At 38.3% G+C, this 69,809-nt stretch overlaps 8 protein-coding genes, 1 non-coding gene and 1 pseudogene across 34 annotated transcripts in view; 5 read left to right on the top strand and 5 right to left on the bottom strand.

The window, feature by feature from the left end:
* Positions 1–3,731, top strand: part of LOC126615928 (putative disease resistance RPP13-like protein 1) — a 7,313-nt gene extending 3,582 nt beyond the window's left edge. Inside the window, exons 1-11 of one of the 17 annotated variants that reach the window (XR_007620941.1) lie at positions 1–260; positions 515–624; positions 779–1,027; positions 1,223–1,296; positions 1,417–1,546; positions 1,659–1,835; positions 1,930–2,058; positions 2,197–2,292; positions 2,402–2,502; positions 2,615–2,896; positions 2,968–3,731. The exon at positions 1–260 is cut by the window's left edge and continues 3,581 nt beyond it. Coding sequence is in view for 1 of the 17 variants with exons in the window: in XM_050283853.1 (XP_050139810.1) it covers positions 1–212 (212 nt within the window). In the remaining 16 variants the exon portion in view is untranslated. The other 16 variants (XR_007620937.1, XR_007620939.1, XR_007620935.1 and 13 more) reach the window with 16 other exon arrangements.
* A 344-nt stretch (positions 3,732–4,075) lies between these two features.
* LOC126615929 (constitutive photomorphogenesis protein 10) lies at positions 4,076–6,737 on the bottom strand. 2 transcript variants are annotated; one of them, XM_050283855.1, is made up of 4 exons: positions 6,428–6,737; positions 4,999–5,072; positions 4,720–4,795; positions 4,076–4,423 (listed from the first exon to the last, which is right to left on the bottom strand). In XM_050283855.1, the coding sequence occupies exons 1-4, from the start codon at positions 6,615–6,617 to the stop codon at positions 4,326–4,328; spliced, it is 438 nt and encodes a 145-aa protein (XP_050139812.1). In that variant the 5' UTR covers positions 6,618–6,737; the 3' UTR covers positions 4,076–4,325. The 2 variants fall into 2 exon arrangements, with proteins under 2 accessions (XP_050139812.1, XP_050139811.1); XM_050283854.1 differs by having other exon boundaries at positions 4,720–4,867; positions 6,428–6,731.
* Positions 6,738–6,778: 41 nt separating this feature from the next.
* On the bottom strand, positions 6,779–6,850 carry TRNAM-CAU (transfer RNA methionine (anticodon CAU)). Its single transcript has one exon. It is a non-coding gene; the product is annotated as a tRNA-Met (tRNA).
* Positions 6,851–7,638: 788 nt separating this feature from the next.
* On the bottom strand, positions 7,639–11,914 carry LOC126616481 (glucan endo-1,3-beta-glucosidase 4-like). 8 transcript variants are annotated; one of them, XM_050284547.1, is made up of 6 exons: positions 11,757–11,914; positions 11,369–11,446; positions 10,613–10,741; positions 8,773–10,020; positions 8,200–8,227; positions 7,639–8,116 (listed from the first exon to the last, which is right to left on the bottom strand). In XM_050284547.1, exons 3-6 carry the CDS (start codon positions 10,677–10,679, stop codon positions 7,975–7,977), a joined length of 1,485 nt encoding a protein of 494 aa, XP_050140504.1. In that variant the 5' UTR covers positions 10,680–10,741; positions 11,369–11,446; positions 11,757–11,914; the 3' UTR covers positions 7,639–7,974. The 8 variants fall into 8 exon arrangements, with proteins under 8 accessions (XP_050140504.1, XP_050140509.1, XP_050140507.1 ...); XM_050284552.1 differs by having other exon boundaries at positions 8,773–9,963; XM_050284550.1 differs by having other exon boundaries at positions 10,613–10,716.
* A 944-nt stretch (positions 11,915–12,858) lies between these two features.
* On the bottom strand, positions 12,859–16,545 carry LOC126616693 (serine/arginine-rich SC35-like splicing factor SCL30A). The gene is made up of 6 exons (XM_050284779.1): positions 16,377–16,545; positions 15,754–15,934; positions 15,504–15,581; positions 14,263–14,427; positions 13,662–13,799; positions 12,859–13,287 (listed from the first exon to the last, which is right to left on the bottom strand). The coding sequence occupies exons 2-6, from the start codon at positions 15,912–15,914 to the stop codon at positions 13,065–13,067; spliced, it is 765 nt and encodes a 254-aa protein (XP_050140736.1). The 5' UTR covers positions 15,915–15,934; positions 16,377–16,545; the 3' UTR covers positions 12,859–13,064.
* Positions 16,546–16,932: 387 nt separating this feature from the next.
* LOC126617298 (transcription initiation factor TFIID subunit 7-like) lies at positions 16,933–22,460 on the top strand. Its single transcript, XM_050285321.1, has 6 exons — positions 16,933–17,090; positions 17,227–17,340; positions 21,137–21,270; positions 21,359–21,478; positions 21,586–21,657; positions 22,089–22,460. Exons 2-6 carry the CDS (start codon positions 17,229–17,231, stop codon positions 22,248–22,250), a joined length of 600 nt encoding a protein of 199 aa, XP_050141278.1. The 5' UTR covers positions 16,933–17,090; positions 17,227–17,228; the 3' UTR covers positions 22,251–22,460.
* An 8,705-nt stretch (positions 22,461–31,165) lies between these two features.
* On the top strand, positions 31,166–34,951 carry LOC126617455 (IQ domain-containing protein IQM2-like; annotated as a pseudogene).
* A 533-nt stretch (positions 34,952–35,484) lies between these two features.
* On the top strand, positions 35,485–39,558 carry LOC126617456 (protochlorophyllide-dependent translocon component 52, chloroplastic-like). Its single transcript, XM_050285512.1, has 7 exons — positions 35,485–36,397; positions 37,349–37,536; positions 37,802–37,890; positions 37,979–38,163; positions 38,246–38,434; positions 38,570–38,757; positions 39,071–39,558. The coding sequence occupies exons 1-7, from the start codon at positions 35,876–35,878 to the stop codon at positions 39,324–39,326; spliced, it is 1,617 nt and encodes a 538-aa protein (XP_050141469.1). The 5' UTR covers positions 35,485–35,875; the 3' UTR covers positions 39,327–39,558.
* Positions 39,559–43,538: 3,980 nt separating this feature from the next.
* Positions 43,539–45,869, top strand: LOC126615654 (uncharacterized). The gene has a single exon (XM_050283517.1). The coding sequence runs from the start codon at positions 43,920–43,922 to the stop codon at positions 45,600–45,602; it is 1,683 nt and encodes a 560-aa protein (XP_050139474.1). The 5' UTR covers positions 43,539–43,919; the 3' UTR covers positions 45,603–45,869.
* Positions 45,870–46,046: 177 nt separating this feature from the next.
* LOC126615655 (cytokinin riboside 5'-monophosphate phosphoribohydrolase LOG8-like) lies at positions 46,047–49,508 on the bottom strand. Of its 2 annotated transcripts, none has more exons than XM_050283518.1 (7): positions 49,337–49,508; positions 49,088–49,185; positions 48,913–48,943; positions 48,696–48,795; positions 48,399–48,469; positions 46,592–46,741; positions 46,047–46,264 (listed from the first exon to the last, which is right to left on the bottom strand). In XM_050283518.1, the coding sequence occupies exons 1-7, from the start codon at positions 49,439–49,441 to the stop codon at positions 46,184–46,186; spliced, it is 636 nt and encodes a 211-aa protein (XP_050139475.1). In that variant the 5' UTR covers positions 49,442–49,508; the 3' UTR covers positions 46,047–46,183. The 2 variants fall into 2 exon arrangements, with proteins under 2 accessions (XP_050139475.1, XP_050139477.1); XM_050283520.1 differs by having other exon boundaries at positions 46,598–46,741; positions 49,337–49,505.
* Positions 49,509–69,809: the final 20,301 nt, after the last annotated feature.

Below are 69,809 nucleotides of genomic sequence, written 5' to 3'. Positions count from 1 at the left end.
TGGACGGGAAGGGACTTGAGCACCTCACTTCTCTTCAAGAGCTCCGAATTTCATGCTGCGAGAGTCTCGAATTCCTACCAAAAGAGGGTTTGCCGGCATCTCTTTCTTATCTGATCATCTGGCGTTGTCCTACACTGAAGAAGGCAAAATATTGGAGAAACATATCTCGCATTCCCTGCATAAAGATAGATGACCAAGTCATCATCCAATGAGCTTTCATTTCACTCTCTCCAACTCTCAACTCTCGAGAAAAAAGCCAGGTACTTTTTCATTTATTATTAAATTGATTGTCTTCAGCGATATTCCTACATAAATTCAAGTTTCAGAGTCCAATTCCAATGAAATTATAGGAGAATGCGAGGGGAGTGACTTCTTTCTAGTCTGATACTGTGGAACTACTTGGGGTGGATATACACACACACACACACATACACGTATTAAACCCTGGATGATGGTTTCCTCATGCTTCTCTCGGCATAACTTTCTCATTTTTCACTGTAACTGTGATCTTCAGGTAGGTTGTGTTTGCTTGAATGTGAGTACGTACATTACGTTACTAGATAAGGAGGCTGGTTGTTGTGGTATAGATTTCACCAGTGGAACATTGCGGATCAGCTGTAAATTGTAATTTACTCCCTCTCACTTTTTCTATCTTCAGTTTGCCTTATCTGTATTGCATTTATATTAACAGTCTTTTCCTTTAACAGTTCAATTCAACTATATGCTAAGTCAAGAGAATGTGATAGGACTAACTGATATATCGGTTTCATTGATGCAGCAAGCAAATAGAGTTAACCGGTAAAGACAGGATCATCAAACGTTGCTCTGGTTTTCTGGACTATCAAGTTTGAAATCTTTGGACGGAAGTGGACTTTCATCACCTCCTGGTCTCCCAATTCCTGCCAGGATAGGGACCTCTAGACCTCAGCTCTCGTCAACAGCTATATAAAGATTGAATGTATGTGGGACTTCATCGGTCCAGAGAAAAAACTATTGATAACGATGTCAGATTACATCAACAACTCAGGTACTTATGTATATATATACTGCTGTGGTTTCCATATGGCGGAATGCTTACTCATCTTTCAATGCCTGTCATCTTGAGGTAGGTGTATACACATGCTTCTTTACAAACACAATGGTTGAAGAGAGCATGGCTTATTAACATGTTTGCTAGAATGCCAGTGTTACTAGACTCAGTGGCTGGCTGCCGTGCCTACAGATTTCAGTGTAAGCAGTTGAATACTTGAGTGTTACTAGACTCGATGGCTGGCTGCCGCGCCTACAGATTTCAGTGTAAGCAGTTGAACACTTGAGTGTAAGTTATTCTTCCTTTCTGTAACAGTGTAATTCAACTATGCTATCTGTCAGGACAACAAGATGGGACTGACATATACGTTGGCTTTGTTGATGCAGATGGGACCTCTATAATTGTTAAGATAGGATCATCTACTGCCAACAATTTAAACGTGCATAAATTAGTTGTCCTTGAATGGTGCTAGCTCCGGCTGTCTGGCATGAATGTAATTCTCCTTTAGCCGAAGAGGTAACCCCTGGAACGATTTTTTTTCTAATACTGCTACGGTTTGAACTTGGAATATGAGAGGTGTGTCTTTTCATCTTCTCTTGATGTCACTCTCATCTTCAAGTGGGTGCAGATATGCTTTTGTACGGGCAAAGTGGTTGAATAGCTCAGCATGATCCTTGTAGCACTGGCCGTCATGCTCGCGCTTGTTGGAATTCCAGTAAATGATGTTACTAGAATAGGTGGTTGGCTGGTGTGCTACGGATTTCACAGGAGTGAAATTTCTTATGATGAGCGCTGCACATGAGCTGTAATTCAGCTTTCCACTCTCTTTTATTTGAAGTTCCATTTGCTTGTTTTCTAAGATAACGTAACAGTGATAATTTATTCATGTATGAATTTAGGAGTATCTTGTTGAGCTCTGGATGAAAGAGGAAAGCAATTAAGTTGGCATCCTATTGAAATGGAAATGAGAGAAACCATATCTTTCTCAGTTCGATTTAGATTGTAACAATGGTACAAAGCATGTGAAGGTAAAGCTCTGCGTTCTTTTCCTACATTTGCATCAAAACTCTGCATCCCCATACTCCTTAAAGGAAAATATCACATATTTTTATCTGAACTTGTGCCTGTTGTTGCTGGCCGCCTATGAACATCTTATCTCCTGTTAGCGAACCAAAGGAACTAAGAGATTATAGCATTCTTCTCACCATTGTGGATTTCATGAGCAATCACGAGAATATTCAAAGTTGCATCTGGACTCGGAGGTTTGTTTTCAATATATTAGCATGTGTGTGGTGTCGTGTGATACCCATGGCAAGTTAACAAAAGAAAAAATATATATATTTGAACATTGCAGATTTTCTCACTGTGTAGGCGATAATCTGATTCATTAATCGCTCCAGAGGAAAGAAGCTGTGGAGAAATAGATGATGGGGAAAGTTGGAGCAGCCCCTGAAAATTTAGAAACTTTTTTGGTAAGTAACAACTTCGACCATGATAGTGCTTCGTGTATACATTATTGCAGATAGCACCAGTAAATTCTAATCGCTAAGGGGTCCATTGATTGTTTCTCTTGATTGGTTTTAGTTTTTCTGATTGGTACCTGTTCAGCCAAGTGCGTCGGGGTTCAGTCCCCTCTACACATCGAGGCCATGGCACTACATCACGGGATGCAAATGGTGGCTGATTTGGGGGCAGCTGCTGTGGAAGTGGAGAGTGATTCCACTCTAGCTGTGGCGGCGCTGCAACAAAAGGAGCAGGATTATTGTGTGTTTGGTCTAATATATTTCATGATGGCAAGGCTACGCTCTAATGCAATTGTTCATTGTGCTTGCGAGAGACATGGGAGACCAACAAGGTTGCGCATAGGTTAGTTTCCGATATGTGTGTGTGTGTGTGTGTGTGATGACATACGCATGACTTGACTTGAATTTGTGTAGAAACACTGCAGAGTCACTCGCAGCATAGGCGATCATCTTATTCATTAACCGCTCCAGAGGAAGATTACTCAAACAAAAGCTGCTCTCCACCACTCACCATCTGGACTAACAAGTTTGAAATCTTTGGATCAACACACCTGGCACTCTCGGAATCCCTGCCCGGAGAAGGACCTCAACAACTAGGCTTTCTTCAACAGCTATGCATCATCTATTGTCTTGCATTCCTGCTAGAAGAGGATTTGCCGCCTCTCTTTCTTTTCTGAGGATCACCAAAATGTTTGTGTTGGGATTTTGGCTCGTTAAAGTTAGTGTCCTCTTTTGTTTAGGATTGTATTAGGGAAATTAAAGGTGCACCGATTCTTCTCCTAAAAGGACCAGGAAAGAATCAAAGTTTCCTTGTACAATTAGATTGGAAATCCTAGAAGATAATATAGAAAATGAAAGAGTGTAATTTCCTATTCCATATAAAGTAGGAAACTTAATCAGAAAATAGGCATGTAAACCACACCCTATACTTATAAATACGTGCAGCAAGGCTAGGGAAAGCTCGCTGGAAAGCCAGAAACAGCCACTGGCAAGTGAGAAAAGCCAGAGATAGCCAAGAGGGACAAAGAGAGATTCGTTCTAGGGTTTTGCAAAAGTATTGTAACTCTATTATTAATCAAACAAGCTGTGGTTTCTCTATCCAGAGAAATCACAACTGGACGTAGGCAAAAGTTCTGCAAAACCAGTATAAATCTTATGTATTTTCAGTTATTTTCTAATTTGCTAAGTTTAGCGTCCTTGCCAGATACATCAAAGAGCAAGATCCAAAGGAGAGTCAGAATTAAAACAGTTTGTTCTTCTTTGAACAAGAGGTGTGCAGAGAATATGAATGGAGAAGATTGAGCCAAGATAGCTCACATTCCTTGCAATTTTCATTGATGCAAATCAAAGTCGGAACTTTTCTTTGAACCACTTTTTTTTAATTTTGTACTTAAAACTGCTTCTTCTCAACGTTCCTGCATGACTTCTTCATAAGAAAGAGAGAAACAGGAGAATACGAAGGTCTTACAAGAAACTTACAATCCCGGCAGCATGCACCATGTAAACTTAGTAGAGCATCAAATCAAGCAATAGGGATATATTACATATGATATTGATCTCATATGAAGGATATATTACAAGCATTTTCCCTTGAGCATGGTTTTCGGTTATTCAATGATGGGTCCACAAAAAATTCAGCTGGTACATTCATGCTTGGTATCAAACTCGTTGGGTACATAACACGCTAGCTCATAGTATTCGGTTCATAACATAACGTCCTTCCTGACTACTTCCTTACTATTTGCAACGATATAAGAAGATCCCAGGTAAAATCACTTAGCAAATCGCAGCGTCCACTCAGAAGCAAGTTCATCATGTTTAGCTTTATCCTCCAAGTACAAACGGGCAATGCTGGGGACAAGGGGATTATCTGCTCAGATGTGAATATCCATTCAATCAGTACAAAAAATACATCATGCTGCTCAGGAGTGCAAGCTAAGTTATTGCTATGCTTGGGAAATATTTTCTCTGTTCCTACATCATTTTTCATACGAGACATGGATCCAACCTGTTATCAATTTTTTTTATTCGCGTGGAATTATGACAAAATTTCCCTTAAAAATACTTACATGATTAAGATCGACGAAGTGATATACTACTTACATAATTAAGACCGATGAAGTGATATACTGAAGGTAAAATTGGAGGAAAGATATTAGAACTTACAAGGATCAGGTCTTGTGAAGATGGATCGGATGGCTAGTAGCAACTTGGTTATTGTTAGAGCTGGACTCCAACTATCCTTTAACATTTCCATGCTTAGATTTCCGTTAGAATCAACATTGCAATGATAAATTCGAGTTGTGAATACAACCTACAAAACTGATCCTTAAAGTAAAATAAATAATGAAATAAGAGAGTAATAGCTCAAATATTTAACTATTCTCTACTCTATCAAGTTTCCAGAGGAAACAGCACTATTTGGAGATTTATAGGACACAATACCTTTGGAGGTTTAAACGGATAGTCACTTGGAAACGTAATGTCAAGGAAATATATGCCACCGTGGTACGGTGTTCCTAGGAACAAGAACATAGAAGTGTGTCAAAGCTCGCTATGGCCAAGGAGAGTTAGATCACTCAATCTACATAGTCGTTGGCAGCTTACATAACAAACATTAACTGAAAAGCCAGTCAAAATCATATCCAGTGGATAGTTTATTCAACTCCATTCAAAACATAAACCATATCAGTAATGTAATACTACCCAAAACCATTAAAGAGCAGAAAAAGACATTCTCCAGAATCCAGATACATGAAAAATGAAGAACTGATGGGTTCCCACGGCACTCAACTTTTACAATACACAAAAATTACAAATTTGGTTCTAAGATAAAACCTATTGTCCGCAAATTTAAGTTTTTCTGACATCCATGCCAAAAGACATCCAAAAATAAACCAAAGTAATCGAGCAACAAAATCACAAACCAAGGGATGGAGCTATTAGGACGTGCTCAGTATCTTTGAGGAAAAGGACTACATATCCTACCACCCACAAGCCTACGATGTTATATCACCCACAGTTAGAGATAAAAATCAGAATAAGCACCATAATCCAAAGGACATGATTTTATCACGCTAGACATGCCAATGAAAACCCCTTTGCAGCAGATGAAATAAAACTCAATCAACTACAAATCCATAATCAGTATAATGAATTGAAAAACGAATAAGCTTGCTTGACGCGCACGCCAGAAACCTAATACTGATAAAAAGACCTTGGCAGCAATCTTAAACAAAATCATGTTGCAGCCACACATCAGCTAAAGAGTTGAAAAATAAGAAAGATTGCTTAGGGAACTATATTTGCACTACGCAGCTAGCTAGTTCTGATGAAATACTCGAAAAAGGCAAAATCCATTTTCATGTGCTTCCCAAAAGTAAACCTAAAAGTATAAAAATCGATCCGCCTTAAACCCAGAAATTCGAAACCAACCCATCACCTATGAAAGTACCAAAATTATGAACTTTTAAACCTTACACCGCACTCTTGTTATAAAAAAAATTAAAAAAATTAACCACACAAGAAGCACAAAATTAAGTAAAAGTCAACATAACCAAGAAAGCAAAGCAAACAAATATCTCACAAAAGACCATCAATTTCGAACCCAGAACTCCAAACAGAAGCAAAACGCTAACAAATTAAAGCTTAATCCAGAAAGCAAAGCAAACATAATACACAAATCTCAAAAGAGAAAACTGAGCTGGGAAGCCACAAATTCATCACCGAACCATCCATTTCAAACCCAAAACTCCACACTGAAGCAAACAATCAACAAATTAAGCTTAACCCAGAAAAATAAAACAAACAAAATCCATGCGAAAATTCATATCATTTTTTTAAAAAGTGATTTGCAGGAGGGAAGTGAAAGAACCTGGGGGGCCAAAAAGGGTGGCGATCCAGTGGTAGAGATTGTCGCCCTTGGGCCCAGCGCAGCAGTCGGGAGGTGGGTCCATGTTAAGCTCCACCATTTCTCTCTGAATCCTCTTCCCTGAGGACGACACTGAGGTCGTCGACGCCCACCTCGACGACGATGCCAAGGACGGTGCTGACGGTGTCGTCATCTTCGACGCGCCTGTCTCTTCACTTTTTAGGTGAATTTAGAGGGAAGAAAGATAAATGCTGCTTCTGTCAGAAGCTGCATTGCAGAGGTTGGATGATGGAACGGCGCCGTTTTGGGTGAATTTAGAGGGAAAAGAGGAGGAAAAAAAAAAATAAGACAATTTATCAGAGCCAGGTTTCGATCCTGGGACCTGTGGGTTATGGGCCCACCACGCTTCCGCTGCGCCACTCTGATCTGTTGACAGATGAGGCCGAAATACGGTATAAATTTTTGCGTAACTCTAACATTGGGTACTTATCATTAGGCCATCTCCAACCGGCCCGGCCATAGGGCTAAAAATAATTCAGAATGACACGAAAATCGTTTCCAACCGAGGGTTAGGCCAAAGGGCTTGTGGGCACCATCGGGCCCAAACCCCCAAATCAGGCCAGTGAACTGGCCATTTCCAACCAGACCTCCAACGCTAGAATGTCAAGCTTAACATTTTGTCAGCCCTTCAGCTCAGCCCATTTGAATGCCAACAACTACCTGGCGTCAGCATGACGCCAGCTAGCTAACGTTATGATGCTGTCAAGTTACCGTTGGAATTTGAAACGAGTCGTGCTGTTTCATGCCAGGTTAACGAGTCATGCAAGAATTGTTGTGCCTAATTTCTAAATTTGGCAAATGACATCTCATCATATTCTTTTAAGGGGTGACTAGATAATGACCTAACACATTAACAGGTTCTTATAACCCAATAATGATCCAACTAGTTAACAAGTTAACTTAAAGCTCGTTATTTTCGTGTAGGGTTAACAGGTCGTGTAAGAAATTGCCGAGCCTAAACATATTATGGGGTGAAAGTCGTAGAGTTGACAATAACCTCAACTTGGGTACACCCATATTTGGTTGCGGAGTAAGAAATTATGAGTTCTTTCTAAATGATCCGGACAACATTATTTTTCCGATGATTTGGGGAGATACATAAATTAAGAAACATGTTAAATTCATGCACAGATAAAATTCGATACGATGAAAAGTACATTGGAAGGTAGAATTATTTTTCCATTGACAAGGTACAAATCAAGTTCTAGTTAAGTTGGTCCGAAAAAATCAAGGTCTATCCACTACTTCATCATAAATGCCTGTAAAACGCAAAACGAACTACACAAAACTCCCCGGAATTTGCAGAGGTGAAGGAGACAGCCTCAGAAGTGGGAAACACAAGCAAAATTGATGAAACAACGTACGGGCATTCCATTGTGTCACCAATCTTGTGCTACCGTACACTTCCCGAGTCTTCTTCAATCATTTTGCTATCTCGAATTTGGTTCTATAACTACGCTACATGGTAAAAAACTGGACGGAACCTCAAGTCAAAGCAAAAGCAGTACAAGAAATGCAGCCGGCATGAGATATTGAAGATTGGAAACTTGTAGATTCGAACTCCAGCCTCCAACGGCGCTTGAAGGTGCAATTGCTGCTGGTGTAAGTCCCGTAAATGTGCTTGAATTAGAACTGTCACAATAGGGCAAGTTTAGAACCAAACTCATAATTTATTGTACAAGTTCTATAGTTATAATTCTGAAAAAGATGCTTACCTTCCAGAAAATTTGCACGCGCCATGGCCTGTAAACGAATGACCACCAAAACGAATATTAGGAGGATAAAGAGAGAATAAATGGAAGGAATATGCTTAACTTGAGAGGTAGTAGAAATGGACAAAGTAACCATAAAAAGAAACAAAATACTTCAAAGGTTGACAAGCAGACATCAATAGTCAATATTACAATCAGAAAAATGTAGCCATTTTTCATGTTCAGATGCAACAGTAGCGCCGATTTAAAAACCACACCTTAAAAACTAGTTAAAGCTGCATTTACTAGAAGCTTATTTTCTCGGAAAGGTTATGCAACCAACTAAACTATTGTTTTGTTTAACCGGAAAACCAATATAAGAAGCATGAGGTTCATTGCAACAAAACAAGAAACAAGAAACAAAAAATCCTCCTAATGATTGTCGACATTGTAATAGGGCTGTTTCCAACTGATAAAACACCGCAGATTAATGAAAGGCAATTGAAAACTTGTCTTCAAAACTATCACAAAAATAGTGCTTCCTGAATCCAAACATACTCAAATATCGAGGGATAACAAGATGTGACAGAAACTTACTTGGATCAACAGTGGTTGTCATGGCAGTGCCATCAAAGTCACATGTTCCGCCAGCACTTTGCATCTTTTGATAATAGTCATTAAAAGCATATGAAGCATGATTTACAATAGAATCGGGGAGATAACACCGCTGCCCTTTTTGAATGGGAGTGCAGTTAGCCCCGCCTTGCCCACAAGCCCAGTTTAAGCCATCCTGCAACTTATCTGGATCTGCATCAGCTTTTGCCACACAGAAAACCCCTGAAGAATTCCCAGTAATTTGATTGGAATCATTCAAACTTAAAGGATATACAGCAGACCCATTTGTATAGAACACACCCCAGTTTTTCTCTGACACTGGCCCTGGCCTCTGATCTTCGTTGAACAACTCGTAAATGTACGTGTTGATGGGCAACTTTGGCTGGCTGGGCGGACCCGAACCATTTAACACTCGTTGAATCAAATTATTAGTGTAGGTCTGAGCATTTCCCGTGTTGGCATCAGGCTCTTTGGATCCGCCAAACCATGGCCAGCCAGTCTCGGTGACAACAACAGAGATCCCAGAGAAATTGAAATCCTCTATAGAATAATAGGTGGCGTCCACCATAGCATCAAACATGCTATTATAGTGGAAAAGAGTGTTCGGGTCAACAATCTGCTTGACAGAGGGAAGGGGTCGGAAAAGAGCATAATCAAGCGGAAAAATTCCGTCCCCACTGGTGTAACCATAATAAGGATAGGCATTTAGCATGTAATAGGAATTAGTGTTTTTAATAAACTGAAGGATTCGGTAAATGGTAGGTCCCCATGAGTAATTAAATGTGGCAGTGGACGGGGGGAAAGGCTTTGGGATTATATCCATGGATTGTGGAGTCGAAACTTTGATCTGAAAATTTAGGTTTGACGCAACTAAGGCTTTATGAAGGTAATTCATAGCAGAAACCAAAACTGGTGCGGCATTAGGGATTGTGGTAATGACCTCACTGCCAACAGCAATGGCGGTAATATTGGTTGAAGGCAAATAAGCCGCCACATTTTTGTTAATCCAGGCAGCTGCTGCCGATGCAGACTCTCCAATCCCTAGGACTTCCTCATTTGTGACACCTACCATTACTTCAATTCCGCTGTTTGAAAGGGCTTTCAGCATGTGAGCATCAGCATTGTAGAGGCGCACATGTGTAATTTGATGGGCTTTAAGGAGTGCAACCGTATCTGTCTCAGATGGAAGGTCCGAAACGTCGGTCCCAATGTTTATCCCTATGAATGAACCTATAAATTTGAAATTGTGATTTCAGTAACTTGTTAGAATGGTAACAGTACAACAATGAACATAGGCATCTCAAAATTCCAAATTGTGCGCTTCAGTTAAAGTAAAACATTAAAATATAAAAAATCCTGAAAATATTTAGAGAATCTAGATATCATGTGAACATACTCCAAAAGTTCCCCCAAGACCGCATATACCTACAATGGCAAAGCCTCAAGAACAAGGTAGGGCTGGCAACATATTGCCATATCGGAGAAGGTAAAGGGAAAACGATATTTTTTGCAAGTACAAGTGAAATACTTAAAACTATGTAGATGTATGCTTTCCAATTATAACGAGGGGCCATAAATTTGTTTCTTATTATACTCACTTATCATAAGCCGAGATAAGGATGTAGTTTAGAAAGCAAATCAACACTGTTGATACAGAGCTTAAAAGTAGTAACATAAACATGATCCAGGCAATGGAATATTGAAGAAATTGGCAAAACCAAGACCTCACGACAAGGATTTCAGGCAGACTGGAGCTCGAAGTTATACTATCAAAAATAGAAAAACGGAATCAACAGAAAACAGAACAAGGTTACAATGTTACCTAGTACATTGGTAAACATGCCAACTAGGAGGAGAATCATGCCTCCAATCCATTTTCCACGCATCATTTGTACCAACCACACTTCAATTTGGACCTCCAATGCCCTGCACTTAGCTCGTAACTCCTAAACTGAAAGAAATGAACCGTATACAAAATGCGATGAGATCGTGATGAACAAAACCAAAGTTGAGCTACAGCTTTGAGTATTATCAATGGCATTCGTAATAGAATGTGCTCTGCCAAATAATGTACAACATGAAAAGGGGATGAAAAAGTGAATAACAAAAAGAGTACGAGAGATCGCATACGTAAACACAACTCGCAACCACACAGGCTCATCACAAGCGAATTTAATTATCAAGAACAATCAGTCCTAAAACAAACTCCGAAAACCAAAAACCAAACATTCCAATTTAGACATGATATACTCTTATTCTCAACAGCTGACAGACAACAGGGAACAAAAGCAACAATTCTTAGTTTCCTCCAACAATTTCTTTCACTTCCCCCCACTTACCATTTTCGATACAAAATCGGAACTAAAACTTGTGATCTCAAGCTCCCAGCTTGAGCAAACTAAGTAGTACATAAAATTGCTCAAGCTTCGATTTTTCGCACAACCCGGCACAAGAAAATGCCTAGCCAGAGAACCCAGATATAGAAAACCAGAAGAAAAAAAAGCCAGTGCAGAAGCAAATAGACCACAAACAACACAACCAAGAACAACCCAGAAGCTGAAAATTAGAGAAAAATTACCAGAAAAGCAGCACTCGATTCAACTTCCCCAGCTGAAAACAGCCACAAAGTTTACTTCCAACGATTCAAACAAAAATCCTAGATAAGAAAACAGTAAAGCACATAAGAAACTGAAGTGCCTAGAACCAAGCAAGAATCCAAGAAAGGTTCTTCATTTGTTTAAAGTTCAAAAAAAGTAACTTGCTCAAATGTGGAAGCCAGATGAGCACTTCACAAACAATAAAACCTTTACTACAATTTACATCCCTGGAAAATAAAAAAGAAGAAATTTCTGACAAATTTTGTCCCCCCACCATCCAATCATTTTAATATTATTCATTAACAAATAAAAAATAAATATAATAATATATAAAAAATAATGGGAAGAGGAAGGTTGTAGAGATAGAACCTGTAAATGGAAAGTTGAGGAGCTACCGAGACTGAGAGTGTGAACCCAACTGAAGCCAGATATTCGAAACTCTGCTTGCTTTGTTTCTTCATTGCTTGTCTTTTTCTGCCTTTTCTTTCTTTTCTTTTTTTTTTCTTTTTTTTCACACAAGAGAAATTGACCGGAGTCATCGGGATTATCGCTACTTTTCCTTGTTAATTTATTTAATTATGTCGGTGATTTTATTCGGTTTTCCCTCCAAAAGCCAATTTTCTCAGATTGAAAGAAAGAAAAAGGTGATGGAAAGTCATGGGATAAGCCGCGTGAAAACGAACGGTTTTGTACTTCTTAACTCTTAAATTGGGTTTAACGCACTTTATCACAATAGTAGAAAAATGTTAAGCAGTTACATGGTAAGTTTAAATTCAATTGATAACTAATTTAACATCTGTGCGAGAAATAAAAAATCTTAATTCGGACTTATAATGTCATTATCGCTGCAATTATGATTGGGAGGCGTCAATTCAACTCTTAAGATCAATAACTAATCATGAACAAATTAGCTGTGTAACTCAGCTTAAATTATCGATTTGTGAAAAAACAAAAAGAATACGACTTTAGATAAAAAATTGAAAATACACTCGCATTGGATTAAGGAAAGACTGGCAAAAAATATTACGCCAAAGCCCGAATGGGAAAAGAGAAGACTCTATTGTTTGGTTCGTGGGATGGAACGGAACGAGTCATTTCGTCCCACGTTTGGTGCGCCTAAAACGAGTGGAACGCGCTCTTCCACGGGACGAATTTTGAATGAATTTTTTGTTCTACCTCACCCCCTGGAACGACTCGTTCCACATCCGTGGAACACAAAATTATAACGTCTCCGTCTCCTTCCTCCTTGTTTCCATCCAAAGGCATCTTTGCTCCCTCCCTGTTCCGTCCCGTCCTATCTCATCCCATCCCGTCTGCATACCAAACGACACCTTAACTATCCCGGTTGTGCGTCTCTACCTCCCAAGCAAAGCGAGTATCGCCGGTTCTGCGGAGAGATGCACGGGAGATGGGCTCTCACTAGCGACGAAAACTCGGCAAGACCTAGTTAATGGAACAAAATCGCAAGCGATGATAAGAAAGTTCAGAAATTCTGTCATAATACATGCCATTCAAACAAAGGCATAAACCTACATATCTTAATCCGAAAAACGACCAAAGTCACCTCATCAAACAGTAGCATCAACATCGGACTGACCAAAATACTAAACGAAATCCAACAGATGGCATAACAAGTCACTTTCCGCTAGCTTAAGAGAGCAATTATCTTTCTAGGTTTCATGGACTAGGAGATCTGTCTCCATTTGGTTCCCTTGGGTAATCTTCATTGATAGGGCTTCGGCTTCTTCTTATGCTCCGCCTTGGACTATGGCTTCTGCTTCTGCTCCGGCTTGGACCCCTAACTGGGCTCTGACTACGGCTCCTTGACCCCTCATATGGTGGAGGAGATCGAGAAAACGACTTCTCTCTGCTGTACCTTCTCTCTTGGGGTGAGACAGATCTAGAAAACAGAAGCAGGAAGCAAACATTAGAACAAATAGCAGGAAGCACTAGACAGAAGCACCTAAGTTCATACACGTAATGTGGAAGGGACTCGTATACAACAGGTCTACTATATAAAAATGTAAAAGTAGCAATTTTTTAGCAAGAATATGGAGGAAATACATGAGTAATCAATACCGGTAGGAATAATTCCACAAGAAACCCAAAACCAAAATATATATTTATCCCCTATATTCTAATGCATCTTATTTGGACTCTGGGAATGATAAACAGCAGATTGCATAACATGAGTAAGTAGTTTCCATAACCAAAACCAACAAGAAATGGCTTTACCGGAAAGAGGACACAGCAGAGAAGAAACAGAACTATTACCTGGAATAATCCCTTCGTTTTGGAGGAGAATAATAATCATGGCTGTGAGACCGAGATCTTGCACGGCGTGGAGGTGGAGAGAGTGAATAGCGAGGAGGAGACCGTCTTCGATCACGATATCGACTAGTAGTCCGGGAGCTAAGAGAAAGGATTTAAAAAGTTAGACTGATGGTGCAACTCAGAAGCAGAAAAAGTATAATACCAGTTTCTCAATTACACATTATTAATTATCATCTCAACTCAATTCACCTTGCACAATGTGTTAAGGCAAACTAGATAGCAGAACCGTTAAAATTACTAGAATGACTAATTCATATATACACACATAATACGTATATTCTAATGCAAGAACTCTACCGTTTAAATATGGGCATTTTTTACACTTCCTAAATTGATATACACAGATTGGCAATCCTTTGGTTTTTTCTTGTTGAATGACTTAGTATATGTTAAAATACATCAACTAGGAATATACAAGTGATTTCTTTGTTCTTTTAAACAAGTTCAAAACCACATGAAATAGACATCCAGAAGATATATTATTTGAATTAAACATCAACTTCACAAGCGATATGAAAAAAAGCAAGAGGCAGGTTTTTACCTTGGACGCTCCCTATGCCTCATATCAGATGGCTTCTTCCTGTTCTCCTCTGCAAACACAACAGTTATCTCCCGACCAAGAAGAAGCTGACCATCCATTTGATATTTAGCCTCTTCAGCATCGGAAGGTTCAACAAACTGGACAAAACCAAAACCACGAGGCTCCCTGCAAAAATAGATGGAAAGAGAAGAAAAACAATAGTCACAAAGGAGCTACACCGAAAAGCAAAATTATGCAAATACTTAACAGACCCAAAATCTTTCCTAATAAATTTGTCGAAATAACCACCAAAAAATATGGATGGTCACTATAAAGAAGCAAGCACTTGGCTGCTGACCTTGCAAGAGTCAGTTTTAAGATGACTTGAAATTCTTCAAGACTTGGAACATCTTCACAATGTACTCAAATCCAACTTCCTTCAAATCTTCACTACCACTAACATCATCTTCAAACTCTAATTACTTGATTCTTGTCTTCAAAACTTTAATTTCACTGTTAAACCTCACAAACTTTAATTAACACACCCAACCAATCGTAGCAATAAGAAAAGATCACGTAAAATAAGCCCCCTTCTTAAGGACAGTATCTAGAAAGAGCAGAGCAGGTCTCCTAGGTATTCCAATATTAAAATGATTCCTTAATAAATAATTAAAATAGCATTGAACATATTGCCATGAATAGTTGTTTTTGAAAGCTTTGCTTTTTTTTTTCTTTTTTTTTTTTTTGGTAAAGAAAAGTTTAGGGGGAGATTGGTTACTCTCACCACCAGCACCAAGGCATACCCACAACCTCGAGCCTAAAGGACTTATGTGCGACACCTAACTGCCAGCTGCCATCAGTATGGATTTACGTAGGAATTTATAAAGCGCGCAACCTTACCAACTAAGCCAACCCTCGTTCGCTTAAAAGCTCTGGTTTTCATTAAAATAAAATGTGGGTACAGAAGCACGCAAAAACACATCATAGCAATTACATAACAAGAGAAGTTCAACCATAGAGATCCCATCTACAAGATAGCTTATATCTAAAACTTAATTTAAATTTGCTACACCAGTGTTGCAAAAGCTTGCAAAATCATGCCATAGTTTCAGAAATCATGGAAAATAAGCAAGCAGAAAACTATAAAATTTCTACTCATAAGGTAAAATATACATACAAAAAACGAATACTTAAACATATACAGAAAAACAAAATTATTATTTCATCATGATATTCAACTAACGTTACTCTGATATGCTCACCCAGTATAGTAATCCTTTGGCAGGTAGATGTCCTTAAGCACACCAAACTGCCCAAATGGCCTGCGGAGATCTTCTGGCCTGTGATAAAACACATAATAAGACAACAGCTCATTAAGTCATAAATTCAAAATAACATGCCTTTTTGTACCTTCCCCCTTAAAACAGCCATCACACTCCCGTACACAAAATTTGCAATGCAAATCGAATGTTTCAAATAAAAAAGAGATGACGTGTGTTAACCACAACAAACCTGCAATCATGGCGAAGGTTGCGAACTAGAAGGCTTGTAGGAAGATCTCTGCTGCTACCTCGACCACCGCTATAGCGACCCCTGGGGCTAGGACTTCGTTGTCCCCTCCTACCATATCCTCCCCTCGGTGGTGGTGATGGACTGTAACTCCTTCCCCTCATTATGAACTGTCAGCAGCCTCCTGACCAATTTCAAAAATTCATTAGAAACTTCAAAAGAAAAATATTACAACATCACAAAAACTATCTGTAAGTACCCACTGAATCCAACAATCAAGAACCAAAATTTCAAGTAAAAACATTCGAGCCCGGCTCAAGTTCTGCGCAATAAAGCAAAATTACTACGTAAAAACAAGAACAACAAATCCATGGAAAAAAAAGCCCCCAAATTTATTTTGTTTTTACAACAACCTTTTACTTGGATCTTTTTTTTCAAACACTAAATTCATAAGTGAAATTGGCTACATTAATCAGGAATTATAACCATATATTTGGGAGAAAAATTACCAATTTGAAAAAATTCATTGCGAATACATAAACCCTAACAGGCATAAACTCCCGAGCTCCGAACTCTAACCCTAACAATGTGCAAACATACTGAGAGAGAGAGAGAGAGAGAGAGACCTGAAGGCGGAGAATCGGAGAGGATGGATTGAGGTTGAGGACCTGGAAGTCGACGGCGGTGGTTTGCTTTTGTTTTGGCTCTGAAAACGCCCAGACACAGCGTCGATAGATAGATGAATATCCGTAGGAGTTTATATAAAAGTGTCTTTTGTTTAGGGTTACCCGTTTTCTTATTGGAATTGGATCCTCTCCGAGGCAAACCCTCGGGATTATCTTGATCGTAGTTAGTGGGCATTAGATTTATATTTAATGGTTACAATTATTATAAATTTTAAATACTCTCTTATTTATAATCATTAGATAAAAATTCAACAGTCCACTAATACCGATCAATAGGATCCCAAGGGTTACCTCGGAGAGGATCCAATTCCTTTCTTATTACCTTTTTTTTTCTTAAAGGAAACCACGAGTGACGAGCCATTATCTACTATTTTCAGGGGCCAAAAAGATTTATTGAGGCATTTCAGCTTCCTGTCAAAAGTCTGGCGTCCACGTTAACAACAGGTTTCGGATCCAAAACCTCTAGCTTTTAGTTTTAAATAAGACTCTAATCCGACATTTACAACTAAGCTACCGTTTTTTATTCTTACTACCTTATTTTCGAAAATACCCTTCTCAAATGCTTTGTTTGATTGTCCCGTATCTCGCATCCTTAATTGGTCACACGAGCAGAGCTGTCCAATTTCTCTCCTTCTGACATTGATTTTCTCTTAGGTAATCTCTCCGGCACCGAATTTAGTTTACAATTAGGACCGAAATTCTGAATTCATTGTGCATTTGCTTCGCATCTAGGGTTTATTCTCCCTTTTTGCGCTCGTATTCAGGCTGATATGGTGCCGTTTTTTCGCAGTGATGGAGGAGCAGTTCGTGCTCAAAGTCCCACCTTCTGTTGCAGAGCGACTGGACCGCCTTCTGGGCGAAAACGCTTCTACCGACGACAAGTCGTTGGATTTGTCATTCGGAGGTCAGAAAGAAACCTCATTTTACTGGATTGAATTGCGTTTTAAGTATTTATTAATTGTAAATTAATATGTTGTATTGAATGCGTTTTGCTAATGAGGACCAATTGGGGACGTAATTATCAGTGTTTAAGGATTAATATGTTTGTTATTAAGTAGCTTCATTAGTGATGGTTGGAATTTGCTGATATTGCTTATGCATGGGAGTGATTGGTTCGAACTTGAATTGTCTTTTGGGGTGGGGGGGGAGTGATTTGAAAGAAATAATGACCCGTTATGGGACTGCTTTTGTGAGAAGCACTTTTGCTCACAAACGCTTTTATTATAAACACGTCAAGATTTTTTTTGCAATTCCAAGTGCTTGGAAAAGCACTTGCTTTCCCAGAAAGTGGTTCAACAACCCTCAACCACTTCTAAGTTAGGAAGTGCTTTTAGCTCCTTCGGGAGTAGTCCTAGTCAGGCCCTAGTTTTGGCAAATAGTATACTTTGTCGGTTTGAAGCTTCTTTTGTTATGTTGCAGTTGTGATGGTGGCATTTTACAGCCATTTGGTATGTGTGATATTGATGTTATGCATTGTCTTGTGGTGTATGATTCTTGGTGGTGATTTGTGTGATGCCTGGTTGTGTTAACCTTTTCCTTAAACTCATGAACTTTTAGTATGTTGTGACTTAGTTCGTTCGTCAGTGCGGAAACGAGATTCAGATTACAACCTCACCAAATCACACATAGTTGAACAGAATAAAATACAAGAAATAAAGATACTAAGAAATTTACGAGGTTCAGCAAAAACATGCCTACGTCCCCGAAGAGATATTGCTCTTCACTATAAGAATAACAGTACAAGTACACATGAGTTAAATCAATATAACCCAATCCCGAATCCCTTGCACACCCACTCATAGAATTTTCCCAAGAGCCTCACTCTACCCCAAGAGTTCTTTCATTAAAATACTTTTCACTCTAGCTCTCTTGATTTTCTCTCAACCCATGTTCAACCTTTCCCATGGGAGAGTCGAATGCTCTCTCCACCTTGGATGCTTTTCTGGCTGCCATCTCACACACGGCAAGCCCCTTTTTTTTGTGCATGAAAAATGCCTTCACTTATAGGCATGCACCATCAACTATGTCAACAACCGACTAAAAAAGTCTTAAGTTCACATGGCATTTTCAACACCTAGCTTACCTAACATGCAATCTTTTTCTTTCTTTACATTAAATTACAAAGAAAGCAAGCACAATTGCATGAAAGCAAACCAAAGGTTAAGGATCATGCTCCCAACATCCACAAAACATGCTTCCAAAGTCCAAAAGCAAACCTACGTTTGCTTTTCCTTTGTAGCACTCCACATGGTTGAGAGGAAATGGTTGTCAACTCATAATTATATGAGCCAAACACAATACCAGAGCATTCGGCTCTCCCATGGGAAAGGTTGAACATGGGTTGAGAGAAAATCAAGAGAGCTAGAGTGAAAAGTATTCTAGTGAAAGAACTTTTGGGGTAGAGTGAGGCTCTTGGGAAAATTATATGAGTGGGTGTGCAAGGGATTCAGGATTGGGTTATGTTGATTTAACTCATGTGTACTTGTACTGTTATTCTCATAGTGAAAAGCAATATCTCTCCGGGGACATAGGCATATTTTTGCCGAACCTCGTAAATTTCTCAGTGTTTTTATTTCTTATATTTTATTTTGTTCAACTATGTGTGATTTGATGAGGTTGTAATCTGAATCTCGTTTCCGCGCTGAATAACGGACCAAGGCACAACAATTGGTATCAGAGCATAGTTGGAGGCTTGGTTCGTTGGAGGTCCAGATTTGTTGTTCACCATGGAACTTTCAGTTGACCAGTTTAATGGGAGAGGCGGTTTTGCTCTTGGTAAAGGAGAGTAATGGAAGCCTGAAGACATGTTCAAGATGCTTGGATCAACTGGTTGAGGAAGACGACAAATGCCTCTTTCTTTTTACCTCACTTTTAGATTCGTACGAGAACCTTGTGAAACTTTACTGCATGGAAAGATATAGTAAGTTTGGAGCAGGTGCAAGCTTCTTTGGTGTGGAATGATACACAAAAGAAGATGACCATGGATGGTGTTGGGCACAAGACTGCTTTAGCTGTTCAAGGTTGGAATCGTGGAAGAAAATTGGAAAGAGGATCTGAGAGAGAACAGGTTCAGATCCGGTTCCGGAGGCAAGGGTCCACAGTGCTACAGGTGCTAGGTCGGGTTGTAGCAAGTTTGTGCTAGGCCAGGTTGTAGCAAGTTTGTGGTGGAAGACTTCGAGTATGCCCTCTAGGTACTTAGAAGCAACACTTCTCTTGGTGATTTATAGTCTCAAGTGTTGCAGGGGTTTTGCAACAGGTGGAGCTATAGGATTCACAGGTGATCAGATAGTCCTGAGGTAGGAGGAAGTGTGGGAATTTTGTCTGGCTCGATGGGTTGTTGCTGGAAACGGGCGCGCTGACGATTTTCCAGGTTGCAGACAATGAAGAGGAGAAAAACCTGCTGGAGGAGACGAAGATGTGTCGAGATCATGTCTGAAGCTAAATGGTGATTTTTAGCTTGCAGCAGCTGCACATGCATTGGCAATTATTGAATCGGAACAGGACCAACGAGGTTGATTTAGGGTGTGTATGCTGGTACGTAAGGCCAATGGACATTGGTGATGGTGCAAGGATTTTTGCACTGTATATTCGCCAATGTGGAGATTGTTGTGTTTGGCTCATATAATTATGAGTTGGCAACCATTTCCTCTCAACCATGTGGAGTGCTACAAAGGACAAGCAAAAGTAGGTTTGCTTTTGGACTTTGAAAGCATGTTTTGTGGATGTTAGGAGCATGATTTGTAACCTTTGGTTTGCTTTCATGCAATTGTGCTTGCTTTCTTTGTAATTTAATGTAAAGAAAGAAAAAGGTTGCATGTTAGGGAAGCTAGGTGTTGAAAATGCCAAGTGAACTTAAGACTTTTTTAGTCTTGGTTGTTGACATAGTTGATGGTGCATGCCTATAAGTGAAGACATTTTTCATGCACAAAAAGAAGGGGCTTGCCGTGTGTGAGATGGCAACCAGAAAAACATCCAAGGTGGGGAGAGCATTCGACTCTCCCATTAGAAAGGTTGAACATGGGTTGAGAGAAAATCAAGAGAGTTAGAGTGAAAAGTATTATAGTGAAAGAACTCTTGGGGTAGAGTGAGGCTCTTGGGAAAATTTTATGAGTGGGTGTGCAAGGGATTCAAGATTGGGTTATGTTGATTTAACTCATGTGTACTTGTTCTGATATTCTCATAGTGAAGAGCAATATCTCTCCAGCGACGTAGGCATGTTTTTGCCGAACCTCGTAAATTTCTCAGTGTCTTTATTTCTTGTATTTTATTTTGTTCAACTATGTGTGATTTGGTGAGGTTGTAATCTGAATCTCGTTTCCACACCGACGAACGGACCAAGGCACAACATAGTATAATGCAGATGCATGCCAGTATCGTGCACCTTTTGGGTTTAGTGTCGAGCAGATATGTGAGATTTGTTCAAAGGTTTTCGCAGTTATAGTACTTTGGCATGTGTGTAAAATCATACCTCCACATTCAGGAATGCCCATATTTAATCTTGTGTTTTGCCTACTTATGCCTGTAGCTCTTTTTTTAAAAATCAATTTCTCGATCAACTTTCGTTTCTAGTATGTTTTATGGACAACTAGCCAACTAGTGATGGACAAGTAACAACGATGAATTTCTACCATAGTTGTTTAATACTATGTTTTTCCCTGTTTCACCAAATGTTTCACTTGTAAACTTGAAATATCATGCAGAGGATGGCAGGACTGGCACATTTGTCATTGGCAATGACCATTTCCCCGCATCACTGTTTGATCTTCCTTGTGTTGTGGAGTCCTTCAAAACATATGATGATAGTGTGTTAATTAAGACAGCAGATATTGGTCAGGTGTGTCTCGTATATCAATATTGAAGCAGTTAAATAGATCAGTGCTTAATTTCTAAGGGATTTATTCGAAAATTTGTGGTTTTAACAGATGATTATGGTTAGAGACCCGAATGATCCAGCTCCAGATACAGTGGAGTACAGGCATGGCCTCACCCCTCCAATGAGGGATGCTCGAAAGCGAAGATTTCGCAGGGAACCTGATCTAAATGTATCGTTAGCCTCTTTACTTGGATTTTTTTTTTCAGCTTCATCTTATTGCAATATTCTTTCATATCTGGATGCTTTTACTGATTGCAATTTTCTTGCATTTTACAGCCTGAGCTTGTCCGGCGTGTTGAGGAAGACCTACTGAATATTAGTATAAGCGGACCAGCTGATAATATTGATATCCTCACATATTATGTTTCATTACTTTCCTGTTATCATTTTGTGAAAAAGGCAATATGAATTCTTCTGTTAAGTGAGAAATAGGATCCCCACTGCTATTGGTTCTAGTCTCAAGCCTGCTTGAATGCCATTTTCTGATGTTTGAGGCCACTTAAATTACTGACATGCGTTTAACTGCTCTGTTGGTCATGTTTCCTCTTTTTGACGATATTTCTTTTGAAGTTCTCATGTTTCTTAGGTTACAAATTTGAGATTGTTTATGTCAAAGCATGTGAACCGTTTGGATTATCAATGGAGAAATTTCCTTTCCAATTGAATGATGAATTCGACCTTGTTGCCTTGTTGTGACACACTAGATTAGTAGATTTGTATCAGATGTGCAGAGTCTGCATGGTCTGTTTTGCTTATCCTTAAATTGACTAGGCTCACATGTTGAAGCAGCTGAGCAAGAAAAGGATGGAGACGGAGATGCTCGTAATGCAAGTAAAAAGCCCGTTGAAGAACCTGTATCACAACCTGATGTCCCAGAGGCAGCTACAAATGCTGGGGATCCCGATAGAAGTGACTCTGATGAATCCGACGATTCAATTTGACCCAACTCCTCTTGCGGATATGTTTTCCCCTTTAAGTCTGCTTGATGCGGTTGTTGAAAACATACCCGAGTTTACAGGGATGTTTATCATAGTGGGTTTTGTCACTTGGAAAATCTTAAAGAAGAAATGCTTGTCCTCAACTTTGTATTTAACAAGTCTGTTAATAGATTTTGCTCCTTATTTGAATACAATCGATATTCGTACTCTAAACTACACTGAGGGAACAGGGAGACTCGTTCTAGTAACCATTAAGATAATCCGCCAAAAAACAGGAGAAACATCTGTGTTCCAGTTGCATTTTAGGGCTGGCCATTTGGGCTGCCTTGTGCTGTTCATGTTGGGATGACATTGATAAATTTAAAAGGGTTCATTGGCCGGCCCCATGCAATAATTTCACATGGATGTGAACATTTGTTTATGCAAGGGGATGTGTGGAAGGGGATGTGCTATCCACACATCTATTTTTACTTTTCAGACATCCTTTGTTAATTTTTATCCGTTGATCTTCTTCAATTCATCCGATCCGACGGCCAAAAATTAGAAGGGTGTGTGAGAAGTAAAAAAATGATGTGTGGATATCACACCCCTATGCAAATAGTAATTACATCTGCACATTCAAAACCCTAATTCATGTCACCAAACAAAAGTAAAAACTTTGCGAATGCGCATTACATGTATTAATGACTCATTAACAGTAAGAAACAGTGTTCTGGGAAAACTGAACAAATTTTATAAAAAAATAATTCCCATGCATGAGCCATGAGGAGGGATTGCAGAACCAGCTTATACTCTGTGCAACTTGCCGGAAAATCATCTAGCTTGTCTTGAAGACTTGAACATAGTTATCATTATTTCTATGTGATCCATATGCAGGCTCCTAGTTATTAGCTACTTAAACAAAAATAATTTACCTTCTTTTGCAACGGCAGATCTGATTTTCCGTGGGTACTTCAACATGAAACCTCGAATTCCCTTGCAGAAACAGATCAGTGGTCATTAATTCCTAAAGCTAGTAAGAAAGTACATATATAATTAATCTAGAGCGCCACCGCATAACACAAATCATTCGGTTAAGCTCGTGATTGTGCTAACATATAGGTAGATGTGTAAGTTGTAGACAATATCGTCGTGATTAGTATGTGTTTTTGAATTTCTGACACAAACATTAATGCAGATAATTATATAAGGATTTTTATCTCAAATGGTTTGTGAAATTGACCTAACTCCTCATTCTGATCCCTCAATTTCAAAATCGATCAACATCATTCCTGAAATTGACTATCACACCTTATTTAAGTTTTTTTTATTGTTTTAAATCACTTTTGATTGTGGTTTTAAATTATATTTCAACACGACAACATTTAATTGAACTTGTAGACTCCAAACGTGTGTCATGTCAGCACACTAACGAAATAACTAATAAATCTTAACGGAATGCCCAAATTGAGGTGCAATAGTCAATTTTAAAGACAATATATATTGATCCTTTCTAAAATTAAAAGACCAAAATAAGGAATTAGATTAATTTCAAGGATCATTTATGATAAAAATCCTATTTATAATTGTTCAAACTTTTGAGTTTTATTATCTCCATGCAGTGTGAATGGGAATGGGATGCATGGTTGGTGGTTTAATGGGATGCATGGTTGGTGGTTTAATTTATGAATCGTGCCGGCTTGCTCAGTAGGTAAGATCGGTCTGCAAGTGTTGACCACATCCACATCCTCTGAGCTACCTAGAGCATGCAATCCCTTAATTAATTTCTCCAAGCTCCTTCCATGTATGCCATGCAGTCTGAATCATCTAATATCCCGAAACACACCGGTATCATTAATTTTCTTATTTCCTAAGCGATCTACAGAGTCAAAGAGTGATCGGTCGATATTCTAATAAATGACATTTTGGATGCGGTCCTTAATTATCAATGTTTTTTTATTGAAATCTTGGTGGTTTTAACTTTTGATTGAAGTCCTTGATATTAATGTAATAATGTATTTTTATGTAGATTATTATATTTTTAAATTAAAAATAAAATTTGTAGTTATTTATATTAATGAGATTTTAAATGAAACCCATATTTTATGGGATTAAAAATATTAAAGATGAATTATACTCTCCAATATATTGTGTATGTGTATATATGTATAAATGTGTGTGGGTGTGTGTAAGTATAAGTGTTTTGGTGGATCACGAGGATTCTAATGGGGGTTCTGACAGAACATCACTGTGTAGGATCACCCTCAGGTGTTGTATTCTTAGTACTTATCTTGCTTGACTGCACTTAGACTATTTATGCTTTGATTGTGTATTTCACACTTAATCTTGCTCTAGCACTGTATCTTAGCTAGTACTCTAGTTGATTTGGTTTTTGTTTATTCGTAATTCCTTATATCTATTGCTTCCGTACTGTGCACATGGCTACGTCACCCTCGCGTGACGGCCAACAAGCCTTGATTTAGGTCGGAATGTGTCATTTTGGGTCCCTCTACAAGTGTTTTTCCATTTATATTTAATTATGTATTTGCCTTAAATATTCTATTGAAAAAACATTTGTGACTCAATAAATAAAACTGCTATCAAATGCCTTATTGAGTTATTCTTAAGCATGACGGAAAATAATTCTCAAAATATAAAATTTGAATTTTTCTCAAAAAACATGGGCTAACCATCACGGTTTTGGTGGTTTTGCAAAATAGTACAAAAATCATCTTAAAATTTATATGTTTTCACCTTCAACGCACCATGAGGTCTTGAAATTTCACGTAAGAATTTTTCGTTGATTTTCTTGTGGATAAAGTCCCGTTTTGGGCCTAAATATTCTATTGAATGGTAAACCCATTTTCAAATACCTTATAAAGTTATTCTTAAATATGACGGAAAGTAATTTGCATAAGTTTTTTTTTGAATTTGTGAACACGAAAATTTCCTGAAACGAAAGCGACAAGAACAACGTGCACAAACAAATATTTGTATTTGATGATTTTGGGTTACAATCTCTCTCTATTTTGATCCTCTGATTCGATCTCCGTAAGGTGTTGATTTGTGGATGTTTCGTTGATCCAAGGGTCATCGAGGCTTGATCTTGGATGAACTGTTGGAAGTTTCTTCAAGGGGCCGTGGGCTTGATCTTTGAAGGTGGATTTGAGTGGATCTTCAAGGAGCTTTTGGGGCTTGATCTTGAGGATGGGCGTTTCTTCAAGGGCCGTTGAGGCTTGATCTTGAATAACGGTGATGAACGGATCTTCAAGGGCTTTTGGGCTTGATCTTGAAGATGAGCGTTTCTTCAAGGGCCGTTGAGGCTTGATCTTGAATAACGGTGATGAACAGATCTTCAAGGGTTTTTGGGCTTGATCTTGAGGATGGTGATGAACGAATCTTCAAGGGCTTTTGGGCTTGATCTTGAAGAACGGTTAGATGTGTGGATTTTGTTGATGTTGTTGATCTAAGGGCCGTCGGGGCTTTGATCTTGGAAGAACGATGAACGAAGAACGAAGAACACTTTCTTCAAGGGCCGTCGGGGCTTGATCTTGAATTGGTGGATGATTGTTGATCCAAAGGGCCGTTTGGGCTTGATCTTAGGATGAACGATGAACGAAGAACGAAGAGAGCTTTCTTGATTCTTCGGGAACCTGGATGCTTGAGAGCTTCGGAGTTTCAGAGCTTCAGAGCTTCAAGAATTTTGCCTAATGATTTTGGTTCCTCCAAATGAATGAAATTGGCTTCTATTTATAGAATTTTCCAAGGCCTAATTTTGAATATAATATTCCAGATGAAATAAGTCGTTTCTGCCAGGTGTTGACATGTGTCCTGTTTGATGACTTTTCCAACTTATTTCGATTTTTTGTTTAGACATACGCTACGTGTAAAATTTATGTAATACATGAGCGTTGAAACTTTGATTTATCGGTCAACATTTATTTACCGAAATTTCGATGTCTACAAAATTTTTCTTGAAAAACGCGGGCTAACTATTACAGTTTTACGTAGTTTTGTAAAATAGTACAAAAATCTTCTTAAAATCTATATGCATTCACCTTCAAAGCACCGTGATGTCTTAAAATTTCATCTAGAATTTTCGTTGATATTATGTGGATAAAGTCCCATTTAGGCAACGTTTTGGGCATACTACAATTGTTTTTTCATTTATTTTTAAGTTTTTTCATTATATTGAAATTACATATGTGGCTCAATAAATGGCAAAACTGCTTTCAAATGCCTCATAATTTTTTTTTTAAACATGATGGAAAAAACATGGTTTGACATTGCCTATACATGTGTTTGAAACTTTTCAAAACCCTTTTGTTACTCTTACTCAGTTTATGTTTCAAAAATTGACTGATCGCGGTTCCTTGCTCGACAAGTTCTTTGTTGGGTACGTGCTGACTTGCTTGACAAGTTCTTGGGTTTATGGTTTGGAAAAGAAACTGGGATTAAATATAATACTCCCCACATTGAAACTTAGTTTCTTGGTGATTAAACACCTTTGAAAATTAAAGAAACACATGAAAATTAACCAAGACCAGATGGGTCAATGAACTTGAAGAGAAAGGAACAACGTCAACCGTCATGACACTACCCCTTACGGACTACCATGTAGATGGATAAGACCCTTTCTATGTGGTGCGAGATATGGGCGGTATGAAAAAATTTATTAAGTATTGTTGTTAATCTATGTTTTAATAATATAGAGTAAATAATAAGATGATAAGTGAACAAGTAACATCACCTAACGATCAAATCCTACTATCTATCCACCAACTATTCCAAGTCAATTAATCCATATTTGCTTTAATAACCGTCCAATATTAGTAAGTTCAAGCTATATATGATGACGTGCATTTTGAGACAAGAATATTTTATTCGTAGGTCTATGGTGAGTAATCGCTATGTGTATTAAGCTCAGATTTGGATCATCTCCTGAGCCAATAGAGAGGATGTTCCTAACCAACCATTATGGGCCTTTGAATTTTCATCTAACGACTATAATTATTATAACTTTAAAGGAATTCCTATTGTTTGTAGTCGTTGAATAAAAATACAACGATCCACAATGGTTAATCAGAAGGATCCCCTCCATTGGCTCAGGAGAGGATCCAAATCCATTAAGCTCAAACTGGACAGCCAACTTCTGGACCGGTTTGACCGGCATTGATCAACCATGACCCACCAAATTTCAAAAGCCAAAGGCCGAAAGCCAAATCCAGGAAACGTCATCATAAGAATTAGCATTCTCTCTAGATTCTCTTTGTGAGGATCATAAATATTTTTAAATCGTATCTATTTATTGTACATTATTTAGTCATAAATCATTTTAAATGTTTCTATTTTAAATTAAATATAAATAATATCTAACGAAAAATGATCGTATGATATACGATGAAATGACACGATTTGAGAATCCTCAAAATTCTCACAAAAAGGATCGGAGAAGATCCTCCTGGTCATACTGTTTTAATGCAGAAGCACAGTAAAGTTGAGTTCACCTTTACAGTTTACTTGGTCGGCACTACTACTGCTACTCCGTTTACCACCATAATGTTTTAATGCAGCGTTGCTCTATATAATACGTCGGTGCTGACGACTACTACTCACAGTTAGAAACGCGTTTTTTTTCTCTGTTTCTTTAGTATCTTTGAAAGTAAGAAAACTACTGAAAAGTGTTTGAAAACTTTGAGTTTTAACGATAAGGACAAAATAAAGGGTAAAATGAATAGTAACATAATTGACTTTTTAGTGTAAAAATATGATTTTTCGTTAAATTGAAGAGTACTGCGGGTTTTTCGTTAAAACTCTCTTGAAATTATGGGAGCTGGGATTTCACTGGGAATGTCAATAGGGCACAAACAATTAAGCAGTCAAAGCTTGGCTATATAAAAAAACACAAGTTTTAAATCATTAGATTAGTTCACTTTTAATGGTTGAGATGCAATCTGACATGATATTTATTTTGACATATAATTTTTCAAACAAATATACATTAGAAATAAAAATAAAATCCAAAACTTTCTTAATTAAGAATTTGATTCTCTCCTCAATACTAATTAGTTGTTCTTTGATTCTCTCTTGTATTCCCCTTTATTTCCTTTTTCTCTTCATCATCTCTTCTATTCTGAAAATTTTCTCCAACTTCGTGTTCACATCTTCCGGTCAATTGCACCACAAGTCTGTTTTTCCACGTAAAAGCTTCGTATCCAATGGAACACGTCACTACTATGGCGCTCTTGTAACTAGATTTTATTCACACCCTTACACATACTTTGTATAGCCTTAGAAATCATGTATTTTTTAATAATACTGAGAAAAAAATCCAGTTTCCTCTCTCTCAGAATACTTTACCACGACGACGACTACCATCCGGTGGTTGGGTCTGTATCTAGAGATTAAGGATGTTGAGGACTATATTACTCTAAAACCACCAAATTGAGTGCGAATCTAAACCCTAAAAATTGAAAACAATAAGTGGTACATATTATTTGACAGCTGCTATATATAGCGATATCATGTCAACATTTTAACATGAAAATACATGATTTTAACAAAATTAACCGTGAACAGTTTAATGGTTTTGGGTCTGAATCTAAACCGCTATATAGCCACGTCAACATTTTAACAAAATTAACAAAAACTTGTGTTTTTTTATGGTGCCACGAATCCACCCCTAAATAATATGTAGCATGCTGCATATCGCTATATATAGCAGCTGTCAAATAATATTTATAGACCACGCGTGCTCTCCAGCTATGTTGCTATGCTCACTGGTATATACGGTTACTTACCACCTCAGCTTAATTAGGATCCATTATTGCTATTTGGATAGCAATTAGGAAGATGTTTTATATTATTGTTCATCGGATTAGCAAATAGGAAGACTTTTACTAAAATCAAATTTCCTATGTAACCCCAATTAATCCCATTGAAATGAAAAGGAACAAAGTTTTATCGTTGGTATAAACTCAAAATTACATGTACATCAGTACATCTAATTGTAACTTTGTAATTAATCATGATGGAATGAATCATACAAAATTACATGTCATTGTGTATATATAGTAGACACAAAGAGTTATTAGTGTTTTACTAATTATTAATATATATATATATATATATATATATATATGTGTGTGTATATATATATATACACACACACACACACACGCAAATACATATATCCTTGTTAATTTTTCTTTCTTTAAAGGGTAATGCTAGGTATATGCAGTTTTTAGATAAATGCAAACCATATGTTGTGTCAGTGTCATCAATAGAAAATATAAGCACGTTAATCAACACCTAAGTAATAATTCAATCATCAACAATCACATCATATGATTTACAAAATATGATTTAAATAACTAGTCGCTTTAGCATTACCCTTTTTTAAATAGCAGGCAAACCAAAGAGCACACATATATATGTATGTCACACTGATTAATTATAGTAGGATATAAAGTAGTTTGTTATAATTAAATAAGAAATGTTTCGTACGAAAATGCATGCACATATACGCATATATTTCATATATGTATATTGTAGACAGACAGCCTATATATAAACGCTTTAGTTTTGTATCCTTGGACAGATAATATATATACTGTTTCTTGAATGTGTGGGAACTAAACAGAACACAAGCTTTAGACTTTTCAAGGAATTTTTTTTGTTATTAACTCATCAAACCTCTTGCATTTTGGTATTTTCAAGTCAACTTGTACGACATAGCTCCAACTATAGAAGCGAATGCATGGAAATTTCAAAGACTTTGAACTTTCACTTTCGAATATACACATATATAGAACAAATTCAATAGAGACCAATATAATTAACACAACAAGCCAAATTAATCATGTCCAACAAGCAACAACTCATCATATCCATCTAAAACACTACACATGTTCAAACACATCATCCATATCAAACCGATCACTAATTAAATGCCAAGTGGCTAGCTCCCCTCTAATTAATCACCATCACAACTTACGTATGAATAGATAGAGGAATGCATTTGTACTCATCACCCTCAAGTGGGGGTAATATGCTCACCGTTTTATTTATCACTATTAGATAAGTTTTGAAATTTATGTTGATCCACTATACATATATCAAAATTTAAGCTCATCTAACATGATAAATAGGATGATGAACTAAAATATTTCTCAGATGTAATTTGAACACACAAAAGCTTGAGAGTTAAGCAACGTTACCCATATTACTTGGAGGTACGACGATTCTATATAATGACATAAGTGCTGGCGACTATATGTGAGAGTCAATCTCACTTTGTAAATTGACTATGATTTCAAGTGAAAATGACACATACATAGACAATCAATTATGTGATAGTTTTCATAATATATATGAGAATTGTGCTACGCGTATATTGAGATTGTTCAAATTATGATGAAGTCAAAGACTTAAAATAATACTAGTCTGCTAGATGGATTAACATGAAAAAGAAAATGGTAATTAAGATAGTAGATATTAATCACAACAAAATTTGAACTTTTTATTCTAATTACTTATGTGATAGTATTTTATATGTTTATGTATATGTAACTTCATCATGAACTTTTTGTTTTAATCTTTTTAGAATGGGTAATATGTTGTTATATTTTGTCATTTGTAAAACCATTTAAAAGTTATATTTTGTCATTTGTATGCAGTTTTGGGCACATATAAGATTTGCCGACTTGGTCAAGTATCAAAATTAGTTTTTGTGTGTGAATTCTTACAATTTCTCAGAAAGAGGGAAGGAAGAAAAAACAAACAAAAACATAAAGCTTTATTTTTTGGTAAAACAAAAATTAAAGGAAAAAGAAAATTCTTTCAAATTTTGGTTATTTTCCCAGTAAAATCCCCAAATCCACGTGGTTGACTCTCTCCCTTCCCCCCCCCCCCCCCCCCCCCGCCACACCTCTCTCTCTCTCTCTCTCTCTCTCCATCACCTGTGATGTTCCTATATATTATGCATCAATGGAAGGGAGAGTTTGAAAAGCACAAGATATTTGTACAGCAAGGAAGGAAGAGAGAAACTAACTCTTCTTTTAATCCAAAAGAACCCTTTCAAACCAAACCAAACCAATCCAACTCTCTCACTCGCCATTCAAATTCAAAACCTTCGTTTCTATTTTTACACAAAAATCTCTGTCTGCTCTTTCGTTGGCTGCAAGATCCTCCTTTTAAGGTAACAATGCCCCCTTTAATTCTGTACATAATTTCGCATTTCGCTCTTCTTTTTCTACTTGTTTTGTCTGTTTGCTGTTTGGGTAAAGTGAAGTTAGAAATGGTAAAAGTTTCTTTCTTGGGTGAAAGTTTGTGTCTTTATGATACTTTGATGAAATGGGTTTCTCTGGGTTTGCTCGAGTTCATGGAAATGTGCTTGTTCTTCAGTGATTTTTGTTTGAGTTTGAGTGACCAAGTAATGGGTTTTGTGGATCCCTGCTCCTTGTTTAATGAGTTTGTATGCAAAGTTTGATCCAATAATGCAAAAGATTATTCACTAAATGTGGATTCATGGTCTTTTTCAATGGTTTATGCAGAAGCATAAAATGATACCTCTTGTTCTTCAATTGTTTGCACATTGACAGATTTTACCTTATAGGCAATGCTATTACGAGACAATAGTAATGCAATTGCATCTGGATGTGTATGTTTCGTCACCTTTTCGGTTGTATGCCAAATCTTCCCATAGGCTATAGGTTTTGTAGATTCAAGCTCTTTTCATGGTGGGATAATTTAACTGCATGTTTACACCGATAGCAGCTTGATTTACCTTCATTCATGCTTTTATGCTGTATGATGGATTGTATGATATGAAATGTTCACTAAACCTCATTTATTTTGTTCTCTCAGGAGTCCGATTTGTCTGGGTTGATAAAACCGCTTTCACTGTCGAATGGGGATTTCCTTTTCTTGCCCATTTTCGCAGTACGGTGATTTGGAAAGTGGGTTAGAATCAGTCATTGTAAGGTCTATCAGCTTTGGACACAATGAAGTTAAAACTCCGGTTAGATCAGTTAGTTTCAATAGTGGTGATGCAGAACCCACAATAATGAAATCCTTAGGTTCTGGAAAGATGACACTTGAAACTTCTGTTAGCTTTAAAGGGAGAGAGTTAGAGAAAATGATGTTGCACAAGGCTCCTTCGTTAGAAAAGAGCAAGAACGATGCATCAGTCGGCCCTTTCAGCAAAGAAATGACCGTTGCACCAATCAGCCCCATTAGAAAAGAGACTGACATTCACTCCCCAAGATCAGATAGTCCTCCGGGGATGGTCTGGCCCTCGCAACTTTTGGATCCCGCCAGCCCCAAACACATGGCCGCAATTAAATTGCAGAAAGTATACAAAAGCTTCCGAACCAGACGAAAGCTAGCAGATTGTGCAGTTCTTGTTGAACAGAGCTGGTATGCATTTCATTATCATGTGCTAACTAATCTTTCCATTTTATAAAAAAAAAATTAATGTGCTTTTATCTTATTAATTTTAAATTCTTTGAAATAATGTAGGTGGAAGCTATTAGATTTCGCTGAGCTCAAGCGGAGTTCTATTTCCTTCTTTGAAATCGAGAAACATGAAACTGCCATTTCGCGTTGGTCTAGAGCAAGGACCAGAGCCGCAAAGGTAAAATTTTAACAGATTACTATACTTCACTTTTAAGTTTCTCATAATTTTTTCAGGAAAACTAAGAATTTCTTTGTCGCTGCAGGTTGGAAAAGGTCTATCAAAGAATGAAAAAGCACAAAAGCTTGCTTTGCAGCACTGGCTTGAGGCGGTAAGTTGATTGCATTTGACTCTTGATTTTTTCTTCATCTATCTGTTATGACTCATGAGCCATTACTGATCTCGATTCTTTGTTATTGATTAAAAACAGATTGATCCAAGGCATCGGTACGGACATAACCTACACTTTTACTACGTTAAATGGCTTCACTGTCAGAGTAGAGAACCGTTCTTCTACTGGCTAGACATAGGAGAAGGGAAGGAAGTAAATCTTGTTGAAAAATGCCCTCGATCGAAACTTCAACAGCAGTGTATCAAGTACCTCGGACCGGTGAGCCCTTATGTTCTTATTGGTGATCATTTAATCTGTTTCTTCTGAAATTTTGTTACTGATTTTTATTCTTCTCAATGTAGATGGAAAGAATGGCCTATGAAGTTGTTTTGGAGGATGGAAAATTATTCTTCAAGCAATCAGGGGAGCTCCTCCATACAACTGGAGAATCCGATGGTGCCAAATGGATTTTTGTCCTCAGTGCTTCTAGAACCTTATATGTAGGCAAGAAAAAGAAGGGGACATTTCAGCATTCAAGTTTTTTGGCTGGAGGAGCCACATCTGCTGCTGGGAGATTAGTTGTTGAACACGGTATTATTAAGGTACGGCTATAGTACGAAAAACTCGTAAAATCTTCCTACTCTTTGCATACATATGGCAGAGATTGACATATTGTGATTGTTTCTAACATTGATTTCTTGTTAATTTTGTACAGGCTGTATGGCCTCACAGTGGTCACTATCGGCCTACAGAAGAAAATTTCAGGGACTTACTTTCATTCCTTGAAGAGAACAACGTGGATCTCACAGATGTTAAGGTATAAATTAAGAAAAATAAAACTTTATATTCTTTTACTACGATTTAATAGGTTTCAAGAGAAAATAAGTGGAAATCTTTATACTAATAATCCCACTTTTCTGTTATTTTCAGTTAAGTCCTGTTGATGAGGAAGAGGAGGGTTCGCTTAGCAAGAAAAGAAGCAGTGCTCATATTAGATGCAACTCATCTGAGGAGGACTTGCTCTCAAATGTATGTGATTTAAAGACTGAAGAGACTATTGATGAAGAATTGATTCCGGAGGACAATGATTCAGTAGGACAAGCTGCTGCAATCGACTCTCATATGTCAAGCCAGCCGCGCTGTGTTAGCAGAAAATTGTCTAATCTTGCAATACCAAACAGGGAAAGGAATTTGGAGAAGGTAGAGAGTGCAACTCAACCTGCTGGTTCAAGTTGCAGCGGTATTCCAGTAGAAAATCCAGTTGATGGTTATGAAACGGTGGATGAAACTCTCCCATCGGAACAGGATTACATGGTTTCAAAGAAGAACCTGTTTGAAGAAAACCATGAAGAGACGGAGGAAGAAGCGGTTCCTCAAGAATCAATTCTCAAAAGGATTAACTCACACAAGGGAATGGAATCATTCCAACTTGGAAGACAGTTATCATGCAAATGGACAACGGGAGCTGGACCTCGCATTGGTTGTATGAGGGACTATCCCTCGGAGCTCCAGTTCCAAGCACTGGAGCACGTGAACTTGTCTCCACGAAGTGCTGCCGGTTTGAGGTCATACTTCTCTCCGCGGATCACCAGCGCATTGTCCAAGGGTGTTGACACCCACAAAATGTGTCGGGGAGGTGGAAGCACTCGTAAGCTCCCTGGCACTTGAGAGAGTGAAGCTTTCTTCAGAAAGCATTAACCTTCCTAGAACTCAGTCCTTCCAACTTTTTACAGGAAGTAGAGCACCCGCCGTTGCTTATGTCTCATGACTGAAAAATATAGATTCATTTATTCTTTTGTGTATAGAAATGATGATAAAGCAACAATTGTGTTTGTTCATTCCTTCATCTTGTAGACTTGTACAAAAGGAGATGACAAATCCTAGAATTTTGGTGGGTTTGATGCCCTTTCAATTTTAATACAAATCAAGATTCAATTTTTTCTTCTTGTACTCTCAACCTCATCAGATTCCCTACTTCTTGGAGTAATGTTGCACTTACTATATTTTCTATACCGTATTTGTAACACTGCTTAGAGGCATGACTCATTAACATATGTGGATCTCATTTCTAATAGAGAGGTGGTACAAATATGGTAAGAGTAACGTTTTTGCTATTTGAAGATCACAATACTTGATGATAGTAAAGTGATAATAACCCTAATTTCAATATCACTGAGGAGTTTTTAACACGGGCTTTAATTGAGTTAGGGTTTTATTTAATTTCAATTTCATTTTTTGGATTTCATTTAAAAGTTTGATTTCAATCTCATTAGTTTGATTCTAATTCAACAAATTCGTGCAACGTAGAGTTTTCTGAATAAAGGGTTGATCTTTGAATTGAGGCTCTTGTGTTTGTTGCTGTTGCTTGACAGAGATAAAAATCTAAACCTTTTGCTTTATGTGATGGTGATTGCTTGCTGCAAATATGATAGGCAGTGTGGAAAAAAAATGAAGACCCAGTCATTGGTTTACTTTTCCTCAGTTTTCGTTTGCACAGTAGAGCTGGAAGGGTGCTTTTCCTCTCTTTTTTTCTCAAACGAAAAGATCATATCATACCATATTGGGTTGAAATTACTCACTCTATCAAGAAATCGTGTTGATATGAACCCTTTTTTCAAACAATAGCTTCTAGATTTAGATTAAAAATTTGATTTATATTAGTGCTGCTTTTGCATTTTTCCCACCAACCAATTTGTTCCTTGGGGGGGGGCCGGGGGGCTGAACATGGAAAAACAAGGCCAATCGGTCATGGTATAATAAGTACCATGCGGAAAACAACTACGACCATCAAGAAAAGTTTGAGTACACATAGAAGACAACACTTTTACTTCCAAGTTTTTACCTCCAAAGGTGGCAGCAGTCATGGAAGCTCTGAGAATTTCATCTCTTCCATCACTGCAACTCCCCTCCAAATTTGACAAATCCCAACCCAAAAAACTTACTTTCTCTGGTTTTAACCCGCAACTCAGTTCACCCTTTTCACCGTTTCAAAGAACCGCATCATCAGCATGCAAGACTTTCAACGCCGTACAATCCTCTGTTTCGACCGAGCCTGCAAACCCACCCGACTTATCACTTGAGAACCCGACCCAAGAGGAGAAATTCGACTGGTACGCCCAATGGTATCCGCTGATGCCCGTTTGTGATCTTGATAAGAGGGTCCCACATGGAAAGAAGGTTTTGGGGATAGACGTGGTGGTGTGGTGGGACCGGAACGAGAGTGCTTGGAAGGTTTTCCATGATGCTTGTCCGCACAGGTTGGCGCCGTTGTCGGAAGGGAGGATTGATCAGTGGGGCAGGTTGCAGTGTGTCTATCATGGTTGGTGTTTTAATGGCTCCGGTGACTGCAAGTTCATCCCTCAAGCACCAACTGATGGCCCTCCGGTAAATAATTCTTGAACGAAATCCTTCACCTTCATGCAAGTAATATATATATACGTGTGTGTGTGTATATATATATATATATATAGCTACTTATGGCTACTTATGATTATGGTTGTTGATGCACAAAACCGGAGGGGTCTTGGAACAACGTAAATTCGGCTGTGAATTTGCAAGAAAGTAAAGAACACAAGATGTATCGTGGTTCACCCCAATATTTGGGCTACGTCTATACTGATATTGTATTTCTCTATTTGTGAGAGGATTGTGAGGGAAAGAGAGTTTTTGGATTATGAGGTTGAGGAGACCCTTTTATATACTAAGGGCTCCTTCCTTTTTACATATTTGCCCATTTATTTATTACATAATTACATTTGAGTCATCCGAGTATTTATACAAGGTCTAAATATGGAGGCCTAAGTATGGTATAAACAATGGTAAACCTTCATACAAGTTAATCAGATAGACTGCTAGAGATGCCACATAATACCATAGTTTTGAATGAAAGTATGATTTTGGTTTCTCTAGTTTCGGGCGAAGTTCCTCTTCGATTTCTGTAGTTTCAGTTGTTGCAATCTGACGTTTTTGTGTTGTAGCTTACTAATTGTTGCAGTTCACGGACGATGGCTTAATTATGTTAATCCATCTAATTCCTCAATTATGACAATTTGGCAGTTGAAATTCATTTCTTATTTCACCATACATCGAATCTAGTGAGTTATTCATCACCCAATCCTAGAGACGAACTGTGGCCTTAGTAATAGTAATAGTAATAGAAATAGTATTCAAGCCTTAGTAATAGTAATAGTAATAGAAATAGTATTCAAGTTTGAATCGAAACTCCTATGGTTGTTCTTCTTGCAGAAATGGTTCTATGGCAATAAATTACATGCTGTGGATGATTTGTAGTTTAAATAAGATGAATAGGGATGATGCTTTCACCTTAATATGCAGATTCACACGAATAAAAAAACATGTGTAGCTGTTTATCCAACAACGGTGCAGAATGGTATTGTGTGGTTTTGGCCAAATTCCGATCCTCAATACAAAGATGTTCTTGCAGATAAAAAACCTCCCTACATACCCGAACTAGATGATCCATTGTATAGTGGTCCAATGGGAAACAGAGAGATTCCTTACGGGTAAGTAAAGATTTTTTTTTTTCAAATAGTTCCGATATGAAACTATTTCTCTACTGAGGCATAATACTCCTTTATAAGAAACCTTGTGAATCTGCATCCAGGTCTTATTTCCTCTTTCATGTCAAAGATTTTTTAGGTGCATCGATATGTAATATCGATTATTCTTATGTGACTAATGGATTCGAGAAAGCTTTGGTATAGGGAATTTTCATTTTTCAGCTTTTCCTCTTTTTAACTTTGCTTGTCATCTTTATTGCAATTCCAGGTATGAGGTCTTGATTGAAAATCTTATGGACCCTGCTCATGTTCCATATGCACATTATGGAATATTGCAACCACTGGAAAAACCCAAAGGCAAATACTAGCTTATGCATTGCTTTCATTAAGTTAATTTCGCTTTGTGTAGGAGGTTCAGGATGATTTACATTTCATTTCTTTACAGTGAAAGCTGATAGAGAAGGAGGTAAACCATTGGATTTGAGTGTTCAGAAGTTAGACGTAAATGGTTTCATCGCAAAGCAGGAATGGGGTCAGAGTAAATTTTTGCCACCATGTGTGTTCTACGTTTCTCCTCTTGATCCGCTTGAGCAGGGTAATGTGGCTGCATCATCAGCTGAAACCAAAAAGGTAGAACATTCTATTTTTCGTTCAAATCCTTTATCTTTTTATCCTTTTGTACATCTGTTTATGTGTCTGGTGATTTGTGTAGGTGTCATCAGCCCAGGGGCCACTTGTTGTAGTTTTTATTTGCATCCCAGTTAGTCCGGGTAATAGCAGGATGATATGGACCTTACCGGGAAACTTCGGCATATGGGTTGACAGGATTGTTCCGCGGTGGGTGTTTCATATTGGACAAAATCTGATTCTGGACTCCGATTTATATCTTCTTCATGTTGAGGTGACTTTTAACTCTTGATAGTAGGTTTAGAAATTATCTTGCTTTTCACTTGCTGAATGTGGAAGACACTAATTTTTTGGTGGAGCCTTTTCTTCTGAACAATAAGAAAAACATTCTAACGAGTTCTTCGCACAGGAACGTAAGATAATGGAAGCTGGCCCTGCCCAGTGGCAGAAAGCATGTTTTGTGCCAACAAAGTCAGATGCCCTTGTGGTTGGTTTCAGAAAATGGTTAAACAAGTATGCTGGCGGTCAGGTAGATTGGAGAGGCAAGTTCAGTGGGGCTCTTCCCCCCTCTCCTCCTAGAGAACAGTTGATGGATAGGTAACTATCACATAGTTATGAAGCAGGACTTAAACAACAATTTGATTACTTAGTTTCCGAAAATTAGAACAGTTTTTACTCCTTTCCTGGAAATAACTTCAAGCATCTCTCAGTTTGTACTTCGAATCTTCAGCCATTAAAAGATATAGAATTTTCCGGGGCACATTAAAAAATTTGGGTTTATTAGTTGAAATGCAAGCATTTGCCTTACCGGGTTGTGTTGTGGCCTTGAGAACCAAGTTAGAGTGCGTTAAAACTTAAAAGTCGTATATTGTTGAATCGTCATCGATGGGTTTTTGCACAACCTTTTCAGGTACTGGTCCCATGTGGTGAACTGCAGCAGTTGCAGCGCCGGATACAAAGGTCTGAAAGTGCTTGAAGTTGTCTTGCAGGTCGTCGCTCTTTCTTTAGTTGGAATTGTTGCAGCAACCAAGCAGGCTGCCATATCGGTGGCTGCAAGAACTATGCTCGTTGCAGCTGCTGTACTGTCATTCGCAGCTTCAAAATGGTTGGCTCATTTTATCTACAAACAGTTTCACTTTCATGACTACAACCATGCTCTTCGGTGATCTGGTTAAGCTTTGCTCACTGCGCGTAAGGCGTTTGGGGTTGCTATGTTTTTATTATAACTGCTTCTACTGTGTTGTGAGAATAAATAGCTTAAGAAAAACATGCAAGGGTTTGGTAAACTGGTAAAACTGCTTTTAGTTAAAGAAAAGACTGTATCAAGAGTGTTTAATAAATTTTTATATAAAACTATTGAGTGTGTAAAATAATAAAAAAGGACATGTTGTAGGATGATTATTAATTTAATTAAGTAGTTAAAAACTTAAAATATGGCTTATTATATTAACACCCAATAAATTGTTGAATAAACCCCACATACTTAATATACCCTACATTTGTTTTTTCAATGAAAAATTATCTTAATACACCCCACATACTTTCCTATAATACCCTCACACCTCACATTTTCACTATATACCTTACATTTTCTACATGCACCCCATATTTTCTATACATTCCACATTTCTCAAATCTTATAAAGCTTTTGACTTGGACAAAAAATGCCGACTGGAATTTTGACAAAATATGCCGCTTGGGATTTAAAGCATATGTGGATTGTTTTCAATTCCACCATTAAAACCAATGTCGTTTGTTTTTAATATTTGGTGGTTATTTTAGATGTTTAATTCTTCATGTAATCCCTGTGATCCCTAAAAGATGAATACGAACGTAGAAGCTTGAATAACGTAGCAAAAGTAAGATTCAATAATTATCGATGTTGTCAGAATCACTACAACAATAAAAAAATTGAAGTCTTACCTCATGTGAAGTTTACGAAACATCAATTTCGTGTTTTATTCGTCAAAAATAATTTTTCTCAATTAACGTGTTTGTAGTTTCATTGGTTAGAGTTTTGTTCAACAATGGAGGGTCGAAGAGATTTTGATAGCTAAATAAAATAAATAATACATTAAAAGTGATTTGGAGTGTATTTAGAATTTTTATTTATTTTTTAACTTGATAAGGTCAAAATTGTCATTACATAATAGGGTAAATAAGTAATTTAATATTAAATTTGAGTGTTACTAGACCCACCCCAATATCTTATTTTTTCACCCACATTATAATCTCACACACCTCAAAAAGGTGAAAAAATTAAAATATTATTTTTCCACTCACTATTATTCCTAAAATAACCTTTAATATATATGCTATAATATATCTCTTCCTCCTCTACTTGCACTTGCAAAAAACTGAAATCAAATGATTAAACACCTTCGAAAACGAGTGTGAAATTTGAGAGAGAGGACATGAACAAAAATGAAATGGTGGTGTTATAGATGAAGGAAGAATGAAGTGACAGAGAGGTAATGAGAGGTCCAAGGAGAGAAAATAAAGGGGTGGGAAGAAAAGGACCGCTTGCGTGATTAGAGACAAACCGATGTGGATTCTCTCACTCGTCTTGTTTTTTTGGTTTCAGGTTTTTTTTTTCGAGTTTGAAAATGGAGCATGAGAACAAATTGAACCAACTTTGATTGGAAAGAACCCAACAAGACGAGTGAGAGAATCCTTTGAGTTGCATTGAGAGATGTTGGGTTCTTTCCAATCAAAGTTGGTTCAATAATCAAATTCACATTCTCCACAGTTGAGGACGTATTTTTCAAGATAATCTGACCCGACATCTCTCAAAGCAACTCAAGGGACGATGAAGAGATAATTTTTTTTTTCTTTTTTGTGCTAGTCCTTGATGTCATTTTATAAAAGGGTAAAATTGATACTAAATTTTTTATTAAAAAATGGGGTGAATTAATAAGACAGTGAGATGGGTTTATCACCACTCTTAAATTTTAATGTGGGGTGCATTCAACATTTTGTGGGATGCTAATATAAAATACCTTAAAATATTGGTCAATTCCAATTTAAATTGTCTTACTTTACCCCAGATCTAAATAATTATCATGGAAAAAAAAATTATAATATTGAAATAAGGTAGTTAAAATAGGATAGTGATATCCGCACATTTATTTTGATATCTCAAACATTTTTGTTAATTTTTGTCGTTGATATTCTTCAATTCATTCAATTCGACGACCGAAAATTGAAAGAGGTGTATAAGAAGTAAAAATTGTGTGTGGATAACCTTACCCCTTAAGAATGAGGATCCTCTTTGTGAGGATCTCGGGGATCCTCCAATTGTGTCTGTTTTTTGTATATCGTGCGGTCATAAATCATTGTAAATTCTTTTATTTAAAATTGAATATAAATAGTACCTGACGAATGCTGGTCGCACAATATATGATAAACGAAGACGATTGGAGGATCCCTAGAATCCTCATCCACCCCTTAAAATAACATCGAATATATAATAATAGTGTTGTCTTTCTCGGATTAATTGAAATACCATTAACTATATCATACATACTTCAAAGAGAATAAATATGTACAAGTTCAATATAAAAATAGTCTAATGAGATGCATTCGTCAAATTGGTGACTATGCTATTTCTGAATGCTTCCATCTCTCTTTGATCATGGTGATTTAAGTCGTCTTCTTCTTTATCATCACTATACCCCTCTTTACTAAAGCCTTCAGAGTCATCAAAATGCCTATTTCGTACGGAACGTCTCTCCTATCACGTTTAGAATGCCTTTTTATATAGTTATGAAGAGTCATTGTGGCAATACACAATTGAAATGTAACATGGAAACCAAAATAAGAAAATTGAAAGAACAAACGATGATTAACCCAAACAAGGCAACAGAACTTAGGATTAATTAAGTGGAGCAAAAAGAAAAGGTTTGGCTCTTGTACTGTGTTTCTGAAGAAGATGGGGATTTTCCTCACAGTTTCTTCGGCTCTTTACCAAGTGGGCTAATCACTATCATTATTTTACGAACAAGACTACTCAAATATAAATACGAACTCATACTTAAAATTTCTTAAAATTATTCGTTATTAATTTATATAACTTCGTATTTATAATTAGAACCGTTCATATTATAAATCACCATATAAAGATCACATTTGCAAAAAATCAATTAAAATTAGGTCGTTTAATCATCAAATTGTTTAAAACAAATGAATGGTATTGGTAAAAGCATTACGAACCGTCTAAGTATTTGTAACAATGGATTGACTAAATGATCTTAGTTTTAATTTATTATTTATAGATGTGATCTTTACAATGTCATTCATAGTATGAACGATTCTGATCATAAGCACAAAACTCTGTGATTAAAATACTAAGAGTTTTGAATATGAGTTCCTACTCATCTTTAATCATCCAAGTATTGCTGTTATTTTACCATCCTCATCTGTGATACACTGAATACCAGGCCGGAAATGCACGGAGGAGACCTTGGGTAGTCTAGAGATGTATAAGAATCCAAAAAAGTAAACTCCCAGGTCTCACTTTTGAATGATCCCTTGAGTTATTACAGTTGATATTGAGCTGCAACCCATTTGTCTATGTTAAATTTCAATTTTTCTTCAATAGTCCAAACAGATTAGTAATGCGGAAAATAGACGATGAAAATTGCATTGAATAAATACCATTTTAATTAAGAAAAACTAATGAAAATAACTTGAAAACTTTTTTAACGATAAAGACAAAATAAAGGGTAAAGTAAATAGTACCAAGATTGACTTTTTAATGTAAAAATATGGTTTTTCGTTAAAGTGAACAATACAATGAGTTTTTCGTTAAAGTTCCTAAATTTAACTTATCAATCTTATGGATAAAATGTCAGACCATCCAGTAGTCCAAACTACTGAACATATACTTGTTGAATTCATGGCCGATAGTGATGATGAATCTCCTTGACAATGAGGAAAAACAATTATTAAGATGACTATGTTTATATATAAGTATGGCGTGACATTGGCCATTTAAAAATAATTTTGTACAATATTATAATTCTGGACAAGATTATGTATAACTCGTTCGATTGAGGATGATCTAATGTGAAATCCATGGTCATGTTAAAGGTTGTGTGGCATATCTATGGAGGGGAGATTATGATACCCCGAGTCTCACATCGGAATTGCGTGGGAAGATCTTGGGGAGTCGAGCGATGTTTAGTACTCGAGAACTCAACTTCAGCTAGCACTTTTGAACGAGATCTTGCACGTTTTTACAAGCTTCTGTTTAAGGCCCAAAGAAAAAGTATGGTCGAAATTTTAGGCCCTCTCAAATCCATGCATCCAAAAGGGCCCTAACAAAAGTACTTGTCCTATTAAACGACTGACGTGGGCAAATGCAAGCAGTGCAACTGTGCAAGTGAAACAGTCAAAGACAAGCCAGCGGCCAGCCAGCCGAAACCTCCTTCCGTCCCTTACAACTGAAGCTCCCCAAGTCCAACACTCATCCGCTTCTACACTCCAAATCTGTCTCGCACGACATTAACATCCAACCCACCGTCCTCAAAACAAAAGTAAACAAAAAAACAACCACTCAAGTAAAACTCAAAAGTCTCACACTTTGGTCTCTCTGTGCAGATCTCATCAATCAATCGCCTGTAAGTAAATCCCAAACTCCGAATCTCTGTTTTCCTTTCCCCATTCATTTTCTTCCACTTTCTCTCAAAACCCACCATTTTTCTACATGTATTCATAAGATCTGATCGGTTTTCCCACCTGGGTTTTCTCGAAAACTCATGAAAGAATCGAATCCGACCACGGAGCCCATCGGGCAAAACATCATCAAACTCATCAGCAATCTCTGTTTCTCAGTTTTTGTATTTTCGGTGCTTATAATTACTGTAATTGCCATCACCTACCAACCCCCAGATCCATGGCTGGAGTCAGCTCCGGCCTTAACGAAACTCTTCACCGCTTCCGAGAACGCCACTTTCAAAAATGATGACTCTGTCCTCAAAACTGGCGAGGATTTACCTCTTTCCCCCGTCGTTCCCCCGGCTTCTTCGGGTTTTGCAATCACGGAGGCTGTGATTGCGAAAGCCGAAGCCGAGGTCTCCAGTCCGACCAATTCGACCCTGTCGGACGGGTTGAATTGTGAGGATTTGGAGAGAGTGAATTGCTCTGACCCACGGGCTTTGATTGCGGTGGAGAGATTTAATTTGAGGTTGTTTAAGAACATTGTGTTCTTGGAGTATCAGACGCCGGTTAACGGGTCGAAAGAGGATGAATGTGACGTGTTGTGGAAATTTAGGAACAAAAAGGAGAAGTCTTGGAGGAAGTATAGGGATTTTAGGAGGTTTAAGCTCGGATTCGGAGTGAATTGTACTTATAAGGTGGTGCACGCCAGAGGGTGGCATTCAGGTATTAATGCGAGGGGGGCGAGGAGGATTAGTAGTAATGGCACCAGGGGTGGTGGGAATGCTAGAATCGCCCCACCAGTACGTGATGAACAGATCAATGATACAATCCCAAGCTTGGGATCGGATAGGAATTTTAGGAGGGGGAGGTACTTGTACTATTCGCGTGGAGGGGATTATTGCAAGGGGATGAATCAGTTCCAATGGAGTTTCTTGTGTGGTTTAGGTGAGGCTATGTATTTGAACAGGACGTTTGTGATGGATTTGAGTGTCTGCTTGGCGGGGAGTTATACTGCAAGTAATAAAGATGAGGAGGAGAAAGATTTTCGGTACTACTTTGATTATGAACATCTGAAGGAAACTGCCTCAATTGTGGATGAGGTTGAATTTCTGCAAGATTGGAAGAAGTGGGATCGGAGCCATAAGAGGAAAGTGCCCGTTAAGAAGGTTGCGAGCCATAAGGTGACGCCAATGCAGCTGAAGAAAGAGAGGAGCACGATTATATGGAGGCAGTTTGATGGTCCGGAGCCAGAGAACTACTGGTACAGGGTGTGTGAAGGACAGGCTGCTAAGTACGTTCAGAGGCCGTGGCATGCCCTGTGGAAATCAAAGAGATTGATGAATATTGTTACAGAGATAAGTGGGAAAATGGACTGGGATTTTGATGCTGTTCATGTTGTGCGAGGAGAGAAGGCACAGAATAAGGAGCTTTGGCCTCACCTCGATTATGATACATCCCCCGACATGCTTCTTGAGAAGGTTAAGACGATGGTGCAGCCTTGGAGGAATCTGTATATAGCCACCAATGAGCCGTTCTACAATTACTTCGATAAACTGAGGTCACAGTACAAGGTTCATTTGCTTGATGACTACAAAGAACTTTGGAGTAACACAAGTGAATGGTACAATGAGACTAGCATTTTAAACAACGGACGCCCAGTTGACTTCGATGGATATATGAGGGTTGAAGTGGATACCGAGGTTCTTTACAGGGCAAAGACGCGTGTGGAAACATTCTATAATTTGACGGCAGATTGCAAGGACGGAATCAACACATGCTGACCCAGGTTGGAGAAACATCTAGTTCCTTATTCCATATTTTGATTCACTTTTCGAATGATACAGTTGAATTCGTGTGAGGCTTATTGCTGTTATTTGCTTGTTCTTTTATTGTATTGGATGTTGGCAATTCATATTGATCATCAAAGGCTATATATGTTGTATTATTGATCACATCAAAGCCTATATCAGTTTTATCTCTTACAAGTTGTAGTCAATTCCATTGAACGAAAATTTGAATTGAAAAGTGGAGATCTCTTACAAGGTCTAGATCGATGCAGCACATTTAGATTTACATTTCAACCTGCAGATAATTTGAAACTTTTTGCATCGGTTTAACTCCAAAATTCCTCATGTAGCCATATCGTTCCTTAAAGTCGTCATTGGTGTTCTTAGTTTTACAGAATGCTTACACAGTTTATAGTTTATGCATATGGGAATGAAGAATTATGTCTTAAGAGGCACATTTGTTATTGCATCTGGAAGGAAATACCATATCAATTGTATCAATTACATCCACAATCTCAAGACGCAAATTAAACTATAGAAAATCAAATGTAATTAAATTCAATCCTTGCTTTCATCTAAAACAAACCTTTTGCATGGTTTTCCTCCACATCCCAGTTTTGGGTTGGAGCCACTTGATTCTGCGAAGGCATGTATTCCTGCAGAAAAATAAGAAAACACGAACTGCCTTTAAAGCAGAAAATGATGTAACCAAGCTAAGACCATCTCCAGTGCTTGTTCTCAATGGTATTTCCACATTGAAGTAATTTCGGGAATGCTTTTGTAAGGGCTAAAAGTGCTTCCTGGTAACCAAAAGTGCTTATGGTTTCTAAAAGCAGTTTTTGGTGCTGGACAAGGAAAGACCAAGTAGAAAGCACTTCCGATAGCAAATATTTTGTTGAACTTTTACTAGAAGCGTTTATGAGTAGAAGTACTTTCTAAAACGGGAATTTGACATGGAATAGTATGAAAGGAGAGAGTGATACCAGTACCTCCATCTTCTGTATCAGCTCTGTAGCAGTTTTTGCAGATATGACAATATTCCTAGCAGATAAATTGATAAACCCCTCTTCCACACCTTTGTCAAACAGACGAAGCAAGCAATCATAATACCCATCAATGTTCAAGAGACCCACCTGATTTTTGCAGACAAAAAATATGTGGTATATTCATATGTTAATGTCAAAGCTACAAATTCGTAATGACATAAATTTGGTGGGTTAATATTATTGAAAAAGGTCAAATGTCCTTTTCCTAGTGTAAGGGCATGCTAATAAGGATTTGTCAAGGAAAGAGTAAGGCTCAATCACATTATATATGGGCCTAAAATTGGTTGCCAAGTCTTATTCATGGCCCATCCGTATCACACATCCATGGCTATCAAGCTGAAAGCAAGATCTGACTTATAACCAAATAGAGCTAAATACTTGCTAGCTAATTTGAATGGATGGCAACTAAGAAGGTCAGCTGCGCGATGGCGCGCGAGCAATCCAACGCATTTAGATCTCATAGTGAGGTTGATATGTATGTACAATCATAAACTGTATATGCGTTTAATATGACAGATCGTAACAAGATTCATTAAGAAATTGAAAGTTCTATTATCAATTTTTAAAGAATCTATTCTCTTATCACAAATGATGGATCTATAATCAAAATCACATAATTAGATCACGAATATGTGAGCTTATACATGAACTATCACCTAAGACCCAATTCCCTCCATTGCATAGAATGTGCAATGATATTTTCCCTTCCAAATTAATAGGTTATTTCACTTGCACGCCATCATACAAGAAACTGAGGAGAGCTAGATGAATGTGTAGGATGCAGTTCTTAGGACCTAGGATGGACCTTTTTATAATCATTTCAAATGAAAAGCTTATATATACCAAGAAGTTTTTTGTTTTGATGAACCTTCACATGTAACAGTAATTATCACAAGAATGAAAAACAATGATATGCTATAGGTGTGATTGCACACGTTCAAGATTTACCTTAACACACTAAATTTGATGAACAAATATGTCATGTAGTCGTCTTTTCCGCAAAAAGAAAAAACCAAGTGAATTCTATTTTCTTTTTTTCTTTTTCAAATTTCATAAAAAAAAAATCCACAAGTATGTCAGAAATTATAGGATAATGATTATCCCCTTCCCCTTAGTAATATCGCATGTTAAAAAATATATATATTTATAGACTAAATTTTGTAAACTAAATGATATGGAAATTAATAACTGAATTATTACTTAAAAGTTGATAATCGTGTTATTCATATTAATAACGCATTATTTAGTTTGCAAAATTTGTCTACAAAGATTTTTCAGGATGCTTGGAACATAGTCTGGTGTAATAAGTGTTATAATACAAGTGGTTGGAAACTTAAAAAAAAAAAAAAAAAAAAAAAAAAAAAAAAACTTCTAACCACTTATACTATGAAACTTGGTATAACGGGCTATATTCCTGGCCTATTGAAAAGTTTCTAGAAAGAGTGGGGAGGAATCTTATTGTTTCTTACAATCATTTTGTTGTGGAAAATTTGTACGAATTATTAAAATTTTCCAAATATCTGAGTAAACAATAATATCATTAACGATGCCTATAGTTTAGGGTTATGCATGCCTCCTCACCCTATAGCACATGCAATCAAATTATATATGCTAAGTCCAATAATTCTACTTAGGTTATTAGCTAGCTAGTTAATTAGTTAATCCCAACAAAAATTGACAACTGAAAATAAAACTAACATGCAATTGTTGATACAATATGTATATATAGTAATATACTACTTACTGGTTTATGATGGATTCCAAGCTGAGACCATGTTATCATCTCAAGCAACTCTTCCATGGTTCCATACCCACCTATAGCAATTCGCAGTTAAGCCAGGCAAATATACGATTAATTAACAATGAAAATGCATGATACATACATGCATGCAGCTTAATTAATTAACAATGAACTATCATCAGAAGTTTATACATACTCTGATATTTGTAACTTTAGTTAATTTGTTTTGCTGGTTAATTAATTCAAATTAATACTGTAATTAAGGAAGCATATGAAACATGTGTGTGTATATATATATACCAGGCAATGCAATGAAAGCATCAGCTCGACGTGCCATCTCAGCCTTTCTTTCATGCATATCCGATACAACCAATACTTCTCCTACTGAATTGCCTGATATCTAAATAACATTCAATCACAACACAAAACAAATACTCATGAGTTAGCATTTATATGTGTGCAGAATACACAGAGAGAGAGAGAGAGAGAGAGAGAGAGAGAGAGAGAGAGAGAGAACCTCAAGGGGAATTAGGACTGTTGGGATTACTCTAGCCAAAGCAAAAACAAGAATATTAATCACTTGATTAATTAACTAAAGATTCGCAAATCATATTAGCTAAGAATATATATCTTCGAAATCCAAAGTTTTCTATTTTTATAATATTCGTGCTCATTGATTAGTCTTATCTTACCCAAGAACATGACATCCGCCATCATAAACTGTTTGAGAAACCAATCCCATCAACCCTACACTTCCTCCTCCATACACCAAATCCATTTTCCTCTCCACCTGCAAAATTAATCGATTAACTAAGAACCCTTGCAATTAAAACCCTCAAATCCATCAAGCAAATTCAATAATTAAACAAAACAAATCAATTTATTAATTAACCAGTGTGTTTTATTAGCTATATATATATATATAGGTTAGAATTACCAACCAGTTCTTTCCCAAGTTGAAGAGCTGCATCACTGAATATCTTTCTGTGCCCTGAATTACTTCCACAAAATACACACATCCTTTTGAACTTACCCATCAATTGCATGTTTCTGCTGAATAAGTCGCAGATTAAGATGTCTACCTATATACACACACCCATATATATACTCGATTTAACAATTCTCTGTACTGTAGAACTTGCATGACACGTGAGAGGTGATGCTATATATGTATATGTATATGTATATGTATGTGTGTGTGTGTGTATATATATATATATGTATGAGGTCCCACGTATATGAAAATAATGCAATTATTTATCAATTTTCAGTCAAACAAGATTCTGCCTTTCTTTCAATCTCTTGTATTCTATATCTCATTTGTGTTTGGTGGGTGCACCAATAATATATATACCCTTCTCGATCTGCACCTTCATAGAATTTAGGAATACTTCTGATGCGGTCCTTAATCATTACATTGATTGACATCCTATTAGTTTTTAGATTTTGATCAAAGTCATTTGACTTTGTATACATCAACATATTAGCATTAATCAATTTCCATGTCAAGTATTTTATATTTTAAATTAAAAATTATATTAAATATTGTAATATAGACATCCTTCAAATTAAAATTTGTCCGAACATTTAAAACAATTAAATAAAATAAATTACCATATTTATGGGATATAAAATCCCATAAGATTTGAACTTTAACGTTTATGGGATTAAACAACAAACTCCACCATTAGAAAAGAATTGTTTTTTTATTGAATGTCATGATAAAAGTTAAATGTTCCTATAAGAATGTACCCATGTACAATTATAGTAATTCACAAGAATGTATCCATATACAATTTCAACATTAAAACCCATATGTAACAAAAACAAGAAAAACATTGTACCCATATAAATTCTTAATGTAAAAAAATAATTAAAGGATAGAAAAATGGAAGCAAACCATAAGACCAAATTAGTTAAGGGTACATACTATATAAATCTTATAGGAAAAAGTTATACATATATGGGTACAAAAAAATAAAAAGTTACAATGGTAGTATAGAATAAAAGTTGGGTACATGGATTAAGGAACAAGAGAAGAGAATGTACCCAATGAAATTAAAATTGCATTTAGAGCAATATAATGTTCATTTGTTACGATTTTGCAATATGATGGTCATGGAGAAAAAATAAGTTTGAAATTTTTTTGGTGAAAATTAAATTTGAGGATACATATTCAATATAATAATGTTGAATTTGAACATAAGCATAAATTTGAGTGATAGAATTTTGGGATTTTCAATTACAAACGTGATAATGTGGAAGAAATTATAAATTAAAATTTGTTGTAAAAAAATAAAAAGATGACATGGAAATATTTTATAGTAAAGTGTGGAGGTGTACAAAGTCAAGAAGTTAAGGGACTTTAATCAAAAACTGAAAACCAATAAAGTTTCAATCTATGAACATTGGTGACTAGGGACTGGATCTTAATTTTCCCTAGAATTTATGTAGAGGAGATTCACGCTTACTTTGATTTGGAAAAATCTTATTTGATCAACTAATTAAGCTCTTTTATTGTATTCAAATGCCAAATACATTGGAAGGTTTCAATTTAGAAATCTCACTCCTAATTGAAGAAAAAAAAAACTCACGAAATGTCCAAAAAAACTTTAGTTTTAATGAAAAATGATAAATAAAGGTGTAGTGAATAGTACCAGGAAAAGGTAAAAGTATGGTTTTTCATTAAAAGTGAACAGTACCATAAATATTTCGTTAAAACTCAAAAAAAAAAAAACTCCTTTGATATTTGGGTTAAGTCATACCCTCTCTCGCCAATATCGCTTAAATAAATAATGAAAATAAAAACAAAATTACATTTTGATATGATATTGTCTTTTGGCAGACCTATCTAGTGGCTAAAAACATATTTGACTCAATCGTACTAATTAGTTTAAATGGTATACTTTAAAATATCCTTTAATTTTTCATCATATATATCGAGTATTGTTATTCACACGTTCATTTTTACTTCTCACACTCTTGTTAATTGTTGTTCATTAATTTTTTTCAATTCGTTTGATTAAACATTCGAAAATTGAGAAAAATACGTAAGAGATGAAAGTGGATATGCGAATACTAGCATCCTATACATACACACATAGCAAAAGTTAGTGAAATTCTCATAGGCATGCATGCACTTTAAGCACATTGACCGCCTAATCATAAGCAGTCGTATCAATATGTCATATTGCTGGTTACTCCTTTTGGTTTAATTATGACCACGCTTCAATCCTATTTGATAATCTTGATGATTATTATGGTGCTTAATCCCATTGTATAATTTGCTATGCATGATTCTCATAAGTTTTATATGTTGATGTAGTCATTTTTCTTCAATTCAAGCTAATATATATAGCAAAAATGAAACTTTTGACGTAAATGTAGAGAGCAAGTTATATCAACCGCGATGTCATAATTAGGGCTGGGCATGAGTCGGGCCGGACCCAATTTTGAAGGGACCAGACCAGACCTGAGTTTAAAAGAAATGGGCCCGACCGGAGTGGGTATAACAAATTCTAATACAAGAATCGAACCTAACCTGGCTCGTTTGAACCGGGCCGATTCGGCTGGGTCCACGGGATCTTTTTTTTTCTCTTCTTTTTTAGCTCTCTCGAATCTCGATCATTCCAGAGATGTCGGACCACCACCTTTTCCACAAAGGGTCTTCGACAAAAAGGTCGTCCCTTGCACTCTCGCCTTCAAGCTTAGATCCTTTGTGTCACCAACGAGATCTCTAACAAATTTAATCATCGAAAATCTGATGTCATCTCGCCAAAGACGGGAGATAGTAGAGATGATGGAGGCCAAAAGAGGCGTCTCGTTCCCTTTCGTCTTCTCCTACGGCGAGACCAAGATTGATATCAGCGACCTCGTTTACCCAAAGCTTGATTTCCTGCGGGAATGTGGATTGTGGGATTTAATCAATGGTGGAGATTAAATCTCCACATATTGGATAATAGATACGGTCTGGCCGGGGCCCTATTTTCTTAGCAATTTGGACCCGCCTTGCCCCGCAAGTAACATAGAACCGTTCCACCCCGCCTTGTTTTAGATTTATACAAATTAGACCCGTTCCATACCCGCCTTGACCCGCTTGTACTTGCCCCTATCTGCGGGTCCAAGACCCGTTTGCCCACCTCTAGTCATAATAGCAGGTTATTCAATCCATATATAAGTTTTTTTCATGAATCTATAAGAACCGTATATAGCTCCCTGTGCTTGGAACACTTGCCAACTTTTTTCTTTGAATATCTTATTCTAAATGATCAATATTGGTGCACCCTTGGGCCTTGACCATCCATGATTTAATTATGACAGGCATTGATACTAAAATGGGGGTTCAAGCGTGCAATATTTATGATGATGATGTACAAGAGCCCACAACGGATTTAATTAAAATAGAAATCTCTCATGCTTTAATATGGTGCTTCACTAATCATGTTTAATTGCCTTTGGACTTGGGCAAGTTACCTTTAAAGAAGGGAAGTGTTATTAGCACTCCAAAAATCTCATTCTACAATCATCACAAATATATTTTTCTTCCCAAATATAGAAAATTAGGAGTGTAAAATGAGAATTTTAGAGTGTTAATAACAATTCCCATAAAGAAATGAAAAACAAAGAACAAAGGTAGGAACAAGAGGCACCAAAAGAATTCACTTTTCTTTTTTGTTAGGGTTGTGGAAGTTGAGAGTTCATCCTTAAATCAATTTGACAATGAAATCGCCAAACTCTTTATAAACATGTTTTTTTTTTAACTTTCATGTGGAATAGTTCTTCACATCTTCACAAGTCCGCCAGAGGATTACCGTCATAAGCACGACCCGTGATCAATCTTTCTTGGATGAGGTTGTCTTAGAATTTGTTTTTCTTATTTTTATTAGGTATACCTTCGATATAACCGGTGCATGAATTCTTTATTCCTATCTCTATCCTCATTCGACGCGAATAAGGTCAAAGCTCTAATAATAGTTCAAGAAAGAAAAAAGGAAATTTGATAGTGAAACAAAAACATGGGCAAATGAAAGTGTTGGTGAAATGTCTCTGGCTTAATTTTGTCTCTTTTCTCCATTTTATTATGAAGCAATATTGCCGACTTTATGTCATTTTGATCCTTGAGAATCTGCTACAGATTTAACACAAATCAGCATGCATCTTAGTTTTCACATGCGAAAAAAACTAATGAAGGAGACAGTAAAAAGCAAGCACTACAGACTAGGATCAATGTTTGTTCCTGCCTAATTTACAATAGCCCATCGTTATTTAGACAAACCAAATAATTAGTAATTCTAATGATTGATCTAATGACTGTAGTTTGTATTAATTATATTATTCTGCTGTATCCCATCCCATGAGTCCAAAATGTCTGATTTAGATCCTTTCCTGAGCCCAAGATGAGGATTCTTCTGATCAAAGAGTGTGGACCGTTGGATTTCATCCAACGGCTATAATTATTATAATTTTAAAAGAACCCTCTTATTTGTAGCCGTTAAATTTTCATCCAATGACCTACACTCCTTGGTCAGGAGGATTCTCATCTTAGGCTCATGCTCAGGAAAGGATCCAAATCCCAAGTCCAAAATGTCATGCTTTAACAGGACAGAAACAGTAAAAACCAATGACCTAAACACAGTATGCATGCATTCTAAACAAGATCTTAATTGTTCAAGTGTTCAAATCATCGTAAGGGACTAATCGGGTACTAATTTGAGTGCTAACGAGCATTTATTTTGTTTCTACGAATGACTCTGCATCCTTAAATCATTAACGACAGTTTTCAGGAGCTAATGATCTGACTTATTAAATCTAATTAGCAAAGAATTAATTAACTCTCTCCCAGTTGTGTACAAAATAATCCTCTAGCAAATTAATAGGCAACCAATGTAAAGAGTAAAACCATGTGCAAGTAAATTTAATGAAACCTCATATCATGCATCGAGCTAACGAAAATAGATATCTCTCGTGTCTCTGTGTGTGTGGAATTATGACTGTATTTAGCAATTTGTGCATGTAATACCTATAGCACTTAGTCGTCTGCTTATGACAAGTAATACGTGGATGATGTGGACCTCTTTGCTCCAAAACGATGAACCAAAACTAATGCCGGGCCACTATTGCCAGCATGCTGATATTGGATAGAATAACCCCTCCAATTCCATATACTACGGCACATAGGAGAAAGAACGTTAGAAATATGAGTCATGTTATTCTTACCATGTTTTTATGAGTAATATTATTCTTACTATGTTTTTATACCACATTTATATACCACCTTATGTGGCATCTGATGTGGATAGCCATATCATTTAAATGAATCAGAATTTAATTTAAATTAAAAACATTTAATAAACCAATAATTTAAAAAAAGTTGGAATTAAATGGTGATTGTGGCATATGAGGAGTCTTCTCCTTCCTTCCCCATTCAATCATGCTTCTTCTCCCGTTTCTTTTTCCACGCCAGTTCTTTTACGCCATTTTTTTTCACCCTAGTTTTTTTCACGTTAGTGTGGACTACCACCAACGCCAGTACTTTTGTACCCACCCCACACTACTCACACTAGACGCCTATTTTTTTCACTCCATAGTACAAAACCCCACCTCTCATTATCGAGTAAAAAAGCTCCACCACCTCTTTCCACCTCTGGTCTCTAAGACACGCACCGATCATGGCCGACCAAGAGTACAAATTTCTCTCATGCATTGCATAGAATTGAATAGAATTGGTGTCAATGCAAGATTGAAGTAAATTCATTTAAGTAGTGGAAGTTACCTTCGACCCACTTTTGGCAATGGAGTCAAGAACGGTGACAGCCTCCGTGAACTCGTCATTCTTGCGGAGGTAATTCAAGTGAGAGTCTGTGAATTTTGGGAGGGTTTTTTTTTTTTTGGAAAAGGAGATTGTGGGTTTGGTTTGTCGTGGTAAGAATTCAGATGGGTTGTTGAATTTGGAAGGTACTATGGGGATTGGAGGTGTGAGTAGTGTGAAGTGGGTACAAAAGTACAAGAGAGGAGGGTAGTCCACACTAACGAGAAAAAAACTTGGGTGAAAAAAAATGGCGTGAAAGAACTGGCGTGGAAGAAGAAATGGAGAAGAAGCAGGATTGAACGGGAAAGGAAGGAGAAGACTCCTCGTATGCCACAATCACTATTTAATTCTAGTGTTTTTTTTTTAATTATTGGTTTACTGCTTTTTCTCCGTTTCTTCTTCCACGCTAGTTCTTTCACCCTGTTTGTACCATACTTGACCAATCCTGAAACTATTGAACATCGGTCAACGTTATACCGTCAAGGATCCAGAAGAGTTTCCTTCCAACCAGGAGGCCAATCACAGCGCAACACGTGTCGACATCAGAAGCCAATCATAGCGCAACACGTGTCAACATCAGAAGCCAATCACAACACGACACGTGTCAATGTCAGAATGAAACTAGAAACTCTCTTATATAAATAGAGATCATTCTCTCACAATATTTCTTAATGTCATTTGTACTAAATCATTCACTAGTACTCACTAAAGGATAGCTTAAACCTATGTACTTGTGTAAACCCTTCACAATTAATGAGAACTCTTTTACTCCATGGATGTAGCCAATCTGGGTGAACCACGTACATCTTGTGTTTGTTTCCCTGTCCCTATCCATTTACATACTTATTCACACTAGTGACCGGAGCAATCTAGCAAAGGTCACAAACTTAACATTTTTTGTTGTACCAAAGTCCTCACTGATTTTGTGCATCAACATTTGGCGCCGTCTGTGGGAAACGACACTTATTCCCACTCTCTTCAGCTTTGTCAAGCTGGTTTCCACCATTCGTACACTCTCTTTTGACCAGGCATCCCTCTCCAACATGGGGAGTGAAGGAAACCACAGCACACAGAATGACACCCCTCTTGCACCTAGTGCGAAGCAACGAAAGAAGGAAGGAAAGAGGGTTGTTCTTCAAGCTAAAGTCGATGAGCTAGAAGCTCAAAACAACAAAATAGCAATGAAGAATGGGGTTCTCCAGGAGCAGTATGAGAAGCTCTTTGAGACGCTCCACGAAACTATGCGTACTCAAACACGCGAGCTTTTTGCCCCTGTGGACATCAACCATCATCTGGGTGCCCCCCAACACGGAGGGTCACCTGCCTTCGACATGGGTATCCCTAATAAGGAGCGAGCTAATCATCAAAACATTGATCAACATGAGACTTCTCTCAACCTAGCTGCTTCGACCCAAAGCTAGAGAAGTAGAGGAATACACCTCATTGCAGAAGGGTTGGAAGGATCGAAAGCCGTTTATCGTGACTGCCGAGACTTCCTAAAGCAACGTCGAGAGAATCCCCTCCACATATGCTCGAAGATCAATGACCCAAGGGTTTCTGAAAGACTCGATCCCCTCCCACGACCCAGGCCAGCTGCCAATATAGGGAAGGAACGACATGTCCTAGAGGAACATGAAGGTACATGAGACTTTGAGGTATCCCGACAGACTCGCCCTAGAAGTCAGTACGGCGAGTCTAAGGAAAAATCACACGCCCTTGCTCAAACTTTCCTACTTTAAAGAGATGATATAGACTTACGAAAGAAAATTCCAGTGGTACATGACTCCACTCAAGACCCTTTTATCCTACAACTCCTTGAGGAAGTAAACAAGTTAAAGGCCGAACGTCAGGCCGAGATACCTGACTGGAACCAACCCAGGCCTGGCCCTCTCACAAGGAGGATCCTTGACACCACCCTTCAAGCGAAGACAAAACAAAAGCTTAGTTTACAACTCTATACTTAAAGGGAGGACCCAATTGAACACCTTAACCTTTTTGAGTCCACCATGGCATATCGGATGTACACCGACGAAGAGCGATGTCTTCTCTTCCCTTCCACCCTCTCTGGCGGAACTCTAAACTGGTATTGCCGTCTTCCACCTGAGATAGTAGACTCATTTGAGGAACTAAGGAAACTGTTTGTCTCTCAACACATCTTCCAGACCGATCACTTGCATCCTGCAGATGACTTGTACACTATTCGCAAGAAACCGGACGAGTCACTACGAGAGTATGCTGGTCGTTTCAACCATGAGTATTCTCGCTACGCTAAGGCAGATGACAAGACCACCCTCAAGGCCTTCACGGCAAGCCTACGTGATTGTTTCTTCAAGTACATGATCAATGCCAACACTTGGAATACTTACTCTGAGGTGATGGCACAGGCTTACAACCATACCTCCGCCGAGGCAAGGATATATCAAGGGAAACCCCCCATAACCACCCTTTATCAGCAAGTAGGGAGTGGAAGCCAGATCCAACCAAATGAGAAGACATCGACCTTCCAAACGGCAGCGGTGCCTCCCCCTGCCTTACTTAATACTTTGCCAAGTCAACAGACATATCAATCTCAGGGCAAAAGGAAAGATTTCCATCCTCACCAGTCTTATTTTAGTAAAAAGAGTAAGGGACACTACCGCGATAACCAAGGGTATCGCCATGATAATCCCCAACCCCAGGCAGTCAACACAGTGGGTCAAACAAGTGTCAGGACAACCCCAACCTCGAAGTATGAGGCATACACACCTTTGAACGCCACATGTGTGGCCATTTACCCCAGCATAGTACACTTGATACCGAAGCCAAAGCCAAGGCACCCGGATTACAAGCCCACGAAGAACATGAGCACGTTTTGCTGCTACCATGAGCATAACAGCCATGACGGCGAGAAGTGTATCACCCTTCGTGATCATATTGAAGCTTTGGCACGTGAAGGAAAAATTGATCAATTCCTCTTTCACCCTCCAAGGGGTAACCGTAACCAACGCCAGGTAAATGTGATATATTCCATAAATGGTGGCATACCCATATCTAAATCTTTCAACAGGGCCAAGAAAAATAGTGAACGAGCTTTAAGGTCTGACCACCAAGTGTTTCACGTGGAAGACATCAGGGGAGGTAAGTATCAAAAGCATAACTGGGATCCAATATGTTTCTACCCTGAGGAAGAAAGAGGTATCATCTACCCTCATGGAAGCTCACATAGCCAACTTTGAAGTACAACGAATCTTGGTAGACACGGGGGCTTCGGTCAATATCATGTTTGCTGAAGCTTTCAGGGCACTTAATGTAGCTGAACACTTGCTCGACCGCTCGATTTCCCTTCTGATAAGCTTCTCCAGTGATATCGTGCAACCTTTGGGGAGCATACACTTACCTTTCACCATTGGTACAAGCCCTTACACAGCTACCATTACCACTAACTTCCTGCTGGTTGATTACCCAACGACATACAATGTTATCTTCGAATGCACATGCATCAATGATCTCAAGGCCATGGTATCCACACATATGTTATTGATGAAATTTCCAACCCCCTATGGCAATGGTTACATCAGAGGAGATCAACTTAGTGCATGATCATGTTACAACACTTCATTCAAGCAACAACACCTGCATGTGCCCAAGGAAACCCTTTCTATACATGACCAAGTCATAAAGACCAGCCCAGACGAAGCCAACTTGGATCTTCACGGTGGCAACAGTCAACCTGACAATCCTCAAGATGACTCTTTCACCCAGCAAGCACAACCCTCTGAAGAGTTGGAGAATGTCTCTATCTCAAAAGATTATCCGGATCGCATGGTGAAGATTGGTACCACCTTGTCACCACCCATTCGGTTGGCATTGATCTCTTTTTTGCAAGAGAACACTGAGGTCTTCGCCTGGTCATACGAGGACATGCCAGGCATCTCTCCCGATATAATCTGTCATTGCTTAAGTATTGACCCCAAAACTAAGCCAGTGAGACAGAAGCGAAGATCTTATGATGCTGAACGGTACGAGGCAATGAAGGCAGAAGTTGAAAAACTCAAAGGCATAGGCTTCGTCCGCGAAGTCAATTATCCAACGTGGGTAGCAAATGTTGTCCTTGTTAAGAAGAATCCAACCAAGGAAAGTCTCATGCTCCAAAAGGTCTTGTGGAGAATATGTGTCGATTACACCGACCTAAACAAAGGATGCCTGAAGGATAGCTTTCCTTTTCCTCTCATAGACAGACTTATATACTCTACGACAGGGTGTGAACTCCTAAGCTTCATGGATGCTTACTCAGGATACAACCAAATCCTCATGAACCCTCTGCACCAAGAACACACAGCCTTCACTACTGACAGATGACTATATTGCTATAAAGTCATGCCCTTCGACCTAAAGAATGCAAGAGCGACTTATTAGAGACTGGTCAATTTAATGTTCGCTAAACAGATTGGGAAGAGCATGGAAGTTTACGTTGATGATATGCTAATCAAGAGAAAACATGCTGACCAACATATCACCAACCTATCTGAAACTTTCACCATTCTGAAAAGGTATCGAATGAGGTTGAACCCCAATAAATGTGCCTTCGGCGTAGGCTCTAGCAAATTCTTAGGCTTCATGATAAGCCAACGGGGCATTGAGGCTAATCCCGAGAAGATCAAAGCAATCCTCAACATGAAGGAACCGGTAACTTCAAAAGACATCTAGAGCCTTACTGGCAAGGTGGCAGCCTTAACTAGGTTCATCTCTAAGGCCACAGACAGATGTGCTCATTTCTTCAAAGCACTTAAGGGAAGTAAGAAGTACATTACATGGACTGATGAATGTGCTGAGGCATTCAAGAACCTCAAAGACTACATGAGTAAAACCCATTTGCTCTCCAAACCTAAGGTTGGTGACACTCTCATTATCTATCTGTCGGTATCAACTTCAGCAGTAAGTTCCGTTCTCATTCGAAATGATGGTAATGTCGAACGGCCTGTCTACTACTCTAGCAATGCCTTACAAGATGCAGAGACACGATACTCCAACATTGAGAAATTGGCTCTAGCATTGGTCATGTCTGCTCGAAAACTTCGCCCTTACTTCCAAGCACACTCTATCATCATGCTTACCAATCATCCTCTTCGACAGATACTCCAAAGTCCTGACACTTCCGGACGAATGATCAAATGGGTGATAACATTGGGTGAGTTTGACATCTCTTACCAACCAAAGCCAGCTGAGAAGGGCCAAGCAGTGGCAGACTTCATCGCCGACTTCACATATCCTGTTGACATTGTTTCTACGCCTAAAGAAGTGGTTTCATTACCCTCGGAAGCACAGAAAATAGAACCAACAACCCCAGCATGGAGTCTATATGTTGATGGCTCGTCCAACCAACAGGGTTGTGGAGCAGGACTAATCCTTACGACCCCTGACAAAGTGGCGATGAAGTATGCTATTCGTTTCAAATTCAAGGCGTCGAACAATGAGGCCAAATATGAAGCCTCCTAGTAGGCTTACGTTTGGCCAAACACCTTAGGGTTAAACGAATTGATATCTTTAGTGACTCCTAATTAATGGTTAACCAGGTCACCAACAACTTTGATGCTAAGGATAGCTCTATGGCAGCATATCTGGCACAAACACAATTGTTGCTTAAGCACTTCCATTACCAGATCACCCAAATTCCTCGAGCGGCAAACAGTCATGCAGATGCTTTAGCTCACCTCGCCTCAGCGGTGGAAGACAAGATTGGGAGAAAAATTCAAGTCAAATTGTTGGCAGCACCAAGCACCATGGTTGCGGAAGTGTGCAACTTACAACAGGGGATAGTTGGATTACCCCAATTTATAAATTCCTTGCTCATAGCACCCTTCCAAATGACAAAGTTCAAGCTAAGTAGATTCGATACAAGGCTACCCGTTACTTGATCATTAATGACCAACTCTACAAACGGGGTTTTAACTTACCATACCTAAGATGCCTTACGCCCGCAGAGGCGGAAACTATCATTCGGGAAATACATGAAGGAGTATGCGGAGATCATGCTAGATCTCAATCCCTAGAACACAAGGCTTTTCGCCAAGGATATTACTGGTCAACACTCCACTAAGATGCCATTAGAATATCCCGCTCATGTGATAAATATCAACGCTACGTAACTATTCCTCACTCCCCTCCCGAGCCTCTCACTCCCATGATCAGCCCTTGGCCCTTGGCCCAATGGGGACTTGATTTAATCGGCCCAATGCCTGCAGGGAAGGGCAAGATCCGCTATGCAATCGTTGCAGTTGACTACTTCACAAAGTAGGCCAAAGTAGAACCCTTGGCAACATTACTGAGGTAAAAATAAAAGACTTCATATGGAAGAACATCCTTTACAGATTCGGCATTCCCAATGCGATAGTCACTGACAACGGGCGACAGTTCGACAACAATAAGTTCAGGATGTTCTGCTCTAAGTTCAACATCAACTTATGTTTTGCCTCCCCAGCTCATCCCCAGTCTAATGGACAAGTTAAAGTCATCAACAAAATAATCAAGCGAACTTTGAAAACCAGCTTGGACAAGGCTAAAGGTTGTTGGCCAGAATTTGTACCCCAAGTTCTTTGGTCATACCGCACTTCGTATCGGACATCAATAGGAGAAACCTCATTCTCACTTGCCTTTGGTACAGATGCAGTTGTCCTAGTTGACCTTGAGCAAGCAACGTTTCGAGTCCAGAACTACATGCAAAGCGAAAATGACAAACAACTTACCCTCAACTTAGATCTAGTCGAGGAACACAGAAACCAGGCTCACTTAAGGAATGTCGCCTACAAGCAGCGCATCTCCAACTACTATGACTCCAGGGTCAAACCTCGTTCTTTCAAAGTGGGGGACTGGGTATTGAAGAAAAGATTACTCTGCGACAAAGTCCTGAGTGAAGAAACACTTTGTCCAAACTGGGATGGACCGTTTGAAGTTGTTGGCATCAGTCGCCCTGGCTCCTACAAGCTTAGAAGCTTCGATGGCAAGACCCTTAGCCATCCATGGAACGCTGATCACTTGAAGTACTATTACAAGTAAATTCACATTGTACAAGTGTTAAGCTTCAGCCGTTCGGCATTCTATGTAATGAAGATTGTTTGGCATGAATTCAATAAAGAAGTGATTTAGACAACTCGATCCTAATCCTCTTACATTTCTAGCAATGAAACACTCAGGTTCAAAGCTTTAACATGAATGCTTCTAACATGAAACAAAGTCTAAGTATATGTCAACAAGACTATACAAATAAACGAACAGCTTCACAGTATATTCGTTCAATCATACATTCCAACACATTCATACATAAGCCAACTGTGCTTTGAAATGGTTCAACATATTTTGTGTCATTCAACACTTGCTACAATGTGCCTAGACACCTTGCCCTTATTCTCACCAACCAGGTGATGAAATGTGAAGAATGAACTCATCTTCATGCCACCAACCAGGTGATGAAATGTACAACCCGTACTCTCCTTCATGCCACCAACCAGGTGATGACATGTACAACTAGTACTCCAATATCATTTGGTAACTTGTCACTCATGCCACCAACCAGGTGATGAAATGTACAACCCATACTCTCATTCATGCCACCAACCAGGTGATGAAATGTACAACTCGTACTCTAATATCATTTGGCAACTCGTCATTCATGCCACCAACCAGGTGATGAAATGTACAACCCGTACTCTCCTTCCTGCCACCAACCAGGTGATGAAATGTACAACCCGTACTCTAATATCATTTGGCAACTTGCCACTCATACCACCAACCAGGTGAAAAAGGAACTCATATTCATGCTACCAACCAGTTGATGAAACGTACAACTTGTACTCTCCTTCATGCCACCAACCAGGTGATGAAATGTACAACCCGTACTCTAATATCATTTGGCAACTTGCCTTTGATGCCACCAACCAAGGGAAGAAGGAACTCACCTTCGTACCACCAACCAAGTGATGAAAGCAACTCACCATTCATTCCACCTACCAGAAGACGAGTGGTACAACTTGTACATGTGAACTTCTAGCACTCACAAATAATCAAAAACCCTCAAGCTTGACAACTCAACTAAAGGAGCACTTATGCCCAACAAGAGTTATAGTCACCAACAAAGTCATATTGCAAGCCAACAACAACTTCAGTGCATGGCATACGAAGATCAAACTATTCAGCCCTCTTGCATCTGCTTCAAACATCGTAGAAAGCTTCACACACTCTTGATCAAGACAGTATAAAGCAAAACCAATTTATAGTGCTAACAAGAACTTCATCAGCGGAGGGCAACCACAATTCTCAAAAGCTTCACACTCTTGATCAAGACAGTGTGAAGCAAAACCAATTTATGGTGCTAACAAGAACTTCATCAGCGGAGGGCAACCATAATTCTCAAAAGCTTCACACACTCTTGATCAAGACAGTGTGAAGCAAAACCAATTTATGGTGCCAACAAGAGCTTCATCAATAGAGGGCAACCACAAGTCTCAAAAGCTTCACACACTCTTGATCAAGACAGTGTGAAGCAAAACCAATTTATGGTGCCAACAAAAGCTTCATCAATGGAGGGCAACCACAATTTTCAAAAGCTTCACACACTCTATATCAAAACAGTGTGAAGCAAAACCAATTTATGGTGCCAACAAGAGCTTCATGAATGGAGGGCAACCACAATTCTCAAAAGCTTCACACACTATTGATCAAGACAGTGTAAAGCAAAACCAATTTATGGTGCCAACAAGAGCTTCATCAAATGAGTTCAACCACAACTCTCAAAAACTTCACACACTCTTGATCAAGACAGTGTGAAGCAAAACCAATTTATGGTGCCAACAAAAGCTTCATCAATGAAGGGCAACTACAATTCTCAAAAGCTTCACACACTCTTGATCAAGACAATGTGAAGCAAAACCAATTTATGGTGCCAACAAGAGCTTCATCAATGGAGGACAAACACAACTCTCAAAAGCTTCACACACTCTTGATCAAGACAGTGTGAAGTAAAACCAATTTATGGTGCTAACAAAAGCTTCATCAATGAAGGGCAACTACAATTCTCAAAAGCTTCACACACTCTTAATCAAGACAGTGTGAAGCAAAACCAATTTATGGTGCCAACAAGAGCTTCATCAATGGAGGACAAGCACAACTCTCAAAAGCTACACACACACTCTTGATCAAGACAGTGTGAAGCAAAACCAATTTATGGTGCCAACAAGAGCTTCATTAATGGAGGACAAGCACAACTCTCAAAAGTTTCACACACTTTTGATCAAGACAATGTGAAGCAAAACCAATTTATGGTGTCAACAAAAGCTTCATCAATGGAGGGCGACTACAATTCTCAAACCTTCGAAGCAAATTCAAGACTGTTCGAAGCAAATTCAATTTATATGGTTCATCTAAACCTTCGACTACTACAAGGTGTGGCTTGCATCACAATCTCTTGCTCAACAGTATGAAAGCAAAATTTGTATATGTTGTCTTTCCCACATTTTCAAATTTCTAGTTTCCCAAAAACAAAAAGGGAAATTCAACAAAGCTTCATCAATGGAGGACAACTACAAATTCTCAAAAGCTTCACACTATCTTGATCAAGATAGTGTGAAGCAAAATCAATTCATGGTATCCAAAAAAAATGCTTCACCTACAAAGCTTCAACTCCAAAGCTTGACCCACAAAAGCTTGACCCATAAAAGCTTGACCCACAAAAGGTTCACCTACAAAAGCTTGACCCACAAAAGCTTCACCTACAAAAACTTGACCCACAAAAGCTTGACCCATAAAAGCTTCACCTACAAAACTTCAACACAAAAGCTTCACATACAAAAGCTTCACACTATCTTCATCAAGATAGTGTGAAGCAAAATCAATTCATGGTGCCCAACAAAGCTTCAACCTTAAAGCTTCACCTACAAAGCTTCAACACCAAAACTTCACCTACAAAGCTTTAAAATATATATTTCGAAAATTCAAAAATTCAAAAATTCGAAAATTCAAAAATTCGGAAATTCAAAAATTCGAAAATTCGAAAAAAAAATGCCTAGGCCTCCTTTTCTTTGGGCCTAACAACTTTCATAACAAATATAAATGAAGGAGTTTTGGGCTACCACTTAGAAAGGAAATGCCTCACTCGTCAACTCCCTCGACCGGAGACTTGGGGGACTCCTACCATATGCTACTGCACCTTGATACTCGGAAGTCTCACGACCACTCAGTGACTTGGATTTTTCAAGTCTCCAAACGAGAAGTTTTCCTCACTCGGGAAATTAAGGGAGCACTACCTCAACCTACATGCTTCACTCACAAAGCTTCAACAAAATGAAAAATTCAAAGAACTTAGTGAAGAAGGCCTTGGTGTATTTAACACAATACGTTGAAATGAAGCTAAGCTTGTTTATTAATATCTCTGATAAGTTACAAATATGTACATATACATGAATCAAAATAAACAAACAAGAGGGAGCTTTCACAAAGGTTGCTCAGGAGAAGTCTCAGCAGTCGGCAGAGCCCCAGAAAGATGAGGCACCAGAGGGTGATTATTTGGAGCCTCAGTACTAGGCAGAACCCCAGAAGGAGGAGGCACCGAAGGTTGATCATTTGGAGCTTTATTACGTGGTACAGCCCTAGAAGACGAAGACAATAAATGCCTTTGGAATAAACCCACAAATCTCTGATGATCAAGTAAAATCTGACCATCAGATTCCTGCAGCTGGTCGAGCTTCTTCTTCATGTTTGTAGCATAGTCATGTGCGAGCCTGTGCAACTGTTTATTCTCATGCTTGAGCCCTCTGATCTCCTGTTTGAGACTTATCACTTCAGCTGCCAATGATTCAACTTGGCGGGTTCGAGCTAATAGGCGTTGGGCCATATTAGACACAGAACATGCACACTGAACACTAAGAGCCAGAGAATCTTTAACAGCCAACTTATCAGACTGTTTGGAAAGTAGTCTGTTATCTTTGGGAGTGAGAAGGTTCCTGGCCACCACCACAACGGTCATATCATTCTTCATCACAGAGTTCCCAACGGTAAGAGGACCAGTAGGGGATAAGAAGGATGGGCGCCATATGTTATCTTAAGAAGGCATGGCATTCTCAGAAATGATGAAGGAGAAATGAGGTGCAATGAATTTCTGAAGTAAGGGGCAAATTCCTACAAGCAATAACTCTCTGAATGTACTTATTGCACACAATTGGTACCCTTATAAAAGAAAGGGCAACAGGGTAGTTGGTTCAAAAATCGAAGAGGCACCACTCTCCGGATTTCGAAGAGGCACCACTTTCCACACGCATCATCAGCTCCTCAGGTACCACAGATAACTTTGCCAAAGATCTCTGACAAAGTTTAGACACATAAATTTTGAAGGTTCAACTACCCTACTATTACCCACAAGGGTAAAGAAACAGCACCACTGCTTGATAACTAGAAAGTCCCAATGTGTGTCAACCTCCGTGCTCCGTGGCAAGGCAAACTGGTAAAAATGCCTAACCTTTACTCACATTCAAGAAAACACTCCCAACTAGATTGCTTGCTCAAAAATCGAAGAGGTACCACTCTCCGAATCTCGAAAGCCAGACTCCCAACAGGATTATTTTCTCAAAAATCGAAGAGACACTGCTCTCCGAATCTCAAGAGTCAGACTCCTAATAGGATTGCTTTCTCAAAAATTGAAGAGGCACCATTCTCTGAATCTCGAGAGCCAGATCCCCGACAGGATTGCTTGTTCGAAAACTGAAGAGGCACCGCTCTCCGAACTTCGAAAGCCAGATTTCCTTGGATAAAGCTTGTCTGTAATCTTCACACGCAACATCAGCTTTCCAGATACCACAGACCACTTTTTCAAAGTGCTATGACAACGTTAAAACATGTGAGGCTTGCAGCTCCCACTACATTACTATGACCAAGGAGGGTAAATGAATAGCATTATTACTTGCTCAAAAATCGAAGAGGCACCGCCCTCCAAATCTCGAGAGCCAGACTCCCAACATGATTACTTTCTCAAAAATCGAAGAGGCACTGCTCTCCGAATCTCAAGAGCCAGACTCCCAACAGGATTGCTTTCTCAAAAATCGAAGAGGCACCGTTCTCCGAATCTCAAGAGCCAGATCCCCGGCAAGATTGCTTGTTTGAAAACCAAAGAAGCATCGCTCTCTGAACTTCGAGAGCCAGATTTCCTTGGATAAAGCTTGTCTGCAATCTTCACATGCAACATCAACTTTCCAGATACCACATACCACTTTTTCAAAGTGCTCTGACAAAGTTAAAACACGTGAAACTTGCAGCTCCCACTACATTGCCACAACCAAGAAGGGTAAAGGAATAGCATTACTACTTGTTGTTAGGGAGACTCCTATATATGTCGACATCCATCTTCCACAAACAGGCAGACCTGCAAAAATGCTCAACCCTTCCTCATATCTAAGAGGGCACTCCCAACGAAGCCTTTCGAAATACTCAGCTTTCTTCCCCCCCCCCCCAATAATACCTATGCAAACTAGCCACACCAGAGCAAGAGTATCTCATATCATCAGGGTCAAAAGTAAGAGTATCTCATAGCATGCATTTTCCCTATCTTTTCCTTTGCCCTTATTCTTACATGCAAGACAAGGAGAAAAAGAACAATCAGTCAGCACTTGGAATCAAGCTTCCAGTCAGGAACTGACTGCCTAGAACCCCTTGTCTGACTACTTACCTGGCATTGCTCTCGAGTACTCATCTTCAACATCTTATGCTTCTAGAAAAGATACCACATCTGCCTGAGGAACAGATAGGGCAAGTGAGAAGGATACAAGGAAGCATGTGGAGACAAGCGCAACAGAACACGTGCCGATTCATCCACTACTTCGTCAACAGCAAAAATATCCCATATCATCAAGGTCGAACGCACTCTCGATTTGATGGACTTGTTTTGACCCTCAAATTCTTGAGTCGGCCTTATACTCTGGAGGAAACCAGAAAACCCTCCAGCCCAGTTTAAGAATAAGCCTGTGGAAAGTTACTTCTTCAAAAGCAAAAGTATCTCATATCATCTCTTCTCCATTTGCTTTTCCTTATCCTTGTTGCCGTTTACGACACAAGAAGAAGGAGAACAATCAACCGGAAGCCAAAGTCGAACCTCCGATCCAGGTTGCTTGCTTGGAAGTCTGATTGCTTACCTTGTATGTTACCTCTTTCGGCAAATCTCCTAGCTCGGCGACTTGGGGGACTCCTACTATAGGGTTTTGTATCGCACTTGACGAAGCCCGAAACTACAAGTAAGCTTCAAGTGAAATTGATACATTATCTTGTGCATCTTCATTGGTTAAAGATACCACCCCTAGATGGAGGAAAAGTACTTCCAGAGAAGATGACACATCTATGTATGAGACAGATAAGGTAAGTGAAAATGATACCACACTTCGGTACTTAGAAGTTTCGTGATTACTCAATGGCTTAGATCTTGCAAGTCTCAGCCGAGGAGCTTCCCTCATTCGGGAACTTAGGGAAGCACTGTTTGTACCATACTTAACCAATCCTGAAACTACTGAATACCGGTCAACGTTATACCGTCAAGGACCAAGAAGAGTTTCCCTCCAACCAGGAGGCCAATCACAGCGCGACACGTGTCGACATCAGAAGCCAATCATAGCGCGACACGTGTTAACATCAGAAGTCAATCACAACACGACACATGTCAATGTCAGAATGAAACTAGAAACTCTCTTCTATAAATAGAGATCATTCTCTCACAATATTTCCTAATGTCATTTGTACTAAATCATTCACTAGTACTCACTAAAGGAGAGCTTAAACCTATGTACTTGTGTAAACCCTTCACAATTAATGAGAACTCCTCTACTCCGTGGACGTAACCAATCTGGGTGAACCACGTACATCTTATGTTTGTTTCCCTGTCCCTATCCATTTACATACTTATTCACACTAGTGACCGGAGCAATCTAGCGAAGGTCACAAACTTAACATTTTCTGTTGTACCAAAATCCTCACTGATTTTGTGCATCAACACACCCCATTTTTTTTTACCCAAGTTTTTTTCTCATTAGTGTGGACTACCACCATCTCTTGTACTTTTGTACCCACTTCACACTACTCACACCTCCAATACCCATAGTACCCTCCAAATTCAGCAACCCATCTGAATTCTTACCATGACAAACCAAACCCACAATCTCCTTTTCCAGAAAAAACCTCCCAAAATTCACAAACTCTCACTTGAATTACCTCCACAAGAATGGCGAGTTCACAGAGGCCGTCACCGTTCTTGACTCCATTGCCAAATGTGGGTTGAAGGTAACTTCCACTACTTTCATGAATTTACTTCAATCTTGCATTGACACCAATTTTATTCAATTCTACACAATGCGTGAGAGAAATTTGTACTCTTGGTCGGCTATGATCAGTGTGTGTCTTAGAGACCAGAGGTGGAAATAGGTGGTTGAGCTTTTTTACTCGATGATGAGAGGTGGGGTTTTGTACCATAGGGTGAAAAAATGGGCGTCTAGTGTGAGTAGTGTGGAGTGGATACAGAAGTACTAGCGTGGGTGGTAGTCCACACTAACGTGACAAAAACTGGGGTGAAAAAAAATGGCGTAAAAGAACTGGCGTGGAAGAAG

Source organism: Malus sylvestris, chromosome 3, assembly GCF_916048215.2.
Source record: "Malus sylvestris chromosome 3, drMalSylv7.2, whole genome shotgun sequence".
Lineage (NCBI taxonomy): Eukaryota > Viridiplantae > Streptophyta > Magnoliopsida > Rosales > Rosaceae > Malus > Malus sylvestris.
The sequence above is the reverse complement of the archived record's forward strand: the minus strand, read 5'-3'. Positions and strand labels throughout refer to the sequence as shown.

Bases quoted from the DNA above. Each gene is read 5' to 3' on its own strand.
- LOC126615929 (XM_050283854.1), bottom strand. From the start codon at position 6,617: ATGACGACACCGTCAGCACCGTCCTTGGCATCGTCGTCGAGGTGGGCG. The intron at 5,073-6,427 runs GTTCTTTCACTT...TCTTGTTCCTAG, and splicing joins CACCCTTTTTGGCCCCCCAG to GAACACCGTACCACGGTGGC. The intron at 4,868-4,998 runs GTATTGTGTCCT...TCAGTTTTGTAG, and splicing joins ATCCGTTTAAACCTCCAAAG to GTTGTATTCACAACTCGAAT.
- LOC126617456 (XM_050285512.1), top strand. From the start codon at position 35,876: ATGGAAGCTCTGAGAATTTCATCTCTTCCATCACTGCAACTCCCCTCC. The intron at 38,164-38,245 runs GTAGAACATTCT...TGATTTGTGTAG, and splicing joins CATCAGCTGAAACCAAAAAG to GTGTCATCAGCCCAGGGGCC. The intron at 38,435-38,569 runs GTGACTTTTAAC...TTCTTCGCACAG, and splicing joins TATATCTTCTTCATGTTGAG to GAACGTAAGATAATGGAAGC.
- LOC126616481 (XM_050284547.1), bottom strand. From the start codon at position 10,679: ATGATGCGTGGAAAATGGATTGGAGGCATGATTCTCCTCCTAGTTGGC. The intron at 10,021-10,612 runs GTAACATTGTAA...TCAAATTTATAG, and splicing joins CATGTTTACCAATGTACTAG to GTTCATTCATAGGGATAAAC. The intron at 8,117-8,199 runs GTAAGCATCTTT...CTATTGTGACAG, and splicing joins GCGTGCAAATTTTCTGGAAG to TTCTAATTCAAGCACATTTA.
- LOC126615654 (XM_050283517.1), top strand. From the start codon at position 43,920: ATGAAAGAATCGAATCCGACCACGGAGCCCATCGGGCAAAACATCATC.
- LOC126617298 (XM_050285321.1), top strand. From the start codon at position 17,229: ATGGAGGAGCAGTTCGTGCTCAAAGTCCCACCTTCTGTTGCAGAGCGA. The intron at 21,271-21,358 runs GTGTGTCTCGTA...TGGTTTTAACAG, and splicing joins AGACAGCAGATATTGGTCAG to ATGATTATGGTTAGAGACCC. The intron at 21,658-22,088 runs ATCCTCACATAT...CTAGGCTCACAT, and splicing joins GACCAGCTGATAATATTGAT to GTTGAAGCAGCTGAGCAAGA.
- LOC126616693 (XM_050284779.1), bottom strand. From the start codon at position 15,914: ATGAGGGGAAGGAGTTACAGTCCATCACCACCACCGAGGGGAGGATAT. The intron at 15,582-15,753 runs GTTTGTTGTGGT...GTTTTATCACAG, and splicing joins AACCTTCGCCATGATTGCAG to GCCAGAAGATCTCCGCAGGC. The intron at 13,288-13,661 runs GTAATAGTTCTG...TCTGTTTTCTAG, and splicing joins AAACGAAGGGATTATTCCAG to ATCTGTCTCACCCCAAGAGA.
- LOC126615655 (XM_050283518.1), bottom strand. From the start codon at position 49,441: ATGCAATTGATGGGTAAGTTCAAAAGGATGTGTGTATTTTGTGGAAGT. The intron at 48,470-48,695 runs GTATATATATAT...GAATTGCTATAG, and splicing joins TGCTTTCATTGCATTGCCTG to GTGGGTATGGAACCATGGAA. The intron at 46,265-46,591 runs GTATCACTCTCT...ATTTTTCTGCAG, and splicing joins TACAGAAGATGGAGGTACTG to GAATACATGCCTTCGCAGAA.